This window comes from Myotis daubentonii, chromosome 3 (assembly GCF_963259705.1).
Source record: "Myotis daubentonii chromosome 3, mMyoDau2.1, whole genome shotgun sequence".
In the NCBI taxonomy this organism is placed as follows: Eukaryota; Metazoa; Chordata; class Mammalia; order Chiroptera; family Vespertilionidae; genus Myotis; species Myotis daubentonii.
Window position 1 is genome coordinate 137,994,162 of NC_081842.1, and position 52,209 is coordinate 138,046,370.

The following is a 52,209-nucleotide window of genomic DNA, read 5'->3' on the forward strand; positions in this document are numbered from 1 at the left end:
AAAAAGAAATAAAGAACAAAATCGTTTTCTCCTCTAATTATCTTAATTTATTCACTTCTCTTTATTGTTTGTATATGGTATGACAAAGCCAAGTACAGATATTAAAGGTGAGTGTGGATACATTAAAGACTTTAAGTAAAACTCATCTACATTTCAAATAAAAATTAGATAATAGATTTTGGGTTTTTTCAACAGAAAAGCTTTGGGAGTTTTTCTGTTTTCAGACTGTGGCCTGAACAACCGATTGAAACAGAGGCTGGAGAACCAAGAGCAATCAGAGTGAAGTAGTTTCTGGAGTGACTTCCCTTTCCTTTCTTGACTCATCATTAGTCATTTGCCAAGGATTTGATGTGGTGCTGTTGTGAGTGGATGTTAGACTGGTGAAGGAAAGAGGGAGCAGAGGCAGGGTCTTAAAGGGAAGATGCAAAGGGGCATTGGTAATTGGGTAGCACCTACCAAGACAAATATGTCAATGAATGCATGAATGAGTGAATGAGAAAACTGGGACATAAACTGACTATAAGTTAGAAAGCCATAGTATTTTAGACTTCAAAAATAAAGATCTTAGAAGAGTTGGATCCAGTTGGTAAGACTGCCTCGGCTGACCAGATAACCAGTTCCCCTGTCACAGTAGCAGTGAGACTCTTCTTCAGGGAAAGGACTAATTTAATCACCCTTGTTCCAATTCCTTCTCAAGGCACTGACACCCAGCAGGCAACCTGGGGGAAGGTCATTCTAGCAGGCTTATCAATAGACTGAATTCTACTCTAATCTGTCCAGAGAGGCTTCTCTTTGTGTGTAGTTTTATTTTTCTTTGCGTATTCATCTTGATGGTAGAGATCTTCACCAACTAGCCATCGGGGGTTTGGCACTGATTGATGAGTCTCTTAAATTCCTTGAATATGAAACAAACACAATGAACACTAAGGAGGAGAAGAAATTTTAACTGCATGCATAGCTGAAAACATCAATATTTACAAAGGATTCCAATTACCATAATTAATTGTTGTGGGGTGTCTTATGAAGACCATGGAATGTCACATAACTGATGAGAGACTTACACAGTCTAAAAAGCACATGAAAATGCTGACACACACAGTGAAAAGGAAGTTGTTTAGCCAATAAAGATAGATTTAAAACTAAATATATTTGTTTAAGTAAAATATAATCAGGAAGATAAACCATTAACAAGCAAAATCTGACCTGCATTTAAAGCCAACAATAAATTTTTTCAAATTACTCATTGATTTGAATTATGGATTAAAAAAATACTCCTACATTTTACTGTAAAATAATTTAGAGTTAACTGGAGACTTAAAGTTTTTCAGGATAAAGAAATGAATTATTAAATTCTTAAAAATTTAACATGATAAATTTCCTTTTGGTTAAGTGTAATTAAAATGGTTGAATTAAAGCTAACAAAAGGAAACAAAAACTAATACAGCAAGAATTAGAATTTGAATGTGTTTATGGTAAGTGAAAGTCATGTTTTTCTAATTAAGGATGAATTAAAGAACGCGATTCTTATTGAAAAGGCAACATGCTTTTCCAGAATCTACCCAATCTTATTTTTTTCTCTAATAACCTTTTAATCTTTAAAAATCTTTTAATTTTTCTCTTCTTTGCTGAAAGATAACATCTACTTTTTCAAATCATCCAGGGAAGGTGATCCTGGGTGACTCTGCCTCCAGCTGTGGCAGATTAATTTGTAACAGACCCGTGCTCCCCTTAGGAGCACCTGGGAGGAAATGGAGATGGGGGAGAAGAGTCAGCTTGAAGGCACCAGAGAGGAACCTAGGCACCTAGCACCTGAGGAGACAAAATTCCAGAGAGAAGAGAATCTGATACGTGTCAGCTGAAGCAGTTTTTCTCTTCAAGGCATTTGATCAGTGGTTCTCAACTTTGTCTGCACATTAGAATCACCTGGGAATCCTTTTAAAATCCTGATTTCTGGGCCTCATCCTCCGGAAATTCTGTTTCTTTGTTATGGGGTGAGGCCACAACATTAGTAACAAAGAAACAGAATTTCCGGAGGATGAGGACCAGAAATCAGGATTTTAAAAAGATTCCCAGGTGATTCTAATGTGCAGCCAAGGTTGAGAACCACTGCATTTGATGATCTGAAACAGCAGAATAGTGGTCAAGAAAAAAGAAAATCTGCCCTAACCTGTTTGGCTCAGTAGATAGAGCATCAGCCTGCGAACTGAAGGGTCTCAGGTTCGATTCCGGTCAAGGGCATGTACATTGGTTGCGGGCACATACCCAATAGGGAGTGTGCAGGAGGCAGCTGAATCGATGTTTCTAACTCTCTATCCCTCTCCCTTCTTCTCTGTAAAAAAAAATCAATAAAATATATTTAAAGAAAAAAGAAAATCAGCAATCTGTGCATTATCCATTGACACAGTGATTTCATGAAAATAAGTCATATATATTACTTAGCATCTATGAGAAAGGCACTACCTTCTAAGCGAGCACTCCAATGATATTGCGCCTGGCCTTCATTTGGAGTTGTCAATCTTCTCATAATCAGAAATGAGTATTTTAAAACCTTAGCAAAATAAACACTGTAAGTTACCTTGGTGAACAGTCTAGTAAGCAAAGGTAAAGAGCCTTACAGGTTGGGTTCCCCAGAAGTAGATGCTGAGATGGAGTTGGTGTCTAAAATGTTTATTAAGGACCAACACCTGTGAAAGGAAGACTGGAAGAGGGAATGGACAAAGAGGAAAGTTGAAGTGTGATGCAGGCTCAATAAAGTTTTAGCTAATAAGGCAGGGAGCTTTAGAGTAAATATTACCCATCTGAGTTGGCCCCCATTGGGCCAAAAGGGCCAGACCTTTATATCCTCCCTGCATCAGTCACAGGATTGAGAACGATCTGATAAGGCATGGCCGTGGGCAAGGTGGCTCTCTGCAGAAACAGCAGACTCTGAAGGAGTGGACAGCTGCAGGCTTCCTTCTGAGCGCACTCCCTGCAGCTGGTCAGCAAGTCTTGCCTTGAAGGAGGAGAGAGCTAGTGCATTTCTGTGTTTCCCAAGCAGCAGTGGCCAACAAAATGGAGCACACTGTACTGAAGGGGAATGGAGTCAGGGAGGGGGGGGTGCCCCCCAAACACCTCTTCATTCATCATTCCCAAACATTCACGGAGCACTTATCCTGGACCTAGAACTCTAGCAGGCCCTGTGTGGAAACAGAACCAAGACTCACACTGTCCCTGTCCTCAAACACCATCCATTCAATGAGGGTAGGCAGACAGCACACAGAGGGGCTGTGGGACAAAGGAGGGGCACCTCATCTGGCCAGGATTCTTTTTTTTTATTATTATTGCTTAAAGTATTACAAAGAGTATTACATATGTCTCCTCCCCCGCCCCCTTGACAATCCTTCGGCCTCCCCAGGATTCTTCTTATCTTCCCACCTAAGTGCTTTCTGGACAGGTACGCCTGCCATGTAACTAACTGGGCATACACTGCCATCTACAATGGCGCACACCCCTGGTGACATATGGAAAAAGTAAAACAGGGACAAAAATGACTTAGGTGCCATTTCCAGTAGTCACATGAAGGTGAATCACCATCAACTTCCCTAGGCTTTGTTTATGTGTCTGTAACAAAGGGGAACTCTATGTCAAAGAACAAATTAATTCCCATGAAATATGTTCACTATAATTACAAAATTTGGTCAGGATTGCGTAAAATCTGAGCTTGGTTCTCCCAGCTGTAGAAGGCTAGTAAGTAAAATTTAAAGAGTCTACAGAAAGAGCTAAGAACAGGACTACTTGCGTCTGTTTTGTTCACAGCCATATCCCAGCTTCCAGAGCAGTGCCTAGAACACATGGGAACCGCGATAGTCTTCCTTGAGTCAGTTACTGAGCAGTCACTTCTATGCTCTTCTTGATGTGCCCTTTTACCCCCCTTATTTCCACCCTTCCCCAGCCTAGGAACACCTGTTAGCTAAGACTGTGGATTGGTGCACCTGCATGTGCTTCTCCAAGTGGCCAGGACTTCCTCACTGCATGATTCTGGGTTCCAAAGGGGAGCATCCTGAAAGAGCAGAAGCCATACAGAAGACATAGTGCCTTTTACGAGTGAGGCCCAGAGATCAAATTGTATCACATCCACTGCATTATTCTATCAGTTGAGATAGTTACAAAGATTTCCCCAAGTTCCAAGGAAGGGAACATACCTTCTCAATAGAGGAATGTCAACATCATATTGCAAAAAGAACAATATTATATATTCCAGGGGATGCATAGATACATACATATTGGAAAATACAATCTGCCATAACACTCAAACTTTCCCCTTGTTAACGTAAAAACATTAAAGCCTGTAAAGAATTTTTGTGAGTTTATTTGAGCCAAGCTGTTGACAATTTCCAGGAAGCAGTATCTCAACGGATTGGGGTAATGCTTCAGAGAATGGTGGGTTTTCATCTATTTTTATAAATTGCAATCAAAGGAGGGGACGTAGGTGGGTCACATGAAATCCATTGGCGATAGATTAGAGAAGCGATAGAAAGCAAACCAGGGAAACCCCTGGGATTGGATAAAAAGTAAAATAATAGACACATACTTAGGTGGGTGCAGGATAGTCAACAATTAACATGAGAACATAACAATGAAGGAATCTGTGGTATCTGTCCTGGCGCCCAGGCACATTATGTTGTGCCCCAAGAGGTCCAGAAAAAGGGAAGTTACTAGATACCCAGACATTTAAAGGATATGTCATCATAGATGTAAAATGACAGATAGGCTCAGTTAAGGTAAAGGTTGACTTTGTCTGCAAAGATACTGGCCTAAGACGTAACTACCCTCCATAACTGCTTTTTTAGTTAAAGCTTAATTTCAGACCATCCTTTGTGGTTACTTTAGGTCTCTGAGTTTGCAAAACCACCATGCAGGCCTCTCCTGAGCTTGTCAGGTTAGCATGTGGCCCCTTTCGTCCACACCCTGCATTCACATGATCAGCCTAACCTTCACTTTTTTTTTAAGATTTTTGTATTGATTTTTATTTTATTTTTTTAAAATATATTTTATTGATTTTTTTTTAATATATTTTATTGATTTTTTACAGAGAGGAAGGGAGAGAGACAGAGAGTCAGAAACATCGATGAGAGAGAAACATCGATCAGCCGCCTCCTGCACATCCCCCACTGGGGATGTGCCCGCAACCCAGGCACATGCCCCTGACCGGAATCGAACCTGGGACCCCTCAGTCGACAGGCCGACGCTCTATCCACTGAGCCAAACCGGTTTTGGCAAGATTTTTGTATTGATTTTTAGAGAGAAAGGAAGGGAGGGAGAAAGAGAGAAAGAGAGAGAGAGAAACATTGATCGGCTGCCTCCTGCATACCTCCTACTGGGGATTGAGCCTGCATGTGCCCTAACTGGGAATCAAACTGGCAACCTTAGGTGTATGGAATGACAGTCAACCAACTGAGCTATACTGACCAGGGCACCTACCCATTTTTTCTGTGCAATGTTCAGGAGCTCTGCAATAAAAATATGAACAGAATAGCACTCCTTCCCATTCTCAGAACTGGAAGGGCCAGAGGGGTTGGGGAATGCAAAAGTGGGACACTGGGACTGTTCATCTCATCAAGTAGAGAACTCACTTGTGCTCGGGGTGACTTGGGAGCAAAGCCACACACAACTGTCATCACTGTCATGTCACCTGTGTCAGAATACAATTTCTGTTCCGTTTTACTCCTCATTTTCATTGTTTATTTATCATACTTGTTTGGTTTATGTTACAGGGAATAAATCCTCTTGGGAAAGAAGAAGACATTACCATACAATGTTAAAACTCCAGTTTCATTTATTTATGAACAATGCTGGTGGCATCATTAGGAATTTTAAGCTAAATTCATTTATGCTGGGTGGCCCATTTGATAGAAAGTGAATTTCAAACTAGGTCAGTACTAAGGCAGTAATACAATTCTGGGCCCTCAATGTCAGGGTGCAATTCAATTATTTTTACTATCAATGGATATATTCATTAGCCAGAGTTAAAATAACCTAAAACCTTCTTGCAACAATATGATTGGACTAAAATAACATCCAGAGTGCTTAGACTGAAAACAAAATGGCATTATTCAATTTCCAAATACACTACCTTGAATAACAAATTTAAAGAATGCATTCTTGTTTCATTACTGGTATCGCTTCATAACTGTTCTTTATGTTCTCTCTTTATTTCTTTTTGGGAAGATGGGGAAAGAGTGACTAATGCAAAGCAAAGTCTGTAACTTATCTAAAACCCTAACTACTTTTCCTTTATCCTAAACCCTCAAGAGGGGTTTCTGCAGGGAAAAAAAAGGGGGGGGGGAGGAGTATTACACCTTATCCAGCGGAATTTAGAGAGGTAGAAATAAAACAGCCTTAAAAGTTGTAACACATATCTTTCTGGTTTATGACCACATTCTCTAACATCTGTTGACGGACATTTTCTGACCAAAGGTCCTGTCAGTATCAATAAGAAAAGACGCTTTCCTCATTGTTCTAGAATCTATGGGGTCCAGGGTTATTGAAATGTATATATAGTGTAGTTCATACCAGAGCATAGAGGGCGAGTAAAGAGGGAAGGAAAAGGGGAGTGTGGATTAAAGTGTGGAGTTGCCCCTGGCCCTGCTTTGAACTCTCCCTAGCTTTTTGGAACTTAACCAAGATCAAACAAGCAGTTGCAGCCAGCTCCAGGCCTCTGGTTCTCTGTATAAATTTAGGAGTAGATTTTGAGGTTAAGATTATGAAGTTTTGTGGTAACTTTAAACTAGAAAGTATTGCATTCACCTTTTATATTACCCAAAGAAAGAAGAAATGCCCAGCCATGTAATGAAACTCCTTTCGATCTGACCATTGTGTTAGGAACAGATTTCACACTGAGCAAAACTCTGCAACCAGACTCAAATGTTTCCCATTAAGGCCGTGCACGGATATAAATGTGCAAATGCCTGCTGCAAAGTGTGCAGTTCTCCAAGCAAAATGCACACACTTGCTGGTTTGGATAGAGTACCCGAAAACGGATCCAAGGTTAACACTTGTTTGCACTTATTATTGCCAAAGCTCAGAGCCTCAACAATGAGAACGCAAACTCCCCAAATAGTCCTATGGGGGAGACCCCCATCTGATTAGATGCAATACGCGTAGTTCAGGTTGTTGCAGCCTTAATACCTTGAATAAGAATTGGCCATTTTCAACATATCTTACAGTTTAGCAACTTTTGTTTCCTTGTAGAACAAGTTCTGGAGAGTGGAGGTAAAAAATGAGACAGTCCTGGCCAGTCTGACTCAATTGGTTGGAGTGTCCTCCTGTACACCCCTGGTTCCATTTCCAGTAGGGGGACATACATACTCAAGTTGTTGGTTCAGATGCTCGGTCAGGGTGCATGTAGGCAAGCAACTGATGGATGTCTCTCTCTCACATGTCTCTCTCTCATATGTCTCTCTGTCTCTCTCTGGCTCTCTCTCTCCCTGTCTATAAAATCAATTTTATATATATAATTTCCTATTTTTAAAAAATGTTTAAATATCAAAAGAGGAGATTCTACTCAAATGATTTTCACTCAACTCAAAGATAATGACATTAATAGAAAATTTCAATTTTGACTTTTTTTTGGGGGGGGGGGTACTTTCCTTTCCCTTCCCCTTGTCTCACAGTAAATGTTAAAACCCACCTCTTCTTATAACATTGCTGCATACTAGAGGGCCTTAAACCATATTAAAGTCCCCATGAATAACTTACGAATTCTTTTTGCCTAATGGGCATTGTTATCTCCACTTTATCCGTGGGGAAATCAAGGCATCCAAAGTTAACTGGCTGATGTCCTAAGATTCCAGAGCCACCAGCAGCAGCCTCAGGCCCCTAGGACAAGCTCATCCTGGAGGCGATTTTGTTCTCAGCTCAGAGATGAGGTGTGCACACAGGCCAGAGCTAACTTTTGTACAGAATCTGTTGACTGAAGTAAGTGAAGAAATAAGTGGGAAAGAGAATAAAGACGAAAATGAAGGCTGATCTGGGACTCCTCAAAGAAGTTATTTCTATGATTATTCAAAAGCAGAGCATTTTTCAGAGTCTTAGAAAGTTTAAGCATCATTTAATACAACTGATGACATAAATACATACTTCTATCCTGAAAGTTTCCCTTTATCCCTTCAGAATTTTAAATTATATTGAGTACTTTCACCTAATATTTCAAACCTAATTCAGTAGCCTTCAAAAATTTAAAGCGACATTTTAAATTTATTTCAATCTGTACTATGTCACATGAAAATATGTCCTACTGTTACTTTATTTGTACATTGATGTCAAAAAACATACAAAGCCCTAACCGGTTTGGCTCAGTGGATGGAGCGTCAGCCTGCAGACTGAAAGGTCCCAGGTTCGATTCCAGTCAAGGGCATGTACCTTGGTTGTGGGCACATCCCCAGTTGGGGGTGTGCAGGAGGCAGCTGATCGATGTTTCTCTCTCATCGATGTTTCTAACTCTCTATCCCTTTCCCTTCCTCTCTGTGAAAAATCAATAAAATATATTTTATTAAAAAGAAACATACAAAATAAAAATACATTTCCACTCTTCAATATAGTCAGGTTTTGGAAGGTTGATAAGCAATGTTGTAGGGATTATTTCTGATTGTCTTGAATTTATCCGAACAGCCACTCTTACTTATTGGGTATTTTTTCCCCCTCTTCAATTTAATTTTTATTTGCTTACAGTACAAGTGATTAGAATAAGTAAGGTGAAAAGGGTGACTTTCTTCTCACCTGGGAGCATAGCCAGCTCCAGCAAAACTCTCCTTTCTCCTAACCCTCTCCCCATTTTGGGGGGCCCCTAGTTTCAATCATCTGAGACTATCACCAAAATGCTCACTGACTCCAACTTAAGGTGATATTGGCCCAGAAGTATGTGCATGGCAATAGCTAGCTTTGAGGCCTAACAGTTTGCCAGGGTCAAAAGGCATTTGTAATGGCAGAATTTCAGGTACATTGACAGGTAGTGGGGGAGTCATTTTTGAAACTGGAGTTGATTCCCTCAATTCAAGTTACAGAAGTAATTTCTTATATGTGAGGCAAGTGCTGAGTACAGGTGTGTGTTTTTTTTATTACTTTTCAGTTTGCCTTAAATTTTAAAAACCTAACAAAGCTGGGGAGTAGTCTACCAAAGAATGAGGGTTGTGGTCTCTCCAAGTCCTTGAATTCCAAACCAGTGATGGATGACCTCTTTAGACCTGCAGGGGTTCCACCACACTCCCCTGCTACAGGGGAGGGGAAGTAGCAGGAGAAGCAAGAACTGCAGGCCTGACAACAGGATTTTTCAGGAAGCTGTGCTCCTTATAGAAATTCTAGACACAAGGATGACTGATGCCTATAGTTCCACAATTAAAGATTCATTCCTCTTTCAATAAAATGGAACCACCCCAATGAAAAGTCACATCTTATAGGATAACCTAACATCAGCCTCACCTACAACAGAAATACAGATTCAGTGATTCATACAGAATCCTAGGTTTCCCCAGAGCCCAGGAATCTGAATTTTAGCTAAAACTCTCATTTGATCTTTCTGCATAGTGAAGTGTGAGAATTTCTGGTTTAGAGCTAGAGAATAAAAAAGGGAAAGCAAAAATAGACAGTGTGGTGCCCTAACCGGGTTGGCTCAGTGGATAGAGCGTCGACCTGCGGACTGAAGGATCCCAGGTTCGATTCCGGTCAAGGGCATGTACCTTGGTTGCGGGTGCATCCCCAGTAGGAGGTGTGCAGGAGGCAGCTGATCGATGTTTCTCTCTCATGGATGTTTCTAACTCTCTATCCCTCTCCCTTCCTCTCTGTAAAAAATCGATAAAATATACTTTAAAAAAATAGACAGTGTGGGACTGGGGCTGTGTGTGGAATCAAAGGTAAACACTCATAAAGTATGGCTTATTTGACAAGTGAAGCCAGTCTTGGAAGGCCCAGAGAAGGCCAAAAGGGAAAATCAATGAGAAGAAAGGAAAGAAAAACTGCATAAGTTTTATGGACCTGCCATGTGCCTCTAAAATGTTGTCCTGCCTTAAATAGGCCTCTGCTACCTCATCAAGGAAGGAGTTTTGTTGTTTCTTCTTCCTTCCTTCCTTTCTTCCTTTTTCACCTTTCTTTTTCTTTCCTTTTTACATAAAAAGATTCCTTTCCCTATTCAATGCACAGAATTTTGCTAAGAAAATATGTGTGCTTTTTTAGAATGAGAAAGGTTTTTTACAAATAAATGTTATGTACTTATGAATCCCATGTATTTTCCCACAGTAGTTTTTACCAAGGGTTTCTGCAAAGTTGGTAATTTTTCAGGTTCATTTTTGTTTTTTATAACACCACTCTTAAAATAAGCAAAACGCTTATTCACAAAAATATCTTTTAATAACTCTACCCAATATTAGAAGGTTTATAGCAAAAAACTATCATGATCCACCTTCCTGGAATAAAACTTTAGGGATGTGCTTTGAACCCACAGAAGAAATTAAATGCACAGTTAAGACTGATTTCCATCATCATCAAGTTGCAACAGGGAATTCTCTTTAAAGATGTCTCCTGCTGTCTTCATTCAAGTCTTGATCTCTTGCTGCAAATGTATATTCCTTTGTGGGTTTACGGCAGATATTGGATATCCTTTTAATCTATATTTATTAAGCAAGCTATTGACAAGTCTCATTCTGCCACAAATCCATGAGCAATGTTCCCGTGGCCACTCTAGTGGGAGTCTTTTTTTATATATATATTTTTAAATATATTTTATTGATTTTTTACAGAGAGGAAGGGAGAGGGATAGAGAGTTAGAAACATCCATGAGAGAGAAACATTGATCAGCTGCCTCCTGCACGGCCCCTACTGGGGATGTGCCCACAACCAAGGTACATGCCCTTGACCGGAATCAAATCTGGGACCCTTCAGTCCACAGGCCGATGCTCTATCCACTGAGCCAAACCGGTTAGGGCTCTAGTGGGAGTCTTAAGTGAATACATCTTCAGGATAAGTGGCCATTTTTCACAGGGCATTTTTTTTAATGTGAAAGTTAAAAGCACATATTAAAATATATTTTGAGTCTGGCCAGTGTGGCTCAATGGTTGAGCCTCAACTCATGAACCAGGAGGTCATGTTTCGATTTCCAGTCAAGGTGCATGCCTAGGTTGCGGACTCGATCCCCAGTGTGGGGTGTTCAGGAGGCAGCAAATCAATGATTCTCATCATTGATGGTTTTATCTCTCTCTCCCTCTCTCTTCCTCTCTCTGAAGTCAATAAAAACATTTTTTTTAAAAAAAAAAGATATATTTTCACTTGCTCCACAAGCCCCAATCAACCAGCAAAAGTAAAGTATGCCAATAACAAAAAGACAGGTTTTCTGCTCCTCACCCCACCCTCACCATCTGCTTTCCCAGATAGCCACTCCCAGTTTAGGACCTTTTGTACCTGAGCAAAGTTTTTGATTGGAAGAAACTTTGACCTAGAAACAAGGGGGGAGAGTTTGCCTGATTGCCCTCAGATCCATTCATTGCCGCTCGTTCTGTATCACCAAAATCGGCCTGTTGCAAAGTCCATTTCTCATGTCCCTTGCCAACTGACATCCAGCTAGGTTTAGTCAAAGGCGGGCACTGGGAAGAGATTGGGGAGCAGGAGGAAAGGAGAAGTCAGAGTGTTTCTCCCCTTCGTCTCTGTTTTAGGCAGCATGCTTGGCCATGATTGCACCAACTCCATGGTTGCAACTCCTGCAGAGAAGCCTCCCACTGGCTGAACCTAGCTGGAAGCCAGTTGGCAAGGGAGTCTGGGAAAGGCCATTTGCAGATCAGCCCCTTGTGCATGATCCAGAGCAGAATAGGGAAGTATGAGGACTGAATCTGAGAACAGCCAGCCAAATAACGAGCACAGAGTGCTGACTGAAACCTCACTGGGCCCTCTCTATCTTGGTAGGGAGGGTGAAGAATGATAGCTGGCTCCAATGCAGTCATGCAATATTAATGGAACATTTAGTAGGTGTTAGGAACTGTTCTAGGTTCTAAGAATGCTATGATCTATAAAATATTGTCTCAGCTCTCACAGACAGACCTGAGTTTGAATCCTAGCTCTTCATCCTTACTTGCACTTTACATATATTTTTATTGATTTCAGAGAGAAAAGGAGCAGGAGAGAGAGATAGAAACATCAATGAAGAGAAACATTGATCTGCTGCCTCCTGAACATCCCTACTGGGGATTGAGTCTGCAACCTGGGCATGTGCCCTTGACCGGAATCGAACCTGGGACCCTTTAGTCTGCAGGCTGACACTCTATCCACTGAGCCAAACCAGCTCAGGCTTCATCCTTACTTCTAGTTGGCTTCATCCTTACAACTTACTTGACCACTGCAAACCTCCTCCTCCATTGTGTAACAGGAGCTACTTCCTGGAATGGTGAGGGTTGCATGAGATAATTGCTTATAGTAGACATTCAGTGAACATTTGTTGGATAAATTGTACCTACTGAGACAGATACTGTGCAAGTAAAATGAAGTTACATTTCCGTGATTGCCTCCTCTGTGGCAGGCACATACATTAATTCCTACAACAGCTGTCCAAGCAGGGTAATAAGCAGCTTTAATAGAATAAGGGCTTTAACAATGGCACCTACAAACTATGACAGGAACTAGAGAGAGGGAATCTGTAGAGGCTTCCCAGAGAAATATGGAGGACTTCATTGGTGGAAAAGGAGGCAGGGCCCAGAGAGGGAGGGACTTTGTAATAACAGCAGCAAAGATGACAATAGCTGCCAGGCCCTAAGCTCCAGCGTCACTGAGTCTTCTTCCATGGAGAGCTCCAGCTCCCAGAGGTGTGTATCCTATCCACTCCACGTTATAGAGAAACCACAGTTTAGAGTTGCAAAGCAATGTCACCCAGCTAGTCAGACCAGGATTCCAACCAGAATGTGCCCGACTCCAAAGCCAAAGCTCCAAGGAACCCCACGGTGCCCTCTGGGTTTATGGGCGTATGGAGGGTTTTTTTGTTTGTTTGTTTTGCTTTGCTTTTTTTCAATCCTTACTTATTGATTTTAGAAAAAGAGGAATACTTACTGAAATCGAACCCTCAACCTTTCAATTTATGGGATATGCTCCAACAAACTGACCCCCCCACTCCCTCCGCTGCCAGGGCTATGGATGTATGATTTTATTAAGAATTAACCATAGTGCTTATCAAATCATTAAGGTATTTACATATCACTCGACACACTTAAAAGTGATGTAACAGTTTTATTTCAAAAAGTCAATATTTATAATGAGCCAGAAAATATATTCTAAACTTTAAAATTATGATGAAGAACTTTATATGTCAACTTTAAAAGTTGGAGTTTCTTGCCCTGACTGGGTAGCTCAGTTGGTTACAGCATCATCCTGATACACCAAAGTTGTGGGTTCAGTCCTGGGTCAGGGCATGTACAAGAAACAACCAATAAATAAATAAGTGGAACAACAACAACAAAAAACACACAAAAAAAGAATTAACCAGCATACGGCAGCTGTGCAAATCACAATCTGTGCACTTATGTCCAACAAACTCTCGCCTCCTTGGGGGAACTGGATTCTGAAGGCACGTAATTCTTTGGGAAGTCCTACCTGTTTGATTCCAGTTGCACAGCCTCCCCTCAGAGGAAGACTGGGGACACAGGGCTGCATCCTCGGTGGAGTGACGGGGGTGGGGGAGGTGGCTGAGACAAGTAACTGGCTCTCTAGAAATAAACTGTGTAACGAGAAGAGGGGAGTTAACTCTTTCAGGGGGTTACCATTTTGTTTAATTAATTCTCCAGGTTACTAAATGTCACTACATGGTCTCACAGAGTAAATGTATCTCTCAAGTGGGAGCCATTGACTAACCCACTTCAGGGATCAATTCTCCTGCCCAGGTAGCTTTTCTTTAAAAGGCCAGTTGCAGCCCAGCCGGTGTGGCTCAGTGATTGAGTGGCAACCCAAGAACCAAGAGGTTGCTGGTTCAATTTCCAGTCAGGGCACAGGCCCAAGTTTCAGGCTCCATCCCCAGTAGGGAGTGTTCAGGAAGCAGCCCATTGATGGTGCTTCTCTCTCATCACTTTCCCTTCCTCTCTTTCTAAAAATCAATAAAAACATATATTAAAAGAATATACTGTTTAAAATAAATAAATAAATAAATGGCCAGTTGGAGACAAGATCATTGCTTTTCTGCTTAATAGAAAGTGGGGAGGAGTCCTTAAAACTTTCCAAGATTACTTTTAATGAAAAAATACTATTTCTCATTTTTCCTATGTCTCCCACCTTCTGTGTTGCTGGGGGAGAAGAGAAGTCTATAATAACAAAAGCATAACATGCTAATTAGACTGGACATCCTTCCAGACAAAGCTGGGGCTGCAAGGGAAGCCTGGATCTGGGGTGCCAGCGGGAAGGAAGCCCTACTCTTGCATGAATTACGTGCATCGGGCCTCTAGTTTGCAAATAAAAGGAGACCTTCTCTTCAAATTTCAGAGCTGTTCAATTATAAACACAGCCACCTGCAAAGTTGGAAATCAACTACAATCTTCTTTAAAGCCTTTTCAATGCATCTGCTAACCTGTCTAGATGTTTAACTTTCAGGTTTCAAAACCTGTCAGTTAAAACTTGCTTACTGTTACTCCTTTTCTCTGAAGCTACAAGCCTGAAGAGAAATTATATAGTAAATTGGAAACAAGGAACTAAGACTTGATAGCAACACAAAAGACCTGCTGACGGGCTGGGGTATGAGAAACTACAATCCTTGTTCTGAAAATGAATAAGGATTAGAGAGTTCATCTCCTGGCGGCCTCTAATGAGGTTGTGCCTTCTCAGTTCGGAAACAAGCAGTCAATTGATCCCTTCACAAGAACACCTGGTGTATTTTGAGGAAAAAATTAGTCAAACCTGTTGTTGCCAGTCAATTCCGTTAAATTGTGTCATTGGTAGTAATGGATAGACACAGCTCATTAAAAATACCACTTGGGGGAATCCTAAGGCAACGGGGCAGTCATTACTAAACTAATTCTATTGGCCTGAAAGAGTTAATTCTACTCCTAAAGGGAAGCAATTTACTTTCTATTCCCCAGGAGGATGAGCCAGCCTCTTTCAGAGCTTAATACAATGAAGCTGTTTTATACCAGCCCTCCCTTCCACTCCCCAAACTGAAAGCCCCCTGACAGTTGACAAGCCCAAGATGGGGTGCATTGGGAGGGTCACCTCGCATTCTTCCATGTGGGGCCCCTGTAAGTTGAGGCGACAGGGTAATGCTGAGTAAATCCACGCAGGCAAGGAACAAACGTAAGGACAAATCCCTTGACTTGTGTGTCTGGATTCTAAACACCTCCCTGGATTCTAATAGCAAAGCCAGATCAATCCATCAACAGGAGTGGCTAAGGGATACCTGATTTATATGCAACCTCAGCAGTGTATCACTGGGCACAGAATGCCAGTGTCAACAGTTCTGCACAGGCTCCAGTCCTGGCTGACAGAGAACAGAGGCCGTCGTCCTCACTGCTAAGGAGAAGAGAGCAGGAGAGGACAGAATAACCCACACATTCTCTCACAGATACTTTTTCATTTTTTAACAATTCATTATGAAAAATGTCAAACGTAGATCGACATAATATTTTAATGACCCCCTAAGTACCTATTACCCAGATGCAATAATTAATAACTTACTGACAATCTTATTTCATCTGTACCCCCATCTATTCCCTGCCATTATGCTATCTTGAAGCAAATCCCAGACTTTCTATCATTTCATCCATAAATATTTCAGTGTGTATCTCTAAAATATAAGGGTTCTTTATATTATTATCAAATACAAAACAATTACTCCTTTAAAAAATACTCTTTTGACACATGTGACAACATGGATGAACCGTGAAAACAATGTGCTAAATGAAATAAGCCATTCACAAAAGGACAAATGCATAATTCCACTTATACGAGGTTCCTAGAGTATTAAATTCATAGAGACAAAAAGTGGATGGTGATTACTGGGGGTTGGGGGAGGAGATAATGGGATTATTGTTTAATGGGTACAGTTTCAATTTGCAAGATGAATAGAGTTCTGTGTTTGGACAGTGGTGATGGTAGCACAACAATGTAAACTTATTATCAATGAACTGTACATTTAAAAATGATTAAGATGGTAAATTTTATGTTAGATATATGTATTTTACCACAGTTTTTAATTTATTAAAAATAAAACCCTCACATCATAAACTGTTTACTAAGTGTTTAATTCTATATAATAAAGAGCTAATATGCTAATTAGACTTGAACAGCAGAACGACTATCCAGATGACCTCGGGACAACTGTCCGGACGACCTTCCGGATGAAGCCGGGGGCTGCCAGGGCCAAGCCCCTTGCACAAATTTCATGCATCAGACCTCTAGTTATTATACAAATGTCATAAATTTTGTTCAGTTTGTTTTTTTGGATCCGAATCCGCTTAAGGTTCACACATTGTGGTTGGTTGTCAGGACTTTTTATTTATTTTTATTTTTTTATATATATATTTTTATTGATTTCAGAAAGGAAGGGAGAGGAAGAGAGAGAGATAGAAACATCAATGGTGAGAGAGAATCATTGATCGGCTGCCTCCTGCACACCCCCTACTGGGGATCGAGCCTGCAACCCTGGCATGTGCTCTTGACTAGAATCGAACCTGGGACCCTTCAGTCCATAGGCTGACATTCTATCCACTGAGCCAAAATGGTAGGGCTTGTCAGGTCTTTTTAAATGTATATGTTCCCGCTTCATGTTTTTCCCTCCTTGCAATTTATTTATTGAAGAAACTTTTTTTAAAATATATTTTATTGATTTTTCACAGAGAGGAAGGGAGAGGGATAGAGTCAGAAACATTGATGAGAGAGAAACATCGATCAGCTGCCTCCTGCACGCCCCCCACTGGGGATGTGCCCGCAACCAAGGTACATGCCCTTGACCGGAATCGAACCCAGGACCCTCCAGTCCGCACGCCGACGCTCTATCCACTGAGCCAAACCAGTCAGGGCTATTGAAGAAACTTTTCCTGTAGTTTCCCACAGTCTAGATTTTGCTGTTTGCATCTCTGTGGAGTCCTCTATTCTCTGTTTTCTGAAAAATCGGAAGTTGAATCAGGAAAACAGATCAGATTTAAATTTGATATTTTTGGCAAGACCACTGCCTAGGTTCAACTATATTACTGTAAGTGTGTATGATTGGCCCAAAATGTGAGTGCACAAAGATTAATCAACAAACTGATGAGCAATTTAGTATGGGCTCCCCATTGACAGTAACCTTGGGAAGGGGGCAGGAAAAATGAGAGGAGATTAAAAAAAAAAATTCTGACAGAATTCTAGCCATCAAGGCACCTGCAATTTTGTTAAAGTGAAACTGTTGCATGTGAAACAATTACATAAGAATAAGTGTAAAGCTGTGCCCCGAAACTCCATCACATTCCATGGGTAAGATAATCTAAAATGGTTTTAGGCAGGACAAAATTCCTGAAATGGGTCGTGAAGGACTGATAAGATTTTGGAAGAAAGAAGTCATTCAATGAAGTGAAACAAAGAAAAGCACAAAATTGGAACTGGGTACAAAAGTTAGAAATGACAATACAGAAGCATGAAAACCCAGCAGAGATATAAAAATTGGAAGAAATCTATTGATCTCTAGAGATTAAGGCAAATCAGATGTTACTTATGTTTTGGCACTTCAGCAACATTCTGAAGGCTTGCTTTGAGGATCTGATATCCACTCTTTCTCGAGATTAAATACATGAAAAATAGTTTCATGAAAAATACAGTCAGAATTTGATAAGGTGTTTAGGATTAGCCTCAAAATACTCTGGGGGAGAGGGATATACATGAAAAAAAGATTGGGGGAAAAAAGATTGATAACTAGTTGGTAATTTTTGGTGCTGAGTGATGGGCTTATAATGCCATCATCTGTATTTTTGTGTACGTTTGAATAATTTAAAAAGTTATTTGTAAACCTATTACTGTTGGGGTCAAGGGTCCTTCCCACATCTCACGTTTCCAATGTTATAGAAAAAAAGGATTCACTGGACCAGAAGATGCAGAGCTTGTCTCTTCTGTGACTAAGCTGTTTAATTCTGAGCCAATTACTTCACCCCTGTGGACTCAACTCCCTTCTCTATAAAATTTACTGAATGCCTACTACATGCAGGAATTGCAAAATGTACTTTATATACATGATCTCAGTGGTAGACACAATGTTATTCTTAGAGTCTAAAGTCTTTTTCCCACTCTGGTGTTCCAGGAATTATCCCTTTAACTTTCATTTCATTTTTCTTTTTTTTTTTCTTTCTTTTTTTTTTTTTTAAATATATTTTATTGATTTTCCACAGAGAGGAAGGGAGAGAGACAGAGAGTCAGAAACATCGATGAGAGAGAAACATCGATCAGCCGCCTCCTGCACACCCCCCAAGGGGGATGTGCCCGCAACCCAGGTACATGCCCCTGACCGGAATCGAACCTGGGACCCTTCAGTCCGCAGGCCGACGCTCTATCCACTGAGCCAAACCGGTCTCGGCTCATTTCATTTTTCAATAAACCCATGTCCCAGATACTTTGCTAAGCTCTGAAGACATAGGGAGAGAAGAGACAGCTCCTGTCTTCAAGGAGTTTATGATCAAAAAGAGAAACCAAGGGACACCACCTCAGGATGATCTTAAATTAAACCTGGACACCTTTGGGCTTTGGGCCTTTTTGAACTCTCTTGAGCATTTTTAATAGAAATAAATTCGGGCTTCACAAAATTATATTTTTTTTTTAAAAAAAAAAAGGAGCTTATGATCTAGAAAGACTAGTGTTCTCTGGATGGAGATTGTCTGCTTCATAAAGTGTTAAAGTTGTTATCACCTTAAAAAAAAAAAAAGACCAGTAAGAAAGATTGCAATACAACTGATAAATGTTTTCATAACTGCTGTGTATTGAACAATAACTAAATAAATAAGATGCTAAATGTTTTACATTATTGATATTGTATATCTCTACAATATGAGAAAACTATGAGATGGCATAATGACAGAAATAGCATAGAGTGCTATGGGATCAAGCAGGAGGGACACTCATCCCAGATTAAGGGGGTCAGAGAAGGTTTTATAAAGGAGACAATGTCTTTGCTGTCTTTTTTTATTACTTTATTTTAATTGTGGTAAAATATACATAACATAAAATCTACCACTGTAACCATTTTAAGTACAGTTTAGTGGCATTAAGTATATACACATTGTTGTACAACCATCACCACCATCCTTCGCCAGTACTTTTCATCTTCTTAAACTGAAACTCAGTACCAATTTAACAATAGTTCCCCATCCTCCCACCCCTCTCAGCCCATGATAACCACCATTCTACTTTGTGTCTCTATGGATTTGGCGGCCCTAAATACCTCATAAGAATAGAATTGTACAATATTTGTCCTTTTGTGACCAACTTACTTAACTTAGTATAATGTCTTCAAGGTTTATTATCCATGTTGTAGTATTTGTCAGAATTTCCCTCCTTTATATTTACCAATTTTATCTTAGCTTTTTATTTTTTTAAATGCAATTGACAAACAATATTATATTATTAATTTTAGGTATACAACTTAATGATTAGACATTTATATAACTTACAAAATGATTACCCTTATGAGCCTAATACTTATCTGGCACCATACATAGTTATTACAATATGATTGGCTATATTCCCCATGTTGTACATATTCAGATCCTCTGCCCATTTTTTCATGATTGGTTGGCTTTGAGTTGTTAAGTTGTATGAGTTCCTTAGATATTTTGGATATTAAACCCTTATCAGATATATCATTAACATATATCTTCTCCCATTCAGTAGGCTGTCTGTTTGCTGGTGGAGAATTTTTTCCCTTTTTAAGGCTAAGTAATATTACATTATATGAATATATCACATATTATCCATGCATTTGTTGATGGGCAGTTGGTTTGCTTCCATCTTTTGGCTATAGTTAACAAGCTGCTATAAACATAGGTGTACAAACATCTCTTCAAGACCCTACTTTCAATTCTTTTGGCTATATATTATGTTAAGTTCTTGAAGAGTGAGAAGGGATTAGACAAAAAGGAGAAGGCAAGCATTCCAAGAAGAGTGAACAACATGTGCAAAGGCACAGAGAGCTACAGTTCCCCGCAGCTGAAGAATAGGCAGAGGCAGTGAGTGGTGAGAGGTAAGGCTACAAAAAGAGGCAGGGGCAAGACCTTTAAGGGCCTCACATACCATGGGGAATGGACAGTGGAAGCTAAAAGCAGAACTCAGACCGAGTCCCTGATTTTACTAATATTCTTAAAGGGTCCACTTCAATGTAATTTTAAACAATTCTTCAAAAACACTGTTTTGACAGCAAAGACTTTGGCCCTAATGGAAATGACACTAGATGACAGACACATTGTGGTGACTCCAGTCTTATGTTTCCCCCACAAAGTCCCCCTCACTTTACAGGTGTTTAATAAAAAGCAATGGAATGTTCAATTGACTATTTAGGGTCAATGATTATATGCTATTTTATAAAATCTCTTGCTCAAAATAATGTTCTATAATGTATTGCTTTTATTTGACTGAACTCTTTTCAGAATCAACTAAGCCAGAGCACAGATCCGATCATAAGTATCTGCATTCAACTCTCCTGCTTGCTTTCTCTGCAATACAGGATGAATCCCTTCAGTGGTGAAAATGGTGCCAGGTAAACTTGGAGCCCACACAGGTGTGAATGATTTTATGACAATGCAACCCAAAATCTATTCATTCCTATAAAGAGTCTTTATCCCATGTAAACCAAGTTACATTCTAGAGAACTAGATGGCATGTTATGTGAGTGTGTGTGTGTGTGTGTGTGTATTAGTTGGATACTCTGGTGATAAGTTCTCACATGAGGACCCATAAATAATGTTCATTTGTTCTTTAGGTTAACTATTTTGGTATTCATGTTTATCCTTTTGTTTATAATGTAAAATAATAGTAACAATCAAGAACCACTATATTAACTTTTCTACCAAAGTCATTTATCCAATGGTAGTTTGTTTGGTGTATGTGGTGGGGGTTGTGTGGGGGGTGGTGTACAGTAAGGTGGGGATATGCGACCTTGGTCACTTCAGTTGTTGCTGGTAAGATGGTTCACAAATCCGAAAATTCTATGAACCCAAAGCTCTGGGCTTGAAATCCTGCAACATGGCTTAGTCAATGGAGGTGGAGTTTGCAGTGACCTTAACCTCATAGAGCAATGCAAAAGTCAGCAATATGAACTGGCAGCCTACCAAGTGAGCAATGTCCCCAAATACACTAACAAAGATGCTATGACCAAAGCAAAGGACAGTCTGGTCCTAATCTCTTAGGGAGTGATCAAGTTACACTTGAAGTTTGGTGTTCAGCTCTGGTTATCATGAAGTCTTAAAAGCAACTCTGAAGCCTGTGCATGACAAGAATTTTCATTAAATTCCCTTTTACTCAATTTGACTATTTTTAATAGGCACACTATATTGCTTAGGATTTAAGTTCAACTATATATAACAGAGATTCATGTTACCTCACCCTGCCAGTCCAAAATGGCTTAAACAAGACAGTAGTTTATTTGTCTTTCAGACATAAGCACAACTATAGGCAGTAAGAGATGGAGAAGAGCCTCAGTTACCATCCCACCCCACACCCCAGATGTTGCCCTGCCCACGTGGCCAAAGATGGCCCACTGCCAAGTTCTTATTACAAGCCACAGAGTAGAGGAAGGTGAAAGGATGCTGTAAAGATGAATCCCAGAAACGGTACTTCTAATGGCCAGAATTCATCACAGGTCACAAGAACTGTTGAGGGATTAAATGAGGTGATGTCTACAAGCACTGTGCTAATATTCCCAGAGAGGTTGCCTATCTTGTTCCACTCCTGGCACCCTTTGATAAAGTTAAAGGAAGGTATCATTATGCTAGGGACTGGTTAATATTTGAATTAAGCAGCAAAAAATAAATTTAATCAACAAAACAGAAACTTTTAAAATAGTTACTTAAAAAAAAAAAAGTGTAACTGTAACATAACAGGAATAAGAATTCAGATTTAGAGTTAGATAAACTCTCTGCTCAAGGGATTTTAAGCAAGACATTTAATCTCCCTAAATTTCAGTCTCCTTATCTGTAAAATATGGCTAAAATGTAGTTCACAGATGTGTTGAAGGATTAAAATGAGATGTCTACAAGTGTACTAATCATGATTCTCTTGGTTTAAATATTAAAACCCTGGTTAAAATTATTTTTAAAAAATATTTTTATTATTAAAATATATGATTTTATTGATTTTAGAGAAAGGAAAAGAGGGAGAGGGGAAGAGAGAGAGAGAGAGAGAGAGAGAGAGAGAGAGAGAGACATCATTCCTTTGCCTCCTGTGAGTACCCTGACTGGCATTCGAACCTGTAACCTGGGCATGTGCCCTGACAAGGAATTCAACCAGCAACGTTTTCATGCAAGGGATGATGCTCAACCAAGTCACTCAGGCCAGACCTAAAATTTAAATATTTTTTAATTTTTGACAGAAGAACCAAGATGGCGGCATAGGTTAATGCCGGAGTTTGCTGCTTTGAACAACTACTTCAAAAGTGAAACCAAAAAACGGAAGGGACATCACCCAGAACCACAGGAACGCTGGCTGAGTGGAAGTCCTACAACTAGGAGGAAAGAGAAACGCACACGGACACTCAGAGGAGGCGCAGTGCTGAAGTCAAATTCTGAGGTGCGGAGTGCACGGAGCAGGCTGGTGGCTGGCGGCGGAGGGCGCGGTTGTTGTTTTCAATCTGGAGGGAGTCGCAGACTCTGAGCACCAGATCCGGGCGAGTCTTTAGGGACCCAGACTCAAATGGGAGAAACAGGACTGTCTGGCTTCGGTCAGAGCGAGTGCAGCTTTCTCTCCGAGCTTTGCAGCGGGTGCTGGGACTCAGAGAGGCAGAGCCCCTGGAGACAGGACTGAGAGCCGCCATAACTGCTCTCTCCGGCCCACCCTGTTGATCCTGTGCCACCCGCCCCGCCCAAGCCCTGCACAGAGGCATTTGCCGGATAGCCTCAGGCAAAGGCTAGATTAGCACCTCCCTAGAGGACAGAAGTTCTACCACTGCTGACACAGCTGATTCTCATAGCCACTTGGCCTGGAGGTCAAACCCTCCTTGGAATTAGCTACAACAATCAAGATTTAACTATAAGACTGCGAACAAAGACCACTAGGGGGTGCACCAAGGAAGCATAACAAAATGCGGAGACAAAGAAACAGGACAAAATTGTCAATGGAAGATATAGAGTTCAGAACCACACTTTTAAGGTCTCTCAAGAACTGTTTAGAAGCTGCCGATAAACTTAATGAGATCTACACGAAAACTAATAAGACCCTCGATCTTATATTGGGGAACCAACTAGAAATTAAGCATACACGGAATGAAATAACGAATATTATACAGACGCCCGACAGCAGACCAGAGGAGCGCAAGAATCAAGTCAATGATTTGAAATGCGAGGAAGCAAAAAACATCCAACCGGAAAAGCAAAATGAAAAAAGAATCCAAAAATGCAAGGATAGTGTAAGGAGCCTCTGGGACAGCTTCAAGCGTACCAACATCAGAATTATAGGGGTGCCAGAAGATGAGAGAGAGCAAGATATTGAAAACCTATTTGAAGAAGTAATGACAGAAAACTTCCCCCACCTGGTGAAAGAAATGGACTTACAGGTCCAGGAAGCGCGGAGAACCCCAAACAAAAGGAATCCAAAGAGGACCACACCAAGACACATCATAATTAAAATGCCAAGAGCAAAAGATAAAGAGAGAATCTTAAAAACAGCAAGAGAAAGAAAGTCAGTTACCTACAAGGGAATACCCATACGACTGTCAGCTGATTTCTCAACAGAAACTTTGCAGGCCAGAAGGGAGTGGCAAGAAATATTCAAAGTGATGAATACCAAGAACCTACAACCAAGATTACTTTATCCAGCAAAGCTATCATTCAGAATTGAAGGTCAGATAAAGAGCTTCACAGATAAGGAAAAGCTAAAGGAGTTCATCACCACCAAACCAGGATTATATGAAATGCTGAAAGGTATCCTTTAAGAAGAGGAAGAGGAAGAAAAAGGTAAAGATACAAATTATGAACAACAAATATGCATCTATCAACAAGTGAATCTAAGAATCAAGTGAATAAATAATCTGATGAACAGAATGAACTGGTGATTATAATAGAATCAGGGACATAGAAAGGGAATGGACTGACTATTCTTGGGGGGGAAAGGGGTGTGGGAGATGTGGGAAGAGACTGGACAAAAATCGTGCACCTATGGATGAGGACAGTGGGTGGGGAGTGAGGGCGGAGGGTGGGGCGGGAACTGGGAGGAGGGGAGTTATGGGGGGGAAAAAAGGAACAAATGTAATAATCTGAACAATAAAGATTTAATTAAAATAAATAAATAAATATTTTTTAATTTTTATTTATTGATTTTTTTTTAATATATATTTTATTGATTTTTCACAGAGAGGAAGGGAGAGGGATAGAGAGTTAGAAACATCGATGAGAGAGAAACATCTATCAGCTGCCTCCTGCACACCCCCAACTGGGGATGTGCCTGCAACCAAGGTACATGCCCTTGGCCAGAATCGAACCTGGGATCTTTCAGTCTGCGGGCTGATGCTCTATCCACTGAGCCAAACCGGTTAGGGCTTTATTGATTGATTTTAGAGAGAGAGGAAGGGAGAAAGAAACATCAATTGGTTGTTCCATTTATTCATGCATTCATTAGTTGATTCTTATATGTGCCCTGATCCAGGATGACCCACAACCTTGGTGTATCCAGACAACATTCCAACCAACTGAGCTACCTGGCTGGGGTTAACTTAATTTTTTAAAAAGGAGTTTATTAGAGCCTGCCTCAAGCCTAAGAGCAGCAGCCTCATGTGGCCTGCCCCTGTCCAAGGAGCAGCAGCTGTGTGAGCAGCCTGCTTCCCATTCTGAAGAGCAGCAACCACATGAGCAGTCCGACCTGTCCGAGGAACGCCCCCATCCGAGGAGCAGCAGCTGTGCACAGCCCACACCCTGCACTAGTACGAGGAGCAGCAGCTGCACAAGCATCTTGCCTTCGCCCAAGCAGCAGCAGCCTCACGAGCAGCCTGCCCAATCCGAGGAACAGCAGCTGTATGAGCAGCCCGCCCCCATCCGAGGAGCAGCAGTTCTGCGAGCAGCCCAGCCCCATTTGAGGAACAGCGGCAGCCCACCCAGGTCCGAGGAACAGCAACCACACAAGCAGACTGCCTACATCCGAGGAGTGGCAGCTCTACACAGCACGCACCGGTTCGAGGAGCAGAGTCACAACAGCCGGCACCTGTCCAATGAGCAACAGCCGGTCCTCGGAGCAGTAGCCCCACAAGCAGCCCACCACATCAGAGGAACAACAGCAGCATGCAACCAGCCTCCATTCAAGGATCAGCAGCCACGTGAGTAGTCCACCCCAGTTCAAGGAGTAGCAGCTGAGTGTTAGACCACCCCATCCAAGGAACAGCAGCCTCTTGATCAGCACATCCTCTGTCTGAGGAACAGCAACAGTGTGTGAATCCTCCCCCCACCAGGCAGAGGAGCCACCAAAGTGGTGAACAGCACCCACCACAGGAGCTCCTGCCAACTGAGGAGCAGCTGCTACAACAACCGCCAGATGAGCAACCACAGCCTGAGGAGCCACTGCCACGCAAGGAGCAGCCCCTGAACGACTCAACATCTAGATATGTTGGTGAGATCAAACATGGGTAGACAAAGAAACCGCAAAGAGGAAAGAAAAGGAGGACTCGCCAGAAAAGCAGCTAAGTGAAACCAAGGCATGCATCATGACAGAAAAAGAATTCAGATTAAGGGTCCTAGAATGCATAAACCGGATGGAGGAAAAAATCAACAACTTATGCAAGAAGCAAGAAGAAGCAGATGAAAAAAATCAATAAATTACGTAAGAACCAAGAAGAAATGAAGAGTGGAGTGATATAGCTGCAATAAAAAACACCACTGAAAATTTCAACAGTAGACTAGGAAAAGCGGAAAACCGAATTAGCAAATTAGAAGACAGGGATACAAAACACACCCAAACTGAACTGCAATTGGAGGAAAAAAATAAAAGACAGGAGGAGAGCCTAAGAGAACTATGGGACAACATGGAACGAAACTACATACGAATAATAGGGGTGCCAGAACAACAGAAAAAGGAACAAGACTTAGAAAACCTATTTGAAGAAATAATATCAGAAAACTTCCCTGAGGTGGGGAAGAAAAAAGTCACACAAGCACAGAGAGTCCCAAACAAGGTGAACGCAAAAAGACCCACACCAAGACACATCATAATTACTATGGCAAATGTTCAGGACAAAGAGAGAATCTTACAGGCTGCAAGAGAGAGATGGAAAGTTTCATACAAGGGATCTCCCATTAGATTATCAAATGATTTCTCAACAGAAACGCATCAGGCCAGAAAAGAATGGAAGGAAATTTACAAAGTGATGCAAAACAGAGGACTGAATCCAAGAATACTCTATCCAACAAGGCTATCATTCAAAATTGAAGGGGAAATAAGAAGCTTCACAGACAAAAAAAGGCTAAGGGAGTTTATCACCACCAAGCCAGCAATGCAAGAAATGCTAAAGGGGAGGGAGAAGCCAAGATGGCAGCATAGGTAAACACCAGAGATTGCTGCCTCGCACAACCACTTCAAAAATACAACTAAAAGACAGAACGGACATCACCCAGAACCACAGGAAGGCTGCCTGAGGGGAAATTCTACAACTAGAAGGAAAGAGAAAAGCATACCGAGACTCAGAGGAGGTGTGGTGTGCAAGTAAAATACTAAGGTGCGGAGGTGCATGCGGAGCGGGCTGGTGGCTGAGGGTGCGGTTGTCTTTTTCAATCGGGAGGGAGTCTCAGGTTCTGAGCTCCAGTTCCGGGCGAGTCTCTGAGGACCCAGACTCAAACAGGAGAAGCAGGACTGTCTGGCATGGGTCGGAACTCAAGGGCAGCTTTCTCTCCGAGGTACTTGCAGCCATTGCTGGGACACTGAGAAGCAGAGCCTCTGAAGGCAGTACTGAGAGCAGCCATAATTGCTTGCTCTGCCCGCCTTTGGTTGATCCCCTGGGACCCGCCCCACCCAATCCTTGCACGCAGGCATTTGCTGGATAGCCTCAGGCAGAGCCTAGATTAGCACCTCCCTAGAGATCAGGACAGAAGTTCTCCCACTGCAGACACAGCTGATTCTCACAGCCAATTGGCCTGGAGGTCAAATCCCCACCAATGTTACTACAACAATCAAGGCTTAACTACAACAAGACTGTGCACAAAGACCACAAGGGGGTGCACCAAGAAAGCATAAAAAATGTAGAGACAAAGAAACAGGACACAAATGACAGAAATGGAGGAAAGCAAACTGCTGGATATAGAGTTCAAAACCACACTTTTAAGGTATTTCAAGAACTGTCTAGAAACCACCAATAAATTTAGTAAGGCCCTCGAAAAGACTGGTGAGACCACCCATAAATGTAGTGAGATCCTCAAGAAATCTAGTGAGACCCTCGATGTTGTGATAAACAACAAACTAGAAATTAAGCATACACTGACTGAAATAAAGAATATTATACAGACTCCCAACAGCAGACCATAGGAGCACAAGAATCAAGTCAAAGATTTGAAATACGAAGAAGCAAAAAACACCCAACCAGAAAAGCAAAATGAAAACAGAATCCAAAAATACGAAGATAGTGTAAGGAGCCCCTGGGACAGCTTCAAGCGTACCAACATCAGAATTATAGGGGTGCCAGAAGATGAGAGAGAGCAAGATATTGAAAACCTATTTGAAGAAATAATGACAGAAAATTTCCCCTACCTGGTGAAAGAAATAGACTTACAGGTCCAGGAAGCGCGGAGAACCCCAAACAAAAGGAATCCAAAGAGGACCACACCAAGACACATCATAACTAAAATGCCAAGAGCAAAAGACAAAGAGAGAATCTTAAAAGCAGCAAGAGAAAGAAACTCAGTTACCTACAAGGGAATACCCATATGACTGTCAGCTGATTTCTCAACAGAAACTTTGCAGGCCAGAAGGGAGTGGCAAGAAATATTCAAAGTGATGAATACCAAGAACCTACAACCAAGATTACTTTATCCAGCAAAGCTATCATTCAGAATTGAAGGTCAGATAAAGAGCTTCACAGATAAGGAAAAGCTAAAGGAGTTCATCACCACCAAACCAGTACTATATGAAATGCTGAAAGGTATCCTTTAAGAAGAGGAAGAAGAAGAAAAAGGTAAAGATACCAATTATGAACAACAAACATGCATCTATCAACAAGTGAATCTAAGAATCAAGTGAATAAATAATCTGGTGATCATAATAGAATCAGGGACATAGAAAGGGAATGGACTATTCTTGGGGGGGGAAAGGGGTGTGGGAGATGCGGGAAGAGACTGGACAAAAATCGTGCACCTATGGATGAGGACAGTGGGTGGGGAGTGAGGGGGGAGGGTGGGGCGGGAACTGGGAGGAGGGGAGTTATGGGGGGGGAAAAAGAGGAACAAATGTAATAATCTGAACAATAAAGATTTAATTAAAAAAAAATAGTGCTTTATTTCCAAACCCAAGGAGGTCCTACCTCAGAAAAAGTCAAGATGTTCACAAGATTCTCGATTATGGGTGCAAACAATTTCCTTAAATTCATTTTGATTTTTAAAATAAGTAATAATAATAATATATAATATAGAAACTTTAAATTCTAAATCAGGAATAAAAAGCTATAAAAGATATTTTGGGTTACATTGGGATCATTTAGATATAGACTATATATTAAATGACTAGTAAATAAATGTTAATGACCTTGAATATGAGAATAGTATTGTGATTAAGAAGAAAAATATACCTTTTCTTTTCTTTTTTTAAAAATATATTTTATTAATTTTTTACAGAGAGGAAGGGAGAGAGGTAGAGAGTTAGAAACATCGATCAGCTGCCTCCTGCACACCCCCGCTGGGGATGTGCCGGCAACCAAGGTACATGCCCCTGACACGAATGGAACCTGGAACCCTTCAGGCCGCAGGCCAACTTTCTATCCACTGAGCCAAACCGGTTAGGGCATGGACTGAATGTTCTTGAGCATCTCCAGGAAAGCCTGCGGGGATGGTGCCTCCACATTCTGGAAGGTGTTCTGGACTCTGCCCCACAGGAAGAAGTATTTCGCCTCCAGCCGGATGAACCCGAAGTGGTTCTCATCAAACAGGATGAAGACTCCAGGGAAGCACTCGCGGTAGGCTAAGCCAGGTAAGGTAACAGTGTCCACGCCATAGAAACACATCCTGCAGGTTCTGGGGTAGTTCTGGTCTCTTGAGAGCACGCCCACAGGCAGAACAAACGGGACAGGCTGCTCCTCCGAAGCTGCAGCCCCGGACTCCCCGACGCTGGGCTGGGCAGGGCTCTGCCAGCCATGGCCCTCGCTTTCCTCAGTCCCATCTTCTTGCTGCTGCTGCTGCTGCTCCCGGATCACCTGCTCGGCAATCTCCTGGACCACTCGGGAGAGCTCGTTGAAGTTGCGGAAGATCTCACCTTCTCGCAGCTGGATGCGGCACATGAGGTGGATCTCTAACGTCCGGATGGGGTCTCCCGTGATCTTGGTGACCCTGGCATACTTCCCATGGAAGCTGAGCATGGCAATCTTTAGGCCAAAGTCATCGTAGTAGTCTTGGAAGAGCCCTGGCCTGATGAGGTCGTCCGGGTGGCTCGGTGGGAGGTAGAGGCGGCGGTAGATCAGCCAGTCATACCGCTGTCTGTCCTCCAGCACCAGCCCCGCTTCTTCCCTAAGCCGCGTTGGTGAATCCGTTCCGTGGTCTGTCTTCTTGCACTGGGTGATGAACCTGTCCTTCCGAATCTGCATGTGGCGGTTGTGGGGCCTGCTGAGGCGGCCTTCCATGCACTCCACCGCGGCTGATTTCCTCTTCGTCAGGCGAATTCTGAACGAGGGCCTGAAATGTATTGGGCCACCCACATGGGTGTGAAGGGAAGCCCTGTATGTCCAACCAGTAATGCATAAGCCGTCCACCACTACATTCACTAGTATTCTGTAGTGCTCAGTATCATCTAGCTGCCACAATCCCAAAATGTGTCTGTATGGGAACAGCTTCGCATAGACTTCTCGATAAGACATACCCATCATCTCCAGGTTCTGCAAGTTTTCACGAACGCCAAACTCCTCCCGGCAGCGCCGTCTCCAGATGCTGTCGATGTGCAGGATGCGGTGGAATTTGGCGCAGGCCTGGGCCAGGCTGGGCAGGTCGGTGGCGGGAACCCAGGCGAAGATCTCCACCAGCATCTCCACCGGCAGGTCCTGCAGCGAGCAGTGCGGGGGCGGCGGGGGCGGCATGGGGCTCGCGATTCCTCCACTCTTCGCACAGCACCGAGCTGCCACGTCCCCCTGGATGTGCTTTTCTGCCGGGGCCGGCTTGCCAGCGGCCGCTGCCTTCTCAGCTGGGCGCTGGCGCTTCTGACGACAATACTTGCCCTCGGCCGCTGCCATCTCAGCTGGGCGCTGGCGCTTCTGAGGACACCTACATCCCCGGGAAGAGCCCACACCGCAGAGGCAAGCGCACTCCTCCATGCATCCACAGGTAACAGCCACCACAGCATGGGCCCCTGCGCCTCAGCCGGGCTTTAAGCTGGCCACGCCCCCAGAGCCTAGCCACGCCCCCTCAGAGAGGAGCCAATTGTAGGACTTTAAATCCATATCCATTAACAGTCGCCTCCCTTTCCCAGTGCCCCCTCCCTGTCCTCCCGCCCTAGCTCCAGGCAGTCACTAATCTGATTTCTGTATGGATATGCCACCAGGATATGCCTATGAGTGCGGAGGGGGGGGCGGGGGAGGGGGGATCACATTTCACATAAATGCAGTCATAATATCTGGTCTTTTGTGACTGGCTTCTTTCATTTAGCATAACATTTTAAAGTTTTCTGTATGCTATATTCTAGTGTATGGGTATACCACATCTTATTTACCCATTCATCAGTTGATGAGTATTTGGGTTGTTTCCGGTTTGAGGCTCTTATGAATAACGCTGCTATGAACATTGTGTACAAGTTTTTTGTGTGAACATGTTTCCATTTCTTGTGGGTATGTACCTAGAAGTGGAAGTTCTGGGCCATCCGATGACTCTCGTTTTCCAACGTGGCCCCGCTATTTTACATTTCCACCAGCAATGTACGAGGAGTCCAATTTTTAAACATTCTCATGAATGTTTTTTATTTTTATACAATTGATTTTCTAAAAAATATACTTCATTAATTTTTTACAGAGAGGAAGGGAGAGAGATAGAGAGTTAGAAACATTGATCAGCTGCCTCCTGCACACCCCCCACTGGGGATGTGCCCGCAACCAAGGTACATGCCCTTGACCGGAATCAAACCTGGGACCTTTCAGTCTGCATTCTGACACTCTATTCACTGAGCCAAACGGGTTAGGGCAAGAATATCCCTTTTCTTAGAAGATGCCGGATAAAGTATAGGATCGGGTTGGGGAGAGGTGCTATGATATCTATGTACAGAGATAGGATCTCACCTTTGAGCTCATCTTGGAAGATGGTGTTGGGGCTGCTTATCTGCTCCTTGAGTAGAAGTGGCATCTTGATCACCACAAATTACTACTGATTAATGTTATCATTTTGATCAGCAGGAACTAAGATATTTTCCCTATAATCCTGATTGGATAAAAGGCTTTATGTAGTCCATTTGCTGACAAATTATAGTAATACAGCTGCTTTTTAAAAATTCTTTTGTACATCCTGGATTGGTTCTGTTGGGGAGCACATTAGAAGAACAAATGTTACAAAATATTCTGTTCTTTTTAAAACATAATTGACCTCATCAGAGAAGGCCATGTACTCTTTTAATTTTTTTAAAATATATATTTTATTGATTTTTTATAGAGAGGAAGGGAGAGGGATAGAGAGTCAGAAACATCGATGAGAGAGAGACATCGATCAGCTGCCTCCTGCACACCTCCCACTGGGGATGTGCCCGCAACCAAGGTACATGCCCTTGACTGGAATCGAACCTAGGACCCTTGAGTATGCAGGCCGAAGCTCTATCCACTGAGCCAAACCGGTCAGGGCATGGCCATGTACTCCTGACATCCAGTCCTCATACAATGTTTTCTTTGTCTCTAAGAATCATTTATGTTTAACACATGCCATTGCAAAGAATGGCAAAAATTCTTAAGCAAGTGACACTGTAATCTATGATTGCTCTATAGAAACAGAAATGCAAATCACAATAGTTTAAAGCAAAAAATAATGTAACTAATATGTCTCCCAAGTGTTTTTATTTTTCAGGCCTTCTCCCAAGACTTCAATCACCAACTCTACTCTTACAAAGTTATAAAACTATACTTTTTTAATAAAGCAAAGATAAAAACAAAGAAAAAAAAACACCTCTACATTCCACAAAGATGGTAAGAAGACACAGATTAGACCGACTAACAGTAATGGTCATTTCGCACTAGGATAGGCTACTAAGGAAAGGTTCATCATCTTCATCCCTAGAGAGCACTAACAATATATAGGATGGCCCACCACATGCCTCCCATGATTTCTGTTCTCAGATGTTCTGGGTAAAGGTCTTGACCACATCTTTAAAATACTGTCTAGCATTAATATTCTATTAAAAAATGAAAGCAGACCACAAAGGTGAGGTCTAATTGTGTTTTTGTGGTATTTCTGTATATACAAATATCAGAGAAGTAGCCAGATTCAAATATTAAAGTGAGTGATCATAAGTGGTCTCCAAGCCTGAGATGGCATAAGAGAAGGACTGAATTTTTACTGTTGATTAACTAGGGAACAAGATTGAGGAGAAATAGTATCCCTTTGTCTACTTCTCTAACATGTTTTCATCAAAGTCTTAAAGATAGGCCCAATATGTTCCTTTTTACTTAATAAGACTCCATATACAAGATATGAACAAGAGTAGGCAAAATAAGCCAGTCAGAGAAAGACGAGTATCACATGATCTCACTCATATGTATAATCGAATGAACAAAATAAACTGATGAACAAAACAGATCCAGAGACATAGATGCATGGAACAGACTGATGAATCTCAGAGGGAACCTGGAGGGGAGAGATTAACCAAACAATTTATATGCATAACCCATGGATATAGACCAGTGGTTCTCAACCTGCCTAATGCCACGACCCTTTAATACAGTTCCTCATGTTGTGGTGACCCCCAATTTTATTGTTACAAATTGAACATAATTAAAGCATAGTGATTAATCACAAAAACAATATGTAATTATATATGTGTTTTCCGATGGTCTTAGGCGACCCCTATGAAAGGGTCGTTCGACCCCCAAAGGGGTCGCAACCCACAGGTTGAGAACCGCTGATATAGACAATAGTGTGGTGAAGGCCTGAGGGGAGGCGGGGGAGGAGGAGGACAAGTGCAGGGTGGAGGGGATCAATTTTGGGGGGGGGGGGGGTGACGGGGGGGGGCGGGAAACATCATTAATAATTTCAACAATAAAGATAAATTCTAAAAAAAAAAAAGATGGAGCAAGAGGAACTTCAAATGTGCTCAGGGAAAGCAAGAGGATGTTGATATAATTTATCAGAATAGAAATGTCTGTCACCACTACCTTGAGAAAAGCTTCAAGAACATAACCAATACCCATAGAACCCATCAATTATGGTCACTCATGAAATACAAAACTGTAAGACTAGCAGTATTTGGGGAGCCTTCATAATTAATATAAGGGGACAACCAGAGGAAAAAAGTCATAAATCATTTTAGAATATTAAGTTTAATATAGGAAGTTAATTAGTTTTTGTCTTCATTTTAGGGACAGCCACTTTAAGAAAGGAGCAGACATGAAACACCTCTTAAACCATAGTCTAGGCGCAAAGGAAGACCTGGAAAATATCAACTGCTATATATTGAGTGTTCATATCCCTCCCCAAATTCATTTGTTGAAGCCTGTTCCCCAGGATGATGGCATTAGAAACTCTACATGTCAGAAGGGAATGGCATGAAGTACTTAAGGTAATGGAAAGCAAGGATCTGAGACCAAGATTACTATATCCAGCAAGGCTATCATTGAAAATAGATGGTCAAATAAAGAGCTTCCCAAACAAACAAACAAAAAAAAGCTAAAGGAGTTCATCACCACCAAGCCAGCATTACGAAAAATGCAAAAGGGATTGCTGTAAGGGATTGCTATAAATAAGTACCTCTCAATAATAACCCTAAATGTAAATGGATTACATGCTCCTATCAAAAGGTGTAGGGTAGCTGAATGGATATAAAAACATGACCTTACTATATGTTGACTACAAGAGACCCACCTCAAAACAAAAGACACACACAGGATGAAAGTGAAGGGATGGAAAAAAATTTTCCATGAAAATGGAAAAGAAAAAAAAGCTGGAGTAGTAATACTCATATCCGACAAAATAGACTTTAAAATGAAGGCTATCACAAGAGACAACAAAGGTCACTACATAATACTAAAGAGATCAATTCAACAAAAGGATATAACCCTGGGGAACATTATGCATCCAATATAGGTGCACCTAAATATATTAAGCTTCTAGAGGACTTTCATGGAGAGATTGACAATAATACAGTCATAGTAGGGGACTTTAATACCCCTCTGACTTCCCTGGACAGATCTTCCAGACAAAAACTTAAGGAAACAGAGACTCTAAAGCCATGGTCGGCAAACCACGGCTCGCGAGCCACATGTGGCTCTTTGGCCCCTTCAGTGTGGCTCTTCCACAAAATACCACATGCGGCCGCACACGTACAGTGCGATTGAAACTTCGTGGCCCATGCGCAGAAGTCAGCATTTTGTGGAAGAGCCACACTGAAGGGGCCAAAGAGCCGCATGTGGTTCGCGAGCCATAGTTTGCCGAGCCGCAGTTTGCCAACCACTGCTCTAAAGGACACACTGGACCAGGTGGATTTAATAGACATTTATAGAACATTTCACCCCAACACAGCAGAATATACATTCTTCTTAAGTGCACATGGATCATTCACAAAAGTATGGTGTTTCCTCAAAAAATTAAAAATGGAACTCCCATTTGACCCAGTGATCCCACTTCTAGAAATATATCCCAAGAAATCAGAAACACCAATCAGAAAGGATATATGCACCTCTATGTTCATAGAAGCACAATTTACAATAGCTAAGATTTGGAAACAGCCTAAGTGCCCATCAGCAGATGAGTGGATTAGAAAACTGTGGTACATCTACACAATGGAATACTACTTTGCAGTAAAAAAGAAGGAACTCTTACCATTTGCAACAGCATGGATGGACCTGGAGAGCATCATGCTAAGTGAAATAAGCCAGCCGGAGAAAGATAAATATCATATGATCTCACTCATTTGTGGAATATAATGAACAACATAAACTGATTAACAAAAATGGAGCCAGAGGGGGGAGAATATACTGGAATATAATAGAAGTAATCCTGTTATTTCCAGATTTTTAATATTTTCTACACTTTTGTGATATCATACTATGTTAGTACAGTTGTGATAACATTATTATACTTAAAATCCTTTTATTCTTGAAATATTCAGGTTTATTGCATATAATATTATTATATGTAAGATAATTTCTCTTGAATAATTGGTGTTTATTGCATGTAACATTATCATATTTAAAATCGTTTTTCTTAGGGGGAAAAAAAGTGCCCTAACTGGTTTGGTTCAGTGGATAGCACATCGGCCTATGGACTGAAGGGTCCTGGTTCGATTCCAGTCAAGGGCGCATGCCTGAATTGTGGACTCAATCCCCAGTAGGGGGCATGTAGGAGGCAGCCGATCAATGATTCTCTCTCATCATTGATGTTTCTATCTCTCTCTCCCTCTCCTTCCTCTCTGAAATCAATAAAAATATATTTATATTAAAAAAAACAAACTATTGGGAACTTGAGAAGGGCAAGGAGTCTGTTTGTGTCCTGGGGTGGGCTGTGAAAGGGAGGGAGCTATGGTCTCAGCCCCCTACTAGGAAATCAACTGATGATTCTTAAAACTTAAAACTCAAGAAATAAGCATGCAACTTATTATTTAAAATTATGAAGATGAATACTGAAATAATCTACTAAAGTCTTGGAAGTGTTTGTGTAGCAGAAAATGGGTAGGGATGATCAGGGTTAGCTGTTTTTAATAACAAGCCTTATAAAACTATTTCTCTCTTAAAATTATGTGCATGTATAATTTTAATAAAAATGAAAACAGAGAAATTAAAATAATACAGTAAACATTCATGTGTATATCTTTGCACTTGTGATAATATATAAAAAGTAGAATTTGGCCCTGGCCAGGTGGGGACTCACTTGTTTGGACCATCATCCCATATAATACCCGGTCAGAACACATACCTAGGTTGCAAGTTCAATCCCCAGTCAGGGCATGTATAGGAGGCAACCAACCTATGTTTCTCTCTCTCAAATCAATAAAAACATATCGTAGGCCCTGTCGGCATGGCTCAGTAGTTGAGTGTCAACCTATGAACCAGGATTCGATTCCCAGTCAGGGTGTATGCCTGGGTTGCAGGCTCTGTCCCCAGTGTGGGGCATGCAGGAGGCAGCCAATCAATGATTTTCTCTCATCATTGATGTTTCTATCTCTCTCCCTTCCCTTCCTCTCTGAAATCAATGAAAATACACTTAAATATATATTTTTAAAAATATTCTTGGGTGAAGATTAAAAAATAATAATTTTAAAATTAAAATAAAAGTGGGATTTAGAGACCAGTGAAAATAAGTGTTTTAAATCTTGGCACATATTGTGCCACTGGGATCCAGAAAGGTGAGATAAATTTCAACTACAAGCAATAAATATATGATATTCACTTTTCTACTTTTCTGACACATTTTTTAAAATTTTGTCCTTGGCAATATGATAGAAATCATACATTTCATTTGCATTCTTTGGTTATTAAGGTCATTTCTCTCACTAATGAGTATATAAGTGTGATTATTATTGGTTATCTTTTTATTCTTTTGTGAACTGCCTACTTATATCGGTTGCCATTTTTTTCTCTTCTGCTTTTTCTTATTGATTTGTAAAGAGTTCTCTATGTATTATCAATATTAACCTTATGTTTGTCACATATTTTGCAAAAAATTTCTATTTGCTCTAACATTTTGTGGCATATTTAGAAAATGTTCTCTGTTCCAAAATTGTTTTTCGATTATCCTTATTTATAGTACTTTCTTATTTCATTTTTTAAATTTTATTTTTAAAATTGAGAATGATAAATCATTCATTTTGAAGTAATTTCTGAGTACCTTAATTTAGGAGGAAGGCTCTTGCTACTCTTTATATGTAGCAAAGCAAACATTGTAATTTCTAGACTCCAATTTGGTTTTCTATATTTTAGTTGAAATTAAAAATATCTTACTATTATTTAAATTTGTATTGCATTTCAATAGCTGTTATCTTAAATGGCAATAAAAATTAATTACTTTAAATTAAACTAAGATTTCAATAATTTTTTAGCATGCAGACTGTATACTTATTTAATGTGTTCTCACTACCATAGCTTATGAAATCTCAGAATGGTAAGTACTTTCTAGAATTGATAGCATAGTGAGGTTTAGACGAGAAGGGATTTTAGGTGCTTTTTTGTCAGTAGTTAGGGTGAGTTCATCTTGTATGTTTTAGCTGTTAGTTATTGATAAAGTACAGAGAAAAGTGGGGGAATTTTGTAATAAGATCTCTCTGTTTCTAAATCATGGCTTTACAAGAAATATTAGACCAAACAGTTTTCTCATAAAATGATCAAAAATAGTGAAACCTTCTTACTAATTTCTGATGTTCCCCACCTGAATGTGTGTTCTTTAGGACTGAATTGTGTTGTAAACCAATTCGAAATGGCCAGAAACATAACCATGATTCAAGGGAAACCTAATGAGGTAGTCTGTAGGCTTAAGGAAGAAACTGCATGTTCTTAAATAAGAGGCAAAACAGGGGGAGATGTCTACCCACATATTTTAGTAATATTAAGTAAATTTTGGAACAAAGATTATTTTTAACACTACAGTATGATGGAGTAGATAACACACAATAACTATCTTGATTTTTTCATTAACCTGTGAGTAAAAGCAATTTAGTTTAATTTAATAAACATTAGGTGAATGTAGTGTTTCATTCACCCACGTGCACGGGGGTAGGGGTGTCCTTCAACCCAGCCTGCACCCTCTCCAATCTGGGACCCCTCGAGGGATGTCCGACTGCCGGTTTAGGCCAGATCCCACAGGCAGTCAGACATACCTCTCTCAATCCAGGACCACTGGCTCCTAACCACTCACCTGCCTGCCTAAGGCCCCCAACTGCCCTTCCCTGCCAGCCTGGTTGCCCCCCACTGCCCTCCCCTGCTTGCCTGATCTTGCCCCCAACTGTCCTCCTCTGCTGGCCTGGTCACCTCTAACTGCCCTCCCCTGCTGGCCTTAATCGCCCCTAACCCCCTGCCAGCCTAATCGCCCCTAACTGCCTCTCCCTTAGCTCCTACCACCATGGCTTTGCCTGGAAGGAAGTTGGACATCTGGAAGATGGCTGGTTGACCGGGTCTAATTAGCATATTACCATTTTATTAGTATAGACTAGGGGCCCGGTGCACGAAATTCATGCACTGGGGGGGGGGGAGGTGGTTGTCTTTCAGCCCAGCCTGCCCCCTCTCACATACTGGGAGCCCTCAGGGGATGTCTTAGTGACAGCTTAGGCCCGCTCCCTGCTCCCCTTGGGGATAAGGCCTAAGCCGCAGTCTGGCCTCCCTTTGTGGGAGGTGACTGGGCTGATCGGGGGAAGGCACCAGCCTCATCACCCCGCTGCTGCAGCCACTGTCAGTCACTGCAGCCAGCAAGATTTTTTCATCAACACGGACTCCAGTCCCTTCACCATGAAAAAAATGACAATTTTCTTTAGGCATTTTCAAGATGTGTCTTTCATATAATAATAATTTCTTTCTTTTTTTTTTATCCTCACCTGAGGATATGTTTCCATTGATTTTTAGAGAATGTGGAAGAGAAAGGGAAAGACAGAGAGAAACATCAAAGTGAGAGGAACACTTTGATTGGTTGCCTCCTGCATGAGCCCTGACCTGGACCCCAGCCAGGGAGGAGCCTGCAACCTAGGTACATGCCCTTGGTCAGAATTGAACTCAGACTCTGCCATCGGCAGGCCAAGGTAGTATTCACTGAGCCAAACCAACTAGGGCAGGATATGACATTTCTTAGCCCTCCAGCAGTGGACTTTCCTTTTTTTCGCCAGGAGTGTGCTGAAAAACCCTAGATCACCTTTTTGGGTTCTTATTACCCCAGTTACTAAGAATATTACCAGTGCCATACAGGGAGCTTAGCCAATGAGCGGTCAGAAAAGGTGTTTCCTCTGTAGTTCACACCAATCTCCGGCTTGCCCCCCACCCCCCACCCCCGCCACAGGCCTTACCCCTCTGGCCCAGGCTTCAGGCCTGGGCAGGGGACCCCCATCTCCCCCCGATCACCAGCTCCGCCCTTGCCCAGGCCTGACGCCTCGGCCAGAGGCGTCGACCCCCATCACCCTCCGATCGCCAGATCGGCCCCTTGCCCAGGCCTGATGCCTCCGCCAGAGGTGTCAGGCCTGGGCAGGGGACCCCCATATCCCTCCCATTGCCGGCTCCGCCCTCGCCCAGGCCTGGCGCCTCAGCCAGAGGCATCAGGCTCGGGCAGAGGACCCCCAGAGCCCTCCGATTGCTGGCTCCGCCCCCTGCCCAGGCCTGACACCTTGGCCAGAGGTGTCAGGCCTGGGCAGGGGACCCCCATCACCCTCCAATTGCTGGATCGGCCCCTTGCCCAGGCCTGATGCCTCCACCAGAGGTATCAGGCCTGGGCATGGCATCCCATCTCCCCCCAATCACTGGCTTCTGGGGGCTTCTGGGGCCGGCCTGCGGCCTGGGATAGCAGCTTGCGCTGGCGGCTATGCTGTCCTGCCCTGCCTGCAGTATGCAAATTAGCTGCCATCTTTGTTGGTGGTTAATTTGCATATTGTGCTGATTAGCCAATGGGAGGTATAGCAAAGGTATGGTCAATTACCATGTTTGTCTATTATTAGATAGGATAATTAGTAAAAAGTAACTTGACTTAGGGTGGTGAACACATAATACAGATGAAGTATTTTTTTAAAATAATACAAGAATGAACTCTTTGTTTCACATATAACTATAAACCTACTTTTGCCCCATCCTGTATGTGATGATGAGGAGCCAAGAAGGATATGAGGCAAGAGACAAATAGCAGCAAGTTTCTTGATGTCCCTGGGCCCCAGTTGCCTCACCTCTAAAATTAGTATGTAGGAATTTCAAGTCCTTTCATACATAGAAGTCCATGATTCTATTAAAGAAACATACTCATAATTTATGTGCTTTATCAATTAACTTGTTATGCAAGGGATCAGAATATGCTACCCCCAAATAAGCACTTTGGCCAAAGAGTTATTTGGAGCTGAAAGCAATTAAGTAGTAGCAAAAGCAGAGGCAGCTTTTTTCATTCTTATTTTTGTTTCCTCTTCATCTATCTACTTAAAAGCAGGTCATAAATTTCCCTTTGTAAAGGTGTCCTCCTCCCCTTTCCCATATGTGAGGAGGAAAACCATCATCATCACTAGAGACAGAAAGTCAGCACCAAATAGGTCTGCGTAAACAAATCTTACTAAAATAACTCTTATCTTCTATTAGTTTCCCTAGCATATTCACCTTCCTACAATTTACCACCCTTAGGAATCCAAACCCTTTCTTTGTCTTGTCTCTTCTCCACAAATTTATCACCCTTTGTTAAGATGGTATATAAGCCCGATATTCTAACCACCCCTTGACTTATTCATCACTAAGTTCTTCTATATGTATGTGTGTAGCATGTATAAACAAAATGTCTTTTATTCTCCTATTACTGGTTTTTATCAGTTTAATTTGCAGGCCCCAAACTACTGGACCTAACAAGGTAGAGGAAAGTTTTATTTCTTATCTTACAGTTCCTACATTTAAGCCAGGCCTCATAAGGGGTGTGGGAGGGTGTAGAGGGAGGGGATGGTACTTCTTTTTTTTTTTTAATATATATTTTTATTGATTTCAGAGAGGAAGGGAGAGGGAGAGGGAGAGAAAGATAGAAACATCAATGATAGGAGAGAATCATGATTGGCTGCCTCCTGCACGCCCCCCCTACTGGGGATCAAGCCCACAACCTGGGCATGTGCTCTTGACTGGAATCGAACCCGGGACCCTTCAGTCCACAGTCTGACGCTCTATCCACTGAGCCAAACCAGCTAGGACAGGGGATGGTACTTCTTAATAATATCCATAGGAGAAGGTCATGGGAAAACATAGGCAAAGATTGGAGTTTACATTACCACAAACCAAGGAAAATTTGAGGCCACTGGAAGGTAAGAAAGAAAGAGAGAGAGAGAGAGAGAGAGAGAGAGAGAGAGAGAGAGAGAGAGAAGGAAGGAAGGAAGGAAGGAAGGAAGGAAGGAAGGAAGGAAGGAAGGAAGGAAGGAAGGAAGGAAGGAAGAAAGAAAGAACTGATTCCTCCTTAGAATCCTCAAAGGAAGCATAACCCTGCCGTCACTGATTTTTGGATGTCTAACCTCCAGAACTGTGAGAGAATAAATTTCTATTGTTTTAAGCCGCTTAGTCTGTGGTTCTTTGTTACAGCTTCACTAGGAAACTAGTACAACTACCATGCTATCACTGTCTTTCTGAGAGGAGACTACGCAGAGAGTAATGTCAGAATTTCCCGGGAGGAGAGGTGGATTCTCAGGGTTGGAGGAGAGTGGAGCCTGCCACCTTAGAGATGTGTTTCTGGATCATACTTGAAGCCCATCCCCTGATTAGAATAAGCCTCATCCCCACCCCTCTCCACATCCTGGCTGTACCAACTCACTGATTATGAGCAGAATGTGCCATGTTCATGTGCTCATTCATGATGGAGAGACACAGGCCAGGCTGTGTTTATGTGTGTAGGGGTTATGGTTGGGCTGGAGGGAGGAATGGAGAGTACTTACAGCAGGCTCCTCCCATAAAAGGGAAACACCTCTGAGCCCTCTCTAAGCTCTGTGGCCTGTCTTGTTCCACCCCTGATACCCTTTTTTTTAAAATCCTCACCTGAGACATGCTTAGAGAGAGAAAGGAAGAGAGAGAAATATCCATCAGTTGCCTTCCCTACATGCTCTGACCAGGGATTAAGTCTGAAACCCAGGTATGTGCCCTGACTGGGGAGCAAACCAGCAACCCTTCAGTGCACTTGGCCAGGCCCCTGGCACTCTTTGATAAAGTAAAAAGGAGGTAACATTATGCGAGGGTTAACATTTAAATTAAGCAGTTGCAAAAAAATCAATCAACAAAACAGAAACTTTTAAAACAATTACTTAAAAATAAAATAAAAGTGTAACTGTAACATAAGAATAAGAATTCAGGTTTAGAGTTAGATAAATTCTCTGTCCAAGGGATTTTAAGCAAGATATTTAATCTACCTAAATTTCAGTCTCCTTATCTGTAAAACATGGTTAAAAATGCAGTTCACAGAAGTGTCGAAGGATTAAATGAGATGTCTACAAGCACTGTACTTAATAATGACTCTCTTGGTTCAACTATTAAAACCCCAGTTAAAGGAGCATTCAAAATTATGCTTCCCAACATGTCAACAATTTGGCTCAAATAAATGCATGAAAAAATTTTAAGTTAAAATTAATTTTTAAAAAATGAATTTAGCCTGAGCCTGTTTGGCTCAGTGGATAGAGCGTTGGCCTGCGGACTAAAGGTTCGCAGGTTCAATTCTGGCCAAGGGCATATGCCTGGGTTGCCAACTCGATCCCCAATAGGGGGCGTGCAGGAGGCAGGCAATCAATGATTCTCTCCCATCATTGATGTTTCTTTTTTTTTTCTTTTCCTTTTTTTTTTTAATTAAATCTTTATTGTTCAGATTATTACATTTGTTCCTCTTTTTTTTTCCCCCCATAAGTCCCCTCCTCCCAGTTCCCGCCCCACCCTCCACCCTCACTCCCCACCCACTGTCCTCATCCATAGGTGCACGATTTTTGTCCAGTCTCTTCCCACATCTCCCACACCCCTTTCCCCCCCAAGAATAGTCAGTCCATTTCCTTTCTATGTCCCTGATTCTATTATAATCAACAGTTCATTCTGTTCATCTGATTATTAATTCACTTGATTCTTAGATTCACTTGTTGATAGATGCATATTTGTTGTTCATAATGTGTATCTTTACCTTTTTCTTCCTCTTCCTCTTCTTAAAGGATACCTTTCAGCATTTCATATAATCCTGGTTTGGTGGTGATGAACTCCTTTAGCTTTTCCTTATCTGTGAAGCTCTTTATCTGACCTTCAATTCTGAATGATAGCTTTGCTGGATAAAGTAATCTTGGTTGTAGGTTCTTGGTATTCATCACTTTGAATATTTCTTGCCACTCCCTCCTGGCCTGCAATGTTTCTGTTGAGAAATCAGCTGACAGTCGTATGAGTATTCCCTTGTAGGTAACTGAGTTTCTTTCTCTTGCTGTTTTTAAGATTCTCTCTTTATCTTTTGCTCTTGGCATTTTAATTATGATGTGTCTTGGTGTGGTCCTCTTTGGATTCTTTTTGTTTGGGGTTCTCCGAGCTTCTTGGACCTGTAAGTCCATTTCTTTCACCAGGTGGGGGAAGTTTTCTGTCATTATTTCTTCAAATAGGTTTTCAATATCTTGCTCTCTCTCATCTTCTGGCACCCCTATAATTCTGATGTTGGTACGCTTGAAGCTGTCCCAGAGGCTCCTTACGCTATCCTCGCATTTTTGGATTCTTTTTTCATTTTGCTTTTCCGGTTGGATGTTTTTTGCTTCCTCGCATTTCAAATCATTGACTTGATTCTTGCGCTCCTCTGGTCTGCTGTCGGGCGTCTGTATAATATTCGTTATTTCAGTCCGTGTATGCTTAATTTCTCGTTGGTTCCCCAATATAAGATCGAGGGTCTTATTAGTTTTCGTGTAGATCTCATTAAGTTTATCGACAGCTTCTAAACAGTTCTTGAGAGACCTTAAAAGTGTGGTTCTGAACTCTATATCTTCCATTGACAATTTTGTCCTGTTTCTTTGTCTCCGCATTTTGTTATGCTTCCTTGGTGCACCCCCTAGTGGTCTTTGTTCGCAGTCTTATAGTTAAATCTTGATTGTTGTAGCTAATTCCAGGGAGGGTTTGACCTCCAGGCCAAGTGGCTATGAGAATCAGCTGTGTCAGCAGTGAGAGAACTTCTGTCCTCTAGGGAGGTGCTAATCTAGCTTTTGCCTGAGGCTATCCGGCAAATGCCTCTGTGCAGGGCTTGGGCGGGGCGGGTCGCACAGGATCAACAGGGTGGGCCGGAGAGAGCAGTTATGGCGCCTCTCAGTCCTGTCCCCAGGGGCTCTGCCTCTCTGAGTCCCAGCACCCGCTGCAAAGCTCGGAGAGAAAGCTGCACTCGCTCTGACCGCAGCCAGACAGTCCCGCTTCTCCCGTTTGAGTCTGGGTCCCTAAAGACTCGCCCGGATCTGGTGCTCAGAGTCTGCGACTCCCTCCCGATTGAAAACAACAATCGCGCCCTCCGCCGCCAGCCCGCTCCGCACACTCCGCACCTCAGAATTTGACTTCACCGCTGCGCCTCCTCTGAGTGTCCGTGTGCATTTCTCTTTCCTCCTAGTTGTAGGACTTCCACTCAGCCAGCGTTCCTGTGGTTCTGGGTGATGTCAGTTCCGTGTTTTAGTTTCACTTTTGAAGTAGTTGTTCAAAGCGGCAAACTCCGGAGTTAACCTATGCCGCCATCTTGGTTCTCTCTCCATCATTGATGTTTCTATCTCTCTCTCCCTCTCCCTTCCTCTCTAAAATCAATAAAATATATATATATTTTTTTAATATATTTTATTGATTTTTCACAGAGAGGAAGGGAGAGAGATAGAGAGTTAGAAACATCGATGAGAGAGAAACATCGATCAGCTGCCTCCTGCACATCTCCTACTGGGGATGTGCCCGCAACCCAGGTACATGCCCTTGACCGGAATCGAACCTGGTACCTTTCAGTCCGCAGGCCGACGCTCTATCCACTGAGCCAAACCGGTTTCGGCAATAAAATATATTTTTTTAAAAAGAAAGAAAAATGAATTGATTGGCTCCTATAAACAGGGAAGTCCATGGTTATGACTGGCTTGAAAAGATGCAGGTGCTCACATGTGATCAATAGTTCTTGCTCTTTTTCTCCTTTTCTCTCTTCATTTCTTGGCTATTTCTAATCCTGTGTATTTGTTTCATTCTCTCTCTACAATAGGCTGCTTCTATCATAAGGAAAATGTTTACCAATACTGCCAGTCATTTCGCATCCCAACCTAGCAGTTCTAGTAGAAAAAGGAAGCTCCCTTTTCCCAGAGTCCATATGTCATTCCCAGAGAAGGACTCTGATTGGACTCCCGCTGCCAGAGTGATTGCCAGGCCTAGGAGGGGCCAGGATGAGAGCAGTCATCCCCACACATCACTCCAGGAGAGTTTTAAAGCATGTTGGTGGTTATATGTCCGTGGACATATACCAAACTATTTTCTTCCTAGTGGCATTGTGGTTTGTCTGTTTGCTTCTTTCTGTACTTTCCAAACATTCTGCAAGGAACTGCATTCATTTGATAATGAGGGATTAAAATTACAAAAACTAATTAGAAATACATTGTTGATGAAACCAGGAAATCTACAAAGTTTTCATCAGGGAGACTAGGATATGTTTCAACCCACATGAAACATAAGAGAATATACCTGCTGTGCCAAATTCTAATGTGATTAATTGTAATATAGCTGAGACAAGGTTGTTCAGACAGACTGGAAGCAGGGAGGAGGAACCCCTTGCTAGGGAGGGAAGGGAGTTCTGCACAACTCCCACAGCAAGGAATGCCAGTACACGCCTTTGTTGATCAGGTTAGCCTGCTCAAGGGAGAGTCCCATTGTGCTGGGCTGCATGTTACACAGAGAGATCCTGGAGGGAAGAGGGGATAAGCCTCGGTCCTCCTCTAGGGGTCTGGCGCTCCTTCTCCCCTTTGCTCTCATTATCCTCTCTTCAAGCACTCCCCAGGACTGAGCCTTCATCTCTTGGATGTACCTACTTATTCTGAAAATGGACAACCCTGGTTCTCTGGCCAGAATAAATTCCAGCTGAAATTCACAAACTGGTGTGGGGGAGGAAAAATAATTTTATCTGCCCATCTAAATTGTATGGCTGAGAAGCAATAAAAGACAGATTAACAAGAGAAAAACAGGAGTTTAATAACATATATACATGGGAGATACCCAGAAAAGCTAAGCAACTCCCAGAAATGACTCAAGCCAGCACTTTAAATACTAGAGATAAAAGAAATCTGTTGAGGGGTGTGAAGTCCAGTTATGGGAGTTTATCAGGAAAAGTCCAATAAGATTGCATGCAGATTTATATCTGGTGCCTTCTCTATTAACAAGAGTTCCTCGTGATTTAGAGTTAATCCTTGGTACAGGCAGGGAGACACCCTACAAATGGAGATTGCCCTTACAAAAAGGCAATTTCTGTTGTCTGCTTTTTCTCAAAAATAATCAGCTCAAAATAATCCTTATGCCAAAAAGGCATATTTTGGGGTGGCATATTCTGCCACCCTTCACGACATTTTTGTTTTTGGACATATGCAAGAAACTAGGAGGGGGCCAATGCCATACAAGAGGGGAGAGTAGAATGAAATGAGATAGAAGAGATGAGCAGTGATTTGTTGGCAGATTATTCCAAGTGAAAGGGAAAGCCAGTATGGGGTTCCTTAGCTTTGGTAAAGGGAGAAAACAAAGCCTAAAATGAAAACCTACCTGCAGGTAGTTTACTTGGAATGACCCCAGGAAAGAGATCAGGAGATTAAGGGAGGGGAGGATGAAAATGCAGTATGTAAATTACCACTTATAGCAGAAGCAGTGGGGCTTCATCCAACCTCCGGAAAAGCATCAAGCAAGCTTTCCAGAATTGGTGTCCGGATGCACTAGAGGTGGGACTGTTTATCCTTTGCTTCAAGCTTCCTATTGACCTGCAAATTTAAAGGAATCCCCAAACAGGAAGCAAAGTCCCGCTCTTATCTAGTGCACAGCAAGTATCCACTATCTTATGAATTGACTTGAAGCTTCCCACCCCAGCCACAGCTGAAAACTAATGTAAGGCTGAGAGGTGAGGATGGGAGGCATTTGCTACAGAATGTTTTTGGCAGAGGAATAATGAGGTCCAATTATTATTTAAAGCTAAGGGAATGCACAAAGTCACCTAGTGAGAGCTTCATTCTCCCAGTACCTATATATTATTAAAAAGATAAAAGATAAGAGAGTCCAATGACTAAATCCTTCATGATTCTAACATTCAGAGACCATGTAGTATATCAATTCAGAATGAATATGATGGCAAACAACAGTATACACTGATCGTGTCTTAAACAGACAGGGCATAGTCTCACCTAATGTGAAGTCTGGAGCTGGTGCATCTGGCCAGTGATATTTTCAGGAACCCAAGTTCTTTTATCTCCCCTCCTGCCATCTTTATATGTAGGCCTCTGTCCTTGAGCTGTGGCTTCAAGGAAATTGCACTTTTAGGCGCACAACCACAACTCAGGTAGGAAGGGGAGGCACACAGGGTAAGTCAGCCCCCTGTTCTCAAGAAACATAAGAGGACCTAGAAAAGCTTTTACTCAACCAACCAACTTCTTTTTTTTAATCCACACTCTAGGACAGTGATGGCGAACCTATGACACGCGTGTCAGAGGTGACATGCGAACTCATTTTTTTGGTTGATTTTTCTTTGTTAAATGACATTTAAATATATAAATAAATATCAAAAATATAAGTCTTTGTTTTACTATGGTTTCAAATATCAAAAAATTTCTATATGTGGCACGGCACCAGAGTTAAGTTAGGGTTTTTCAAAATGCTGACACGCCAAGCTCAAAAGGTTCGCCATCACTGCCCTAGGATATGTTTCATCATTGATTTTAAAGAGAGGAAGGGAGAAGGAGAGGGAGAGGGAGAGAGGGAGAAAGGGAGAGATGGAGAGGTCAATTGGTTGCCTCCCACCGTGGAACAAACCCACAACCAAGGTATGTGCCCTGACCAGGAATTGAACCTGCAACCTTTTGATACACGGACAACACCAACCAACTGAGCCACACTGGTTAGGGCTCAACTGACTTCTTCGTTGCCCAGAACTGTTGAGACAAGCTAGTAAGCCAGGAGAAGCGGAAGAGGGAAACTGAGATAGATAGTTAAACAGCAATTTGCAGCCATCTTGTAAATTCTATTTTCTCTAATCCAAGGACACTGCTACCCAACCAGAGGGTAAATAGCTTAAATCACCCTACTCAGTGAGACACAGAAATCCAATTAGTGCCATTTGCCACCACAATCAAAGACAGAAGAAGTTAAGGGAATAAATCTCATTTTGGTATATCAGCATAAACCTGATGAATATTCTATTGAGATCCTCCCATAAATGCCCAACCTTTAAAATCTCTCAAAACGAAGGCCCTGCGTGCACTCTTCCTCCTTTCCCCTTAGTCTTTCCCCTCTCCCTCCCCCTCTTCTTGCCCCACAGGCATGCATCTCCTAAACTCTAAAGGACCCCATGAGGCTTGCAACCAGGGCAGTCAAGGGTAGTGGCAATTCATCAAAAGCAAACCCCCTGAACTTCTCCCCAAGGCCCTCTTTTCTCTGATTTCTAGTGAGCTAAGCAGACCAGCCCAGGCTCATTTCCCAGCCATTTCTTGTTTCATTGCCCCCAGCTTTAATAAACATCCTCTAGCCTTGGCCTGTGTGACTCAGTTGATTGGGAGCCATCCCAGGCACTAAAAGGTTGCTAGTTCAACTCCCTGCCAGGGCACAAGCCCAGGTCATAGGAGGTAGCCCTCTACCCCACTTCCTCTCTCTCTAAAAATCAATTTTAAAATCTTTTAAAAAACAAGTAAACATCCTCTAAAATTCACCTGAATTCGTGTTGTGAAGTTTTTACTGCACAAAATCAAGAACCCTAGGCAGACCAGCGAAAGACCAGGTCCCCTTTCTGTAACACTCTGATACATCAACCCCTAACTCCAAGTGAGTCCAGAAAGGAAGCATTTTTAGCTGGGCACTTTGCTGCCCTGAATCACACTGGAGCATTCATAGGGAAGCAGGAAGAAATGGCTGTTGCAGAAACAGCTGGTCTGTATATGCCCCCCAGATAAAAAGGACCCTTGAAGGAGACTGAGGGGTGGCAAGAAAAGTAGAACAAGGACAGTGTGTGGTGTCCCCAAAACCAAGGGAGGACATTCTTTCAAGGAAGGAGGAATCTCCTGGGTCAAATATTCCTTAAAATCTGGAAAAGATAGGAGCAGGGGGAGAAGTCCAGTGGGATTGGCAACAGGGAGGCCATCAGGGACAATGACAAGAGCTGTTTCTGTGACAAGGAGAGCATGAAAGCCCAATGGAAGCATGCTGAGGTGAGAACGGGGTGTGAGGACTAATTTTATTTTAGAAGTTGGGCCTTGAAAGAGGTAGTTAGGGGAGGAGAAAGAGGAGTAAAAAGGGATGGATGTCTTAGGATGAAAAATATTGTCTATCTCACTAAATTGTTTTGAGAATACAACAGATATCAAATTGCTTTAATATCTATTTTTTATTTGATTTGATTTGATTTGATTTGAGAGAGAGAGAGAGAAACATTGATTTGTTGTTCCACTTATTTATCCGTTTATTGGTTGATTCTGGTATGTGTTTGACCAGATACCTGCAACCTTGGCATATCGGAACAACACCCTAATCAACTGAGCAACCCAGCCAGGGCACTTTAATATCTATTTTAAAACATTAAGTTTCAGGGCATCACAAGCCTATTTCTTCCAAAGCTACATAGCATGATGCATAGGATGACCTTTGGAGTCAGAAGGAGTTAGACTTGATTCTAAATCTGCCTCTGACTAGCTGTGTGATCTTAAGCCAGTTGCTTAACCTCTCTAAATCTGTGTGCTCATAAGTAAAACGGGACAGTCATGCCTACTGCAAAAGCTATGAAAGAACAAATGCATGTAAGGTGCCTATCACGGTGCTTGACATGTAGTAAATCACCAGTAAGTGGTACTAACATTCTTCTTGCAGATCAGATCTAACATTTATGTATCAAGAAGCTAAATGACATTCCCACGAGGCACAGTATAACAAATGCTTAATAATGTTTGTAATTTCCTTTGAGCCAAAGCACCGGAAGACAGTAAGTCCCATATAGCCATCGTACATAATACATGCAACCCAAGTTACTCCTTCATGTTTCCTTATTTGTAACGTGGCAGAAAATCATGTACCTGCTTGTCTCTCTAAGGCTCAAAGTATAGCCAGAGGGCTGAGCAGCAGCTGAGCATCTGCCTCCTCCTTGAAATTCAGGGTCAGCAGGAGGACAGACCCCCACAAGAACACTCACGAGGGGAGATAGTTCTTTGCAAGGCAGATGGAAGAACAAATATTAAGCAAGAAAATGTGTGGATGTGTGTGAGTGGAAAGGTATGTATCATGAGAGCTCTCATATTAAGTGAGAGTTAACTTTATATTATCATTACTTTATAATAATTACTATGATTTTTACTTTTGTTAGGCTTAGCTCTTTGTCTGAAACTGGATGTAGGGAAAGGGGTAGATCAGAGTGGGAGATTCAGAAGATGTTTGCAGAGTGAAAGAAGGATTCTAATTTCTCTCTCCTGCACAGCACCTCGAATGATTCTCCTGGCTCTCATAGACTGACTCAAAGGAGCAGGGCTCATTGTGCTGGCTTTACTTTCTGCTACACACCCTGCACAGCAGCAGAAAGAGCTCAAACACTGGAGTCAAACTGTCTAGAGTCCAATCCTGGCTCAAACCTTAGTAACTGGGTGACCTCAGGCAAGTGTATTAACCTTTCTGAGACTTAGTGTCCTTACCAGTAAATTGAAACAATAAAACCTATATCACAGTTTCATTATGAAGACTAAATTAAATCATGTATACAAAGGGCCTGGTTCAGTACCCAGCATGCAGTTGGGGCTCTTCTGGTCTGAGCCCTTTCTGCACGTATGTCATCTGTCATCTGCTCCCTTCCCAACATGCGTGTGCCCCACATATCCGGCTCTAGGGCTGTGATTAGCATATTTTCTTGGGTTCTCTGGGAAGCAGGCTGGAATGGGGTTTCACAGGAATACCTGTGAAAGAAAGCAGGTAGAAATAGGATGGGACAGGGGGAGCCTTCAGAATAGGATGAAGATGTGATTAAGTCTTCAAACCAAGGGAGCCCTGGAGCAAATCATGCCCATCAGAGGAATCTCTCGTGGGGCAGAAATAGCCCAGCCCTCCCAGCACCTGTGCTCAGTCAGGATCAGGGTCAGGGCCAGGGGCTGGGGGTGGGAGGTAGGGGGAGCAGCCCTGGGAAGCCAACCTCAAGCTGAGATGGATCCTAGAGAGAAGGGGCGGGGCTCTCAGCCCGTCAGTCTGGCCTTCTTCAAGCTGCCTCTCAGGTCTGTCATGTCTCTGAAAACAAATGTACTTTTAACACACAATAGAAGCATTCCCAGTGCTGAGTTAGTGGTAGCAGCTGATGTGATGATGGAGGAAGAAAAGAAAAAAAAAAGGAGAGAGGAGGAGGAGAAGGGATGAGAAGAAAGGTGAAATAGGAAGGGTGAGGGAGAGGCTAGTAGCCATAACTAGCCTTCTCTGATTCCCAGACTTTTGAAGGTGGCCCTGAGCTGGGCCAAGGGCAGAAATGAACCTTAAGATGAACCCTTTCTCTCCCAAAGTGGGTGAACTGCCACCTTGTACATGCTCATCATTGCCAGGCAGGGGACAGAAAGGGCAGAAGGTCTCCTTAGCGAAGAAAGCTGGCCCACTGAGAAGGAAGGGAAGAGTGTCTTGCCAAGACATGGTTGAGAGAAAATCTGCGTGCAGATTCCTTCAGTAAGGAAACCTCTTTATTCCTAATGTAAGTGGACAATCAATGGGTCCGGGCTGCCTGTCAGTACTTGAGCTAATTAAACACAGGATTGAATCATATATGAGCGTTCATTCCAATACTGCCGGCCGTATGGGAGAGCAGCAGGTCACTTACTTACAAAAATCTGCTCCGCAGCCCCCCATAAGCCAGCTACTTA

At 42.2% G+C, this 52,209-nt stretch overlaps 1 protein-coding gene across 1 annotated transcript; it reads right to left on the reverse strand.

Annotated features, from left to right (window-relative positions):
* Positions 1-29,119: 29,119 nt before the first annotated feature.
* On the reverse strand, positions 29,120-30,640 carry LOC132229416 (F-box only protein 31-like). The gene has a single exon (XM_059686057.1). The coding sequence runs from the start codon at positions 30,638-30,640 to the stop codon at positions 29,120-29,122; it is 1,521 nt and encodes a 506-aa protein (XP_059542040.1).
* Between the last annotated feature and the right edge of the window lie 21,569 nt (positions 30,641-52,209).

Bases quoted from the DNA above. Each gene is read 5' to 3' on its own strand.
- LOC132229416 (XM_059686057.1), bottom strand. From the start codon at position 30,640: ATGGAGGAGTGCGCTTGCCTCTGCGGTGTGGGCTCTTCCCGGGGATGT.